The sequence below is a fragment of the Panicum virgatum genome, chromosome 4N (genome assembly GCF_016808335.1).
Source record: "Panicum virgatum strain AP13 chromosome 4N, P.virgatum_v5, whole genome shotgun sequence".
Lineage (NCBI taxonomy): Eukaryota > Viridiplantae > Streptophyta > Magnoliopsida > Poales > Poaceae > Panicum > Panicum virgatum.
Genome location: NC_053148.1, coordinates 26,945,881 through 27,004,923, shown reverse-complemented (window position 1 = coordinate 27,004,923; position 59,043 = coordinate 26,945,881). Strand labels below are relative to the sequence as shown.

At 44.4% G+C, this 59,043-nt stretch overlaps 2 protein-coding genes, 1 non-coding gene and 1 pseudogene across 3 annotated transcripts; 2 read left to right on the top strand and 2 right to left on the bottom strand.

The window, feature by feature from the left end:
• Positions 1 to 15,951: 15,951 nt before the first annotated feature.
• On the top strand, positions 15,952 to 20,527 carry LOC120671354 (annotated as a pseudogene).
• An 886-nt stretch (positions 20,528 to 21,413) lies between these two features.
• On the bottom strand, positions 21,414 to 24,995 carry LOC120670395 (signal recognition particle 19 kDa protein-like). Its single transcript, XM_039950481.1, has 3 exons — positions 24,720 to 24,995; positions 24,511 to 24,610; positions 21,414 to 21,811 (listed from the first exon to the last, which is right to left on the bottom strand). Exons 1-3 carry the CDS (start codon positions 24,906 to 24,908, stop codon positions 21,678 to 21,680), a joined length of 423 nt encoding a protein of 140 aa, XP_039806415.1. The 5' UTR covers positions 24,909 to 24,995; the 3' UTR covers positions 21,414 to 21,677.
• A 1,915-nt stretch (positions 24,996 to 26,910) lies between these two features.
• LOC120669255 lies at positions 26,911 to 35,338 on the top strand. Its single transcript, XM_039949036.1, has 5 exons — positions 26,911 to 26,925; positions 28,553 to 28,777; positions 33,256 to 33,350; positions 33,423 to 33,695; positions 34,564 to 35,338. The coding sequence occupies exons 1-5, from the start codon at positions 26,911 to 26,913 to the stop codon at positions 34,673 to 34,675; spliced, it is 720 nt and encodes a 239-aa protein (XP_039804970.1). The 3' UTR covers positions 34,676 to 35,338.
• A 10,520-nt stretch (positions 35,339 to 45,858) lies between these two features.
• LOC120671752 lies at positions 45,859 to 45,968 on the bottom strand. Its single transcript, XR_005673842.1, has one exon. It is a non-coding gene; the product is annotated as a small nucleolar RNA R71 (small nucleolar RNA).
• Between the last annotated feature and the right edge of the window lie 13,075 nt (positions 45,969 to 59,043).

The window sequence follows — 59,043 nt, the reverse complement described above, 5'->3', positions numbered from 1 at the left end:
TTTATTTATATGTAGTTAGAATTTGAATTATTTTATTATTATATTAGGTATGCATAATATATCTATTTATAGTATATAATTTTGATGACACTCCAATTTATTTCGTAATCAATAATTGATTTATTTAATTTATTATTTGTACTTCTAATGTTTATTTAAAAATAATTTATGTTGACACTCGTTTGATGTTAATAAATGAAATGTGAACCCAAATGAGTCGGCAATGGATGTACATGACGGACCGGCGTTCAATGGAGTTTATTAATGGCGTGCATGAATTCATAAAAGTTGCTGAGAACCACAAGTAAGATGGTTTCGTTCGCTGTCCGTGCAAAAATTGCAAGAATGAGAAGGATTACTCATCATCAAGAATCATCCACAGTCATTTGTTCAGTAGTGGTTTCATGCCGAACTAGTATGTTTGGACCAAGCATGGAGAAAGAGGAATTATGCTGGATAACAATGAAGAAAAAGAGGACATGATTCCTGACTTTGCAGGCAATTACGGAGCCTATTTTGATGACACTGCAATGGGTGAGCCTGAAGAAGATGTTGAAGGACACTTTGTAGAAGATGATCTGGGTCAGATGATGCGCGAAGCAGAGGAAGTTTGCGAAACAGAAAAGGAATCGAGAGATCTGAAGCGTATGTTGGAGGACTATAGAATATTGTTGTACCCAGATTGCAAACAAGACCAAAAGAAGTTGGGTACCACATTGGAATTGTTGCAATGGAAGACATCAAATGGTTTGTCTGACAAGGGATTCGAGGAGTTGCTGAAACTTATAAAAAACTTACTCCTTGAGGGTAACACTTTGCCGGAGACAACATACGAGGCAAAAAAGGTTGTTTGTTCTTTAGGATTAGAGGCACAGAAGATACATGCTTGTCCTAATGACTGCATCCTATATCGAGGTGAGTATGAAAATTTGGATTCATGCCCTGTATGCAACGCATGCCGATATAAGATCCCTCGAGATGATCCAGGCGACATTGAGGGGATGCGTGTCAAGAAGAGGGTGCCTGCCAAGGTGATGTGGTATTTTCCTCTAATGCCACGTCTGAAACGTTTGTTCATGAACAAAACGAATGCTAAATTAATGCGATGGCACAAAGAAGAACGTAAGCAAGACAATATGTTGAGACACCCCGCTGATGAGTCGCAGTGGAGCAAGGTGGACAGAACATTCCCAATATCTACAAATAATGCGAGGAATATAAGGTTCAGCTTAAGTACGGATGACATGAATCCTTTCGGTGAGCAGAACAGTGGCTATAGTACCTGGCCTGTGACACTTTGTATATACAACCTTCCTCCGTGGTTGTGTATGAAGCGAAAATTCATTATGATGCTGGTGCTTATCCCCGACCCGAAGCAACCTGGTAACGATATAGATGTGTATCTAAAACCACTGATTGAGGATCTTCTATTGTTGTGGAAAGAGGAGGGTGTTCGTATGTGGGATGCGCACGCAGAGGAACATTTTAACCTTCGTGTATTGCTTTTCGTAACCACCAACAATTGGCCAGTACTAAGCCACCTCTCCGGACATTCCAATAAGGGTTATAGATCAGGCACTCATTATTTAAAAGAAACCGACAGCACGTATCTCAAGGACTATAGAAAGATCGTGTATATGGGTCATCGTCGATTTCTTCCGATCAAGCACCCATTAAGGAGGAGGCATGCTCACTACGGTGGAAAGGCAGATCATCATACCAAACCTAGACACCGTTGTGGGAAAATGGTGTTTGAAATAGTCAAAGATATAAAAGTAGTATTTGGAAAAGGACCTGGCAGCAGATCAGTGCAGAGTGATGACGGACGTGCATCTATGTGGAAGAAGAAGAGTATTTTTTGAGAGTTACCTTATTGGGAAGTCTTAGAGGTCCGCCACGCAATTGATGTGATGCACCTAACAAATAATCTTTGTGTGAATCTTCTAGGATTCCTTGGTGTATACAGTAAGCCAAAGAATACATTGGAAGCGCGACAAGATCTTCAACGTATGAAACAGCGGGCCGCCTTACATCCATAAAAAAGTGATAAAGGACGTCATTATCTAGGTCCTGCGTGCTACACTCTTAGTAAGAAAGAGAAGCAAAGTATGTTCGGCTGTTTGAATAATATCAAAGTCCCATCAGGCTACTCTTTAAACATAAAGAGGCTACTAAATTTGAAAGAGAAGAAATTCGCACACGTAAAGTCCCATGACTGTCACGTGTTGATGACGCAATTGATTCCAGTTGCACTTAGAGGCATTCTACCAGCTAATGTTTGAGCAACAATCATAAAGCTATGCGCATTTCTCAACACAATTTCTTAGAAGGCAATCGATCCATCGAGTCTAAGCAGGCTATAAGAGGATGTTGTCCAAAGTTTAGTTAGTCTTGAGATGATATTTCCTCCATCATTTTTCAATATTATGATGCATCTTCTAGTTCACCTAGTCAAAGAGATTGGTATTCTCGGTCCTATTTTCCTTCATAATATGTTCCCTTTTGAACGATACTTTGCAGTCCTAAAGAAATACGTTTGTAATCGGGCTCGTCCAGAAAGAAGCATTGCGAAGGGTTACGTCACAGAGGAGGTCATTGAGTTTTGTGTTGACTATGTGGAAGAACTCTGCCCAATTGGGATCCCCGTATCACGTCATGAGGGGCGGCTGATTGGAAAGGGCACACTTGGAAGAAAATTAGTAAATGCCACAGATCATGCCATGTTGAGCAAAGCACATCTCACAGTTCTGCAACAATCAGCTTTGGTGGCTAAATACATGGAGGAGCACATGCAAATTGTGCGAAACATGTACCCTTTGAAGTCTGAGGTATAGATTACAAAACATCATAACGATACATTCGCCACCTGATTGCAGAAGGAAGTCATGTCCAACGATGAAATTCATGAGCAGCTAGTTTGGCTGGCCAGGGGTCCGGCAAATTCAATTCTGATGTACCAAGAATATGAAATTAATGGTTACACATTTTATACAAGAGACCAAGATAACAAGAGCACCAATCAAAATAGTGGTGTTCGTATAGATACCACTGACTCTAGTGGTCAAACGAACACATATTTTGGTTACATTGAAGAGATCTGGGAACTCGGCTATGGGCCGCTAAAGATCCCTCTATTTTGTTGCCAATGGGTTAAACTGACAGGAAAAGGTGTCGATATCGACGAGTACGGAATGGCAACAGTAGACCTCAAAGAACTTGGCTATCGAGACGAACCATTCGTCCTAGCTAAGGATGTCACTCAAGTTTTCTATGTGCAGGATATGTCTAGCAAACCGAAAAAGGAGAAGTCTAGAAATAAATCAAGTTTTCTAGGTGCAGGAGATGAGCCAAAGCGCCACATTGTTCTAGCAGACAAAAGAAAAATTATGGGAGTCGACGATGTCACAGATGAAGAAGAATACAACAAGGTTAAAGACATGACTCCGTTCGTAGTGGAGGTTGACACAAATATTCTTTTAGCCGAAGAGGAGGCTCCCTACACACGTCATGATCATAATGAAGGGACGATTGTAAAGCGAACCATCGTTAATATTCCATTAGTTGAATGATTATGTATTTTAATATTTTCCATGAACATTATCAGATTTGTTATGCAATGAATTGATTTATTGGGCAATTAATTGATTTACTAGGCAAATAAATGATTCATTATTCACAAAATATAATTATTAGGCAATTAACGAATTTACTAGGCAATTAAGTGATTTATTAGACAATTATATTATTTATTGTGTAATTATCAGATTTACTAGACAATTATAATATTTATGGGGTAATTAATTAATTTACTAGGCAAATAAATGATTTACTAGACAATTATAATATTTATTGGGTAAATAATTGATTTACTAGGCAAATAAATGATTTACTAGACAATTCTCAGATATATTGGGCAAGTATTTGATTTACTAGGCAAATAAATGATTTATTATTCAGAGAATATAATTATTAGGCAACTACCGAATTCACAGAATATTAAAAGAATTAATAGACAACCAAATAGGGAAAAGAGAAAAAGAAAACTCCTTTGGTACCGGGTGGAAATATAACCCGGTACCAAAGGATCACCATTTGGTACCGGTTGAAACTAAACCGGTACCAAAAGCTTTTTTCGTCAAAAAAGGGTGTTCTAGGCGGGAGTCGAACCCCGGATTCGGAGCCCAAAACACGTTGAGAAATCATTGCGCTATTTAGAAATTTTAGATTGGAGCGGGCCATCAGTCCAAATAAAGGGAAAAGAAGCCTTAAGCATCGGTTTGTTTCCCTCACCCGGTGCCAAAGGGTATTTTATTTCCCGCCCGTTGGGGACCTAAGGCACCGGTGCCTAAGGCTTTATTAAGGCACCGAGGTAGATTCCAACCGGTGCCCAAGGCTGCCATAGGTACCGGGTGATCTTTTCACCCGGTACCAAAGGCCCGGCCTATATAATCCATCCCCTTCTTCTTCCTCGCCTAAGTCCTCATCTCAATTGCCTCCGCCACCATTGTGTCGACGTCGACCTCCCCGATCCTCGTGCTGCCGTCGCCGTCCTTCGCCGCGCACCGCCGCATCGTCGTGCCGCCATCACTGTTCTTCTCCGCGCTCGCTCCGGCGTCGTTCGCCCGCGCCGGTGGCCTCGCCCCTCCTCCGCCCTCGCCCGCACTGACCTCTTCGTCGATGTCGACTCCGGGCGACTCCGCGCGCCCAGCCCAATTGGGGAAATGCCCGCGCCCGCCTTCCTCGTCCGCTCTGGTGGTCGCGCCATCCTCGATCGCCCTCCCCGGTCCGCCTCGACGCCGCGTGCGGCCCCCTCCCCTGCGGCGGCGAGCACCTCGACGCCGCCCCCTCCACCACGCCGCCGACTCGCCCCCCAACATCGCGCCGGCGACTCGCCCCCCTCCACCGCCGACCAGTGCCCCCGCGCCGACGACGTAAGGAATGGCGGCGCCGCCGCTCGCCGCCCCTTTTTTCTTATTTGTTTTTATTAATATATTAGTTTGTTATATATATGTATATACTATATAATGTATAATTAGGTAGAATTTAAATAATTTCTGCATAATTAGTTTGTATTATATATGTATATATGTATATAGTATATAATTTAGGTATATAGTATATAATTTATGTATATTAGTTTGTATAATTAGATAGAATTTAACTTCTAGTATTAGATAGAATAATGCTTTTAACTTCAACAATTAGATAGAATTTTTTAAATAATTTTTTAATTGAAGAGTGAATATTTCTTTTAACTTCTAGTATTAGATACAATAATTTTTTAGAATTCAAATCTGGATATAGTGTTTTCTTTATTATATATTAAGTAGAATTGATTTATAGAGATATAGCGAGAATTAGAGAGAATATAGAGAGAAATAGAGAAGAATATAGAGAGATATAGTGATCTATTATCATGTATTCATTATTTAATTATGCCATTCAAAGACTTTAATTACATATATTCTTCATTCTTAATTCATAGGTGTCATTTATATTACTTCTCGAGCACGCAAACTCGCGCTAACAGGCAAACACACGCTCACTCACTAACTCTCGCTCGGTCTCTCGCTCACTCACTCACCGACGCTCGATCTCTCGCTCACTCACTCACCGACGCTCTCTCCTTCTCACCGACACTCGGTCTCTCGCTAACTCTCGCTGTCTCCTTCTCACCGACGCTCGGTCTCTCGCTCACACACACACTCACTAACACTTGTACACACTCACACTCACTCACACCCACACACACTCACTCACACCCACATCCACACCCACCCACACACACTCTCTCCCTCTAGCACACACACACACACACTCCCTCTCTCTTTCTCACACACACACACTCTCACACTCTCACACTCTCTAGCGCGCACACACACACACTCCCTCTCTCTCTCTCTCTCACACACACACACACACTCTCACACACTCACTCACACTCACTCTCTCAAAAACACACATGCACTCTCTCTCCCTCTAACCCACACACACACACTCTCCCTCTAACACACACACTCTCTCTCACACACACACTCACTCACACACACACATTGGTTCAAAGAATTGAATTCTCGTGCTTCAGTTAAGAATGGACACATGCTCTAACACATTTTTACGATTTCAGTTAAGGATGGACCCCTTCGGTGATGAGGAGGCCGCCGGGCAATACATGGTGGATGCCATAAACAAAGATACGAGGGCCAACACCGCCCCGCAAATCGGTGAAGAAGATGCTCGGACAGCTGATTCATTTCTAAATATGTCTGGAGATGGCGATGAAGAAGATGATGACTTTGCGCCGCCGTCCAATCATCAGCAGCACGTTCCAGTACGTATCTTAATTATATATGCATGGTGACTTCGGTAGATTAGTTTTGCGATTAACATATCATTTCTGTAATTTAGTCGACTTCCGCATCGCCTTCGTTGAGCTAATCAAAAGGGAGACACCGGCCGACCAAGAAACTGGAGGGAAGACAGGTCGTCACAGAAGTGGACGCAGAGGGCTGTCCAAGTGCTCCAGAGGCTGCTAGCACGAAATCTGTCAACCAATGTGGGGTTATTGTTCGGGCAAGAATTCCGATCACCACAAGACTATGGAAATCGAACAAACCAGAAGAACAGCAATACACCGTGCCTCCACATCAGAAGGAAATGTTATGGACAGAACTCAAGGATATGTTCACTCTTCCTGAAGGAGTTGACCAAGAACTTGTGAAGAAATGTGCCTTGAAAAAGATGGCCCTTGCCTTTGCAACTTTCAAGAAGAAGTTGTACACCAATTACATCAAGAAGGATAAGGAGCCAAACTAGGACAATCTTCCTCAGGTTAAACCATACTGGGAGGAGTTCAAACAATACAAACTATCAGACGAAGCTCAAGGAATATCCGAATAGGCCAAGACAAATGCAGCAAATAAGAAGTATAGCCACCACCTTGGGGCTGGCGGGTACAAGAAGTCAGTTAAAAAATGGCAGAAGATGGAGCAAGACCTTATGGATAGAGGCATCAGGCCGGCGACTTGGGATTGGCTAGATAGATCCAAGTGGTGGTTATTTGCTAACGGCGTGACACTAAATCAGTTGGATGGAACTTTGGCCGTGCCAGAGCATATGCAAGAAGTGTCCCGCGACTTGGTCATAGCAATAGATGGGGCCCAACAAGGAGTATTCCAGCCTCAAAGGGAGAATGATGAACTGACCAGGGCATTAAAGAATCATGAACACCCTGGATGAGCCCACGACATCGGCGTGGTGCCATGGAAAGTTGCTTGGGACGGAGATTCCTCTTACAAGACTCACCGAAAGAGCAAAGCCGAAGAAGAAGAGAAACTCCGTGCCTTACAAGAAGAGATGAACTGGAAGGTTGCGTCCTTGGAATCTCAGATGGACCCCAGGGTCAATGAGGCAGTGCAGCTAGCTCTGAGCCAAAGGGGCACTGCTGGGTCGCACCCGGATGTTGTGATAAGCCCGGCCTCTCAACGACGCAACAGCTGTGCATCCACGGCGGCGCCCGACGTACAAGCTTATCAGCAGCCCCAGATTGAGCCAACGGCGGTAGATGACCAGAGGTATCCAGTGGATGATATCACCATGCCGACAGCATGCGAGCTACATGTGCGAGCAAAGAATATATCCATTCATATAGCATACGGGTCAGCCCTGCCACTGAATCCTTGTACTACAATTCATGGAATGTCGATACCCCCTGGCTACACCTCCGTCACAGTTGAGAAGATAGTTGGAAACAATAAGGATCTTGAGCTCGACTTCGTTGGAGGGGATGGAGAGAAGACATTGGGAGATGCACTGCACGGGGTCGTTCTATGGCATAAGGCCGACATCAAACTTACTGCAAGCACAACGGCTCTCGTGCAGACCGATCGCCCGTTTCCGCGGCCTCCCTCACCGCCATCCCCACAACCACCTCCCTCACCACCGTCTCCGCCGGGGCAAAGGGCCACGAGTACTCCAACTCCTCTAGTACCGGAAAAAGGAAAGAAAAAGACATCATCCCTCCCAGCGGCTGAACCCTCAAAGAAGAAGCAGAAGACGGTCGAAAGAAAATTAACCTACGAGAAGACCACTGAGGAGTTGGAAGAGGAAACTGCTCGATATATAAAAGAACAGTTGAAGCCTAAAGTCCCCCCACCGAGGGAAAAGGTACCTCTAGAATTAGGGAAAAAGCTTCTCGCAAGCCTAGACAACCCATCAAAATCGAAAAGCATACACACCGACTATGATCGTACTCTGACAAAGGCCCACAAGGTGAGAAATCAGAAGAAAAAATGTGGCAAGATCATTCCTCAGTTTGGCACACAACAAAAAGAACTTGAGCCCCTCCAGGTGCCAAGGTTGCCAGTTCTACAAGAGGCGGACCTACAGGCGGCGCTATTTCTTTCTGAAACTGGATTAACGCTAGAGCAGGCAACGGGGCAAGAGGAGCCAGATATCCTTGTCGCTCCCATTATTACTCCATTAGAGCATGGAAAACCTTTTGTCACTAAGGAATAGGAGATGAGTCTGGGCACACAGATGTATAATTTGCATAGATGGTACCTGCGAATGTCGAATGACGAAATGAAAATATTAGGAGTCAAGTATCGTGACCATAATTTCTTCCGCGGGGAGGACGACTTTTGGGTGTACTTTGACAATGTATATCACATATACCATCGACAAGCCCTCGACGCCTCTATCATCACCATTTGGGTTCTGTAAGTATCACTTACCTCTACTTAATTTTTTTTTGTTAACAAGCAACGTAATTATCTGTATGCATTATATAATTTCTATTGTATCATTTAGACAAGAGATTCAAAGAAGCCGAAAAGAAGGATGGCACCATCAGATCGGCTTCATGCCTCCGTTGCTAGTCAACCAAAAAGTGCTCAATGAAAATTACACGGAAACGTGCCAAAACATGTACGATTCGTTGACTAGGCAAAATTACAAATCCTATATATTCATACCATACAACTATGAGTAAGTCTTGGTCGACTCAATTCTCTGTTCTATTTCTAAATAAATACTAAGTCGTCTAATGCATGTATGTATATATCATATCTATATCTGCAGTTATCATTGGGTTTTACTCATACTTGACGTAGAGACCGGCAATCTTGTAGTGTTTGACTCAATGAGAAATCCAAAGTCCGCAATCCAACATATCATAGACCCCTTGAACAAGAAAGTTCAGTTTGCACAATCAAATCTTTTTTCAATTAATAACAATTGTTGAATATCAAACTTAACTTTGAGCGCAGGGTGTGGAAAAAATTTGTGAAAACGAACAAAGGACATGGTCAATGGAGCCCCGAACTGAACGTTAAAATGGATTATCCGGTATGTTGATTCACGGACATTTGTCTAGTTAAGTAATCCCAAATTATTGTAAATTGAGTAATTTATTTGTTTCTCTTTAAGTGTGCGAGACAAAAATAAGGAACTGATTGGTGTGGGTACTACGTATGCGGCCTCTTGCACATCATGACTCCATGCAGGAAGGCTACTACGAAGGAACTAAGAGTACGTACAAACTGTTCACTAGTACATTTTCCTAATTATACTAACACGATGAAATTAATATATCAATAATTTTTTCTAAATGATAGTTGTGTCGCATCGGGGATGAATGTTATTCTACCGATCAGATCAACGCCGTGTGCGAGCAGCTCGCCGGATTCATTTTGAACGAGATCCTAGATCCTAGAGGCGAGTTCTACCACGACGGTCACATCCATAGAGGATTTCCATCGACGTCCTGAGGGGCTCAGTAGTTGGACTATGCACATGACTTGTACATTTGTAAATATTTGTAAATGTGTTGCCTTGTTGTTTGTATATTTGTAAATATATTAGTTTAGCTAATTAGCTTAATTATATGCTTGCATTTGACTTTTAGTTAGTTTCAAATATTATGTGAGATCGAACATGACCAATGAACGTATAGTACCGTAGAACTCGGGTACGCTTAGCAATTATAAAAGAATAAATATTAATAAATAAAACAAACAAAACTGGATTTGGAGAAAATAGGAGGAAAGCTCATTGGTACCGGTTGGAAAAGCCAACCGGTACCAAAGGGGCTGCCAGCTTGCGTCAGCATGGCAGACTCTTTGGTATCGGTTGGTCTTTCCAACCGGTACCAATGAATGGCTAAGGCACCGGATGAAAACCCGGGGTCTTAGGATGAGACCAATGGTCTCGGTTTGGGGGAACCGGTTCCTACGGACTGTTTTCTAGTAGTGTTCCCTTTTCTTTCGTTCTGGGGCAAGTTAGCTGTTGCTTTCGTTCCCTCTGCCCTTCTCTTTCCTTTCGGCCAGTGGTTGGATTTGTTTCTTCTTTTCTTTTCTTTTTAAATTGTCTTCTGCAGTGTCATGCTGGTTTGCTCCTGCGTAATTGTTGCGTTTGCTTTTTGTTGTTTGATCTTCATGTCTAGCCTCGTTTAATTTGCTTCTCTATTTTGCACGCTCTGCTCCGTGCGGTTCCTTACTGTTGTGGCCTCTGCGATGAAGAACAGGGCCATTCCTTACTATTGTCATATGAGGTTCGTAGTTTTTTTATTGCAGCTGCTTGGTAGTGTTGGCTTCTATGTTTTCTCCTACTACCATAGTGTCCGTGTGTTGCTATGGGTAAATATCATCAATTTTATACTCGTTCACTCCGCGTACATACCATTTTGTGATTATGTGGGACATTGATTGTCCAGGATCTTATTGGGATTCCAATTTATAGGTTCCGATTATGATTTCGACTCATTTGTCTGGGTTCCCATTAGAATTTCGATTGATGAAAGGCTAGTCGGACTCGTATACAAAATGGATTAAGGCCCACTTGTCAATGACACAAGACGGATCAAACTAAAATTTGAGATGGATATCTTACTCGTTTTAGTAATAGGTATAAAAGATTTAATACTCCCTGGCTTCGTTATTGCCTTATTGGTGGCATCGGGTTTTTTTTCTGTAGCTTGCTTTTGTTAGCCTTTAGGTAGACATTCTTTTATCTTTCTGTTCTATTTTTGCAAATACTGCCACTTGCAGTGCTGCAATCCTATGCATATATGTAGGCTAATTACCTTTTTCTTTTTGAAAAGACAAACTAATTACTGTTTAGTGGTTGTAATTTGAATCTACGACTTAATATACCTGCTACTGTGTCTATTTTCACTTCTATCATCGCCAGCTCTAAAACATTGTTGTTCATCATCAGCTCTAAAACACTGTTCTTCACCGCACGCATGGGCGCGCCAACCACGAGTCTCCAAATAAAAATGGGCCCTTTCTCATTTTTATGATTTCTAATCAATATTTCCTATAACTGAAACGGTTCTGGAAAAAGAAATAGGCAATACGAAGAAACGATCGATGGCGCACAGACAGGTATGATGCTTTCGCTATTTTGTTTTCGAAAATGGAAGTTTTGTTAATTTTATTTAAACTTACGTCGAAGCGATGTGACAAATTATGAAAGGCTTGCCACCTATGCCCGACATAAGAAAAAAAAACTAACATACTGATGACTATCAATCTACATATTAAATCGCCACCTTTGGTTAAAATATTCATTGGCCATTTTCACCAAGCGCTGAGATGCCACTACAACTAAAATCCTAATAATGTAAACGGTTTTGGCACATGGCCCATTGTCTGGAATAAATATCCCGGATACCCAAAGACAGAGAATTAAAGGGCTAAGTCACTCCGTCAGGTAAGATGATAGCGGCATCAGCGAATCCAACCTACGCGGAGGGGCTCCGTCCTGTCCGACTTAAGGGGAAGGCTCTTTCCGCCCGACCTGGAGGAAGAGTCCTCGCCTCGCCCGACCTATCGGACGGGTCCCACCTCGTCAGATGACCGGATGGACGAGGGGGTCACCCTGTCCTATGGTAAGCAGGGGCGGAGCCCAATAGCAGCCTGTGGGTGCCCAGGCACCCCCCTCATTTGCAAAAATTCCTTAGAAACTCTGGAATTCGGCCCTATTGCCACCCCCCAAGCCCAATACGAGGCACCCCCAGCCCACCCAACAGTCCAAGAAGCAAACACAGGCAAAAGCCCACAGCTAGCTTCCTTCCGGTCGAAGACTCCCCAAAACCGCATCACGCGAGATCGCCTAGGCAGCGCTCGTCCGCCTCCCTCGACTGCGCTCGCTGGCTTCTCCATCTCACAGTCTCTCCATCGTACGCGGCTCCCTGCCGGCCGCGCCGCCGCCATCTGCGACTCCCCGCCGGGCGCCGGGCGCGCAGCGCCGCGGCCCCAGCCGGCCAGCCTGTCACGCCAACTCCAAGCCCGCAACTGCCGTAAGCCCGCAAGCCGTAGCCATCACCGCCGCAACCAGGCAGGAGGCCGCCGGCCACTCGACGCTTCTCCCCTGCCTCTCGAGGTGTCCCTGCCGCAAAAACAGAGGTGAGTCCTGACCATCATGAATCATACAATTTCAATCGCTTTATTCATTTCGATTTTATTAGGTATTTAGATTAGACTATGAGCTGAAATTTAATTTTGCAAATGAACAAAATTTAGGTAACTTTGGAGAGATATTTTAAACGGAAAGCTTGCTGTCCGGCGAAGATGAAATCAATTAGGATGATGAGATTCAATATGACCCCGGTTTAAGGAAAGAAATCGATTTTTATCATCCTAACCTGAGAGAAAAGGGGAGAAGAAAATATTTGGAGAATGGACCTCGTCAACCTCGCGGAATAAATTTCCCTCTTCTAAATTTCCCGCTTTCAATCCAAGACAATCATTTCAGGCTTTCAATGGGGACAATTTGATGAGCTTAGCGAAACTGTATCCTAATGATTTTAGCAATGATGATTTGAGGAATCTTAGCCACCAACTTCGCCTTTACATTGCTGATGTGAGAGAAGATAACAGATTCTCCAACATAAACACTATTGGTGAGCTCTCTCAAAAAATGGTTGGGACAGGGAAATATCGTTTGTACCTTTTGGTCTATCGACTTTTGAAGCTTGTGCTAGTATTGCCTGTCGCCACTGCAACAGTGGAGATATGTTTTTCGGGCATGAAGATTATAAAAACAAGTTTGTCTAATCGCATGGGTGATGAACACCTAAGTCATAGACTTATTTGCTATATAGAGAAAGCAGAAATGAAGAAAGTTAGCAATGAGGTTGTGGTTATTTGTTTCATGAAAATGGAAAGAAAAGGGCGTAAATACGATCTCTAAGAGGTAATATAGTGCATCTATATTAACTTTCAATGGACAGTCTTATTTTTCTTTCCTAAATAATTGACCTATTTGTTCTTCTTTTCTTTAGGTTCGATCATATATTTTGCTATATGGAACATCTTTTGTCAACCTTTTGGGCTTTTGGCTAAAGTGATCAATGTCATGTTTATTTAATTATTTTGCTACAGACTATAGATTGTGACTGGTGAGTGTTGTTTCCTAGCTTCTGCTAGTTTGCGTATCATATGTATTGACTATTGACTAAATTGGCATTGCCATTATTAGAAGACATTGGCCTTTATTTGAATATCATATAAGTCTTGATGAAGTTGGGCACCCCCCACCCATTAGCTCTAGCTTCGCCCCTGATGGTAAGGGCCCACCAAGACCCGCGCCGCGCGGGTCTGACAGTGGCACAGGCTGACAAGAGACCGGGCGTGCTCTGACTGCAGCATGCGCTAACACGGTGCACAGTGGAGCGCCCCTTCCCGTCACGTCCCGTCCTACGGCATTGTAGGACGTATGGTAGGGGCCGGGCGTGCTGCACCAGGACCAAGACACCGCGGCGTATCCCGCTCCTTAGACCACGGGGTCAGACGGACCCGGCCGTGGAGGCAGAGGGTGGCGATGATAGGGTCAGGCGGACCCACCATGACCAAGACGACAGAGAAGGCGCCACGAGGACTCCCTCCCTCCCCCTCTCTCTTTCTCTCTCCCTATTGTACGTTGTCCTCTTCCCTGTCGTACAAAGAGAAGAGGACGGACTCCTGTGCAGGGCCCGAAGACCAAACGGAGAGAGAGAGTTCTGGACAATCAGACACACGGATGATCACCTCATCTAAGCACACGAGCACGCTCTCGCCGCTGGGAAAGAGGCAGGCGGAACTCTGGGCAGTTCTCGCCGGCGACTGCCCTAACCATACGGGAGCCACGAACACACTTCCTTTCCATCGATCTTAGAGACTTGGAACGCTCGTCCCTCTCTCGACCGTTTATAACCCCCTGCTACGAACCGGTGCAAGATACACGAGCAGCACGAAATGGATGTAGGGTATTACACCTCCTGACGGCCAGAACCAGTATAAATCCTTGTGTCTTCTTGCATCACCATCCGCCACTAAACGCGCATCCACGAGAATCACTAGCCGGTGCTAAAAAACACCGACACCCATGTACGAACCCAATGTGAAATTTTGTAGTGCGAAAAAAATATATATATGTTTTTAAATATCAAAGACCTAGAAGTAGCTGCTGCTCCAGTAACACTAGGGATTTTAATTCATTGGTAAGCCCCGAAACCATTAGCCAAACAAATTTGCGAAGCATATTTTGAAAATAAATTTATAACTTTTTACATATGACCTTGGACGAGGAATAGATTTATATGAAACTTTAGAACTCGATGATACAAGTTTATAGTTCAACACCTTTTCATTTGAAGCCAATTTAGTACCAAAATAATTGATACATTGTGGTGAAAATACAAACCTTATTATTTCTTTACCGAGATGGCTTTAAATGATAAAATGGTGAGATATAAAGTTGTAGATCTCATAAAGTTCTATAACTTTCATATAATTATTATCTCCATCGAAGGTCCTATGCAAAAAACTATAGTTTTTTGAAAATACCTTGCAAAAAAAAGGCAATACAGCCTTTTGATTAGGCTGTGAGGTGATTGGATTCCTGCTAGTGGCTTGGTAAATTCCTTGGGTGGACCCGACCAGGTTGCATGTCATGTTACTAAGCGAAAATGTCACGGTTACCCAAAAGGAGCTGATAAAGTGATTTTTTCGTGTGGTTTTCACAACGTTGAAATTTGGATAATGAAGCAGTTTTCACAATTTACTTTTTTTATATCTTCATCATCATCACATCATTTCCCCACACGAATTTTTTAAAATTAGTACGCTTTACATTTCTTTGGACATTGATACTTTCGAATATTTCCAGATAAAAACTAGATTAGTATATGTACGATCGTAGATTTATTCTGTGCAGCTAAGGAGTTACAGCACTATTAACGCCAAAATTGTGCCCAAGATGTAATAGAATTTGAATATCGGCCTTCCCTCATTTTTGTTTTGTTGCCGGAAGGAACGCAGCCGATCGATTTGCTGGTTTTTATCTTTTGCCGACCATTTACATGTTCTTTCTGGGTTGGGGTTTCCACCTGAATTTCATTAAAAGACCTTGAGTAGGCCAAAATATTAGAAGATTTTCAGCAAGGAAAAAATAGGGAGGAACACATACGCAATACAACGTAACAGAGAAGATATAACACACGCACATTTCAAAAGACAAGTCAAGATGCCGGCTGACTATTTACATTTTTTGTTTATACCCTCCGTCCAAAATAAGTGCATTTCGTTGACTTTCAGGAATCGTATTTGACCATTCGTTTTATTAAAAAAAATTTACATAAATATTATTTAATTTTTATGACTTATTATATCACTAAAGATATTTTAATGATAAATTATTTATTTTATAATTTATATAAAAACTTTAAATAAGACGAATGGTCAAACACAATGTAAGATGATCAAAGAAATATATTTATTTTGGGACGGGGGTTTTATGTTTATCAATGATGCTCGCACCCTGCGTTGTCCGAAAATCTACTGATCCTCTTTTCGCACTCCCATCCCCTGCCGCGCGGCCCCCGTGACCGACGTACGTGAAAGCGCCTGTAGCAGTTCCATCATCAGTACCCTCACGGCACTCTGGCGCGCCGCTGCACTTATTGCCGTCACTCGCCTCACCTCCCTTAGCCGTGAAGCTACTCGTCTCCATACTCCATCAAAGGAACTAGCTGCCACAGAAAGCTTGCGTACACAGATACGTGTACACATACATGGGCAAGAAGCCCGGCGGCGCCGGCGCCGGCGCCGGCGCCGGATGGCTTGCCACCGTCCGGAAGGTCTTCAAGCCTTCCAAGGACCAGCGCCACTCCAAGAAGGTACACCCCGCACTTGCACGTACGCGTGTTGGTTGGTTCTCTTCGTGACAAAGTCTCTATGGTCATACAATTATAATGCTGCGTTGATAAGTTGGATCATCGTCAGAGGGGATGCGAGGTAGAGGGCACCGCGGCCGGCACCGGCGGCGGCGGCGACGGTGCAGAGATTGTCTCCTTGGACCACTTTCCGACGGCCGAGACGTCGCCGGAGGTGACGAATGAGGGCAGCAGCGCCGTGGTCTGGAGGGAGATGGGGGAGCACGAGGAGGTGGCGGGTGCCAGGAGGGGCCGCCGGGGCATGGGAGCAGCGACGACGGCAGCGGCGAGGACGGCCGCTGCCCGTGGGAGGGCTGGCAGCAGCGAGGAGCGAGCCGCCGTGCGAATCCAGGCGTTCTACCGAGGATACTTGGTACGCAATTTAATTTTGTACCACATACTTTTGAAACTTAATTTCTTCGCCACTTTTCTGCTTGTTTTGCTTGTCACTTCAGTGCTTTGCTCAGAAAACCATTGGCCCTCCTGTTATTGTTAACACCAGTTGCTTAGAGAGTAACCAATTCAAGGTAGAGGCAATAAGCAGGAACCAAAGATTGCTTGCGGTTTAAGGGAAATACCAACATGTGTGTTTTACAAAAAAAAAACATTGCTATGCGTACGGCCTCCCTCATCAGACCGTACCAATCACAACCGGATGCGCCACATTTGCCGTGTGCCAAAGCCACACGGCAAACCCCACGCGGCATAGATCTGCCGGCAAAGACAAGTTTGCCGTGGGTCAATGTTCGGGCACACGACAAATAATTTTCGGAATAAATAAAAAAAACAACCACCACCACGTCCGCCACCACCGCCGCCCTGCAGCAGCCCCAGCCGCACCCCCGCTGCGCCGCCTGCAGGCCGTCGAGGGAAGGCCGGAGCCGCGCCGTTGCCGTTGCTGTCGGGAAGAGGCGGTGCCGCGCCGCCGCAGGCCAAGGAGGGGCGGGGACACCACCTCAGGTCAGGGCCAGGGGGCCGCACTACAAGGAGGGGGAGACGGTGGCGGCGCACACGGCCATCCACATGCGGGAGTGGCGGCGGCCATCCACATCGCAGATCTGGGGAGGGAGCGACGGCGGCGGCCATCCACGTTGCAGATCTGGGGAGGGGAGGGGCCGCGCCATCGCCGGTGAGGGAGAGGCGGCGCTGGGCAGCTACCGGACGAGGATGGCGCGTCGGTGATGGTGCTCGAGGCTGCGCCTCCGGCGGCGCCGTCTGTCCGCTTCCCGCTGGGGCCGGTCGCCGCTCGAGGCCCCACCTGGTGGCCTCCGCCTTCCGGCGCTCGAAGACGCACCACCGCCAGCGCCGGCCATTCACTGCCGGCGGCGGCGGAGTGCAGGGCGGATGGCGGCGGCGGAGCGCAGGGACGTGGCGGGGCCCCCGAGCCCGACCCCGATGCCCGCGCCGAAGGGCGGGGACGGCGGCTGACCCCCTAGGTGGCGGCAGCCACTACGCTGGTGCGGGCGCGCCCACCAGGCCCCGTGCTCTATGCCTGCGCCACCACCACGGTCGGAGAGAGAGAGAGATAGAGACGAAGGCAGGGAGAGAGGGGGAGTGAGGGGGCTTATCTGATGGTGGGGGGAGAGAGGATCCGGGGTGCGGATCGATGATGTGGCAACTGTTGTTTGCCGAGTGCCAAGAAGAAAGCACTCGGCAAATAGCTTTTTTTGCCGAGTGCCAGACAGATAGCACTCGGCAAACTATTTTTTTTATTTTTTTGTTCTCTTCTTCTTTTTCTGTTCTTCTAAATATATTACGATGCACTTTGAAAATACTATGTCAAATTTACTCAACAATATGTATTTAGTTTGCTACTTTTATTATTTTATTATTTATGCAGTTATAGCTTAAATTAAATTATTCTATAATTGCATTTTAAACATTAAAATTATGAAACAGTTTCAAAAAATTACCAAAATTGCACATGAAATAACCTATATTCTCTATTGTCTATACAAAAGGTTTTATAGTCAAACCACAATTTAACCATCACGGTTGTCTCAAAATCTAATTGAATCATTCTTAACGCTACTAGTCTTTCTTTGAGATGCTTCGATTTGTAAACATCGTATGTGACAAAATGTGCGAAACTTTCTCAATTTTTTACCATAGTTTCCACGTATGATATCATGAGATATTGGCAGATTTTATAATTTTCAGACTTTATTTGTTTTTTCTAGAATTTTAAAATCACTAGCGCACACGCTCGTGGTCATGTTTTCTGAATAAGATGTTCGAAATTTCATTTCATTTCATGAATAAGGCCTAAAAATAGGTTAAATAACATGAATATTATTTTTCTACTCATTTTATTCTATTACTTGAATCACTTGCAGTTCAAATTTGACTTAATTGAAAAAATTGCTTGAAATGAAATTAATTAGTTAATTATAGAAAATAAAAACAAAAATATACTAAATTTTAACATAAAGTACCATATGTCATATGTGAAGAGTAAAAAATTTTTGAGGTGAGAGGACGAATTTTTTTTATTATTTTGCCGTGTGCAAAAAAAACACACGACAATTTTAATACTTTGCCGTGTGCTAAAAAAAAGTACACAGCAAACACAAGGCTTTGCCGTGTGCCAAAGTAAAGCACACTGCCACGAGTTTGCCGGGTGTTTATTTGTAGACACTCGGCAAAGTTGTTTTTTGCCGTGTGCCCGAGAAATTGCACACGGCAAACTCGTTGGCACACGGCAAATGTAGAGTTTCCCGTAGTGAATGGCGCTGCTTAGTTGTTTCCTTTATGGCTTCATTTGTCTAGGAAGAAGTTATTAACAACTAGATCGTCATCAAGTGGCGACACCTTGCTTGTGGTGGTGTACATACAGTAGGAGAGGTGGATGCACTGGCTCTCCTTGCGGACTTGCGGTGCTTTGGTAATGGACCACACCTTCGCCTTTGCGTGGATCCCATTATTGTTGACGAGAATGTGATCAGCGAGATGGCATGGCGCACGCCATTTCCCTCTCTTTTTAGTTTCTCTCGATTGACAAAGAACATTAGCTATACCAGGAGGACAGGAGATGGTAACTGCATGCATTTGCACGCAGGCGAGGCGAGCCCGGCGCGCGCTGCGGGGGTTGGTGCGGCTGCAGGCGCTGGTGCGCGGCCACCAGGTGCGGCGCCAGGTCCACCTCACCATGCGCTGCATGCAGGCGCTCGTCCACGCGCAGGCCCGCGTCCGTGCCCGCCGCCTCACCTCCCACCCCCAGCGCCGCCACCCCGGCATTCCTGCGGATCTCGTCCCCAGCCAGCAGCGCGGGGGCAGGCTCTCCATCGGCCACGACCGCGTGACGCCGGCCGCCGTACAGGTGCATCGGGCTCCTCAACGGCACAGCAGCGCCAGCCATTCCCTGGAGGGAAGAAGAAGGTGGGACGCCGCCGTTCCGGCTGATGATGGCATGCCGGCGCCGCGCCGGCACGACGCGGTGGCCGCGGCCTGGGGCGAGATGGCCCCTGCCTATCAAGCATACGGATTGCAGCATCAGCGGCAGGTATGCTTTGACGACTACATTATTATTGTCAACCTCGAATTTTTCTTCTAATTAAGTTGTCGAGCTTTTTCACGGATCCATTTTCTACTTTTGCTGCTGCCTCGATCGGTAACTGAGACAACAAGTTGATTCGTGCAGCTCGATGAATCGGAAGACAGGGATGAGCGACGCGGCGGCTGGCGCTGGCTGGAGGACTGCCACTGCCACACCGGCGTGCAGCCAAAGCAGGACATCCAGCACGGACCGGCCGAGACGTCCTACGTAACTGCGGCTGCCACCGAAGGCGTCTCGGAGAACACTGTCGAGATGGAGGACGCCAGGAAGAGCCCGACGAGGGACCTCTACCCGGTCCGTCAACCGTCGTCTATCCCGGGTTACATGGTGGCGACGCAGTCGGCGCGTGCCAAGGCTCGCATCATCGCGCCGCCGGCTGCTTCGAGGGCAGGCGCCCGGAGCCGGTCCGGATCGGGGGCGCTCGGCGGTGCTTCGACAACGTCGACAGCGAACTTAGGCTGGAGCATGAGCCACAATGGTGGCAGCGGCGGCTGCGCCAGCGCTCCACAGCAGAGAGCTGGGCAATAGCCCGGAGTCCAGCTGCAGCGGTGACCGGACGCCGACAGTGTTAGGGGGCCGAAGCAGGCTGGCCTTTGCTTGACCTTGCCATGAAAATGATCGTGTACAAGGGCTTGGGGCGTATGACTGACCACTAGTAGAAAACACGTCTAGACATTGCAATTGTAATTAGTTTTTAATGTTTCTAAAATTATTTTATTTTGTGTCCATAAAATACTTGGATGATATTTTCTATAAAACATTTTTATTTGTTCTAAAACATTTATTTCAAAACAATTCCTCTTGTCTCAGAACTATTTTCTATCTTTTTAGGAAATATTTTATATAGAATAGTTTATTTGTTTCAGAACTATTTCTATTTTTAGTGTGGAACATTTGTTCCCCTTAAAAATTTAAATTGCTCTCGATTCATAATAGTTTGGAAGTAGTGTTAGCCTAAACGGTAAACGCTAAACAATCGGTCACCTATCGTTTAGCTCTTTATTCAACCTAAACAGGTTAAACAGTCATTAAGCGAGTTAAACAGCTAATTAAACGGACACAGCTAGTCACTGTGTAGTAAACGGACTAAACAGCTAACAGCCGTGTAGGCAAACAGTTGTTTGAACGGTAAAATGAACCAAACACTAATTTAGTGAGTTATCTGAACTTCGGATATAGTTAAGAGTTCAATTTAAACTTTTTCCTAGTTTAAACCAAGGAAAATAGAGAACAAGGTGCTGACTCGTAGAAAGGTTCAGAACCTGTTTACCAATGCCTTCTATGCTTTTACAATCTGTAGAGCACATGGCGAACGACCTAACTTCAATGGCAACATCCAAAAACAGACTAGAAGACACATAATCCACAAGATCAGACAGACTTTCTGAATAGAAACCAACCGAAACGAGAAAAGCTATCAACTAAGGTAGCGCAGCAAAAGTGGGTAAACAATCTTACAATTGTAGTATATTGCATTAATTACAGTGATTGGTCTCATCCACGGAAATAAATAACAGCCTCTAAAGACGGCTCTTTGCGGCGATGTTAGAAACATGGAAGGGTAAAATGCAAATAACCTTGTCATCATAAAGACGAAGACGTCCAGGAGTCACCTCTAGAAGTACTATATGAAGAATAATATCATCTATGGGTCACGCATGCAAAAACAGTTCTATTCTATTGATTAAATTTAATAAAGCATCTCAGCTGGGTTAGTAAACAAAGTTCTAGCAAACAACAGCATCTGTAAATTGGAGGTGTAGCACATCAAAATCTGGATACTACAAGAACAATATGTATGGAAATTTTCAAATGGATCAAAATCCCACAAGTCACAATGATTTTCAGGCCTCAAAAGAACACGACTTCCACATAAACTTGGTACGGGGATGAACAGAAAAACGCAACAGGATGATACTGCCATCACTTTTTCTTTTTCCCACCTTTTGTGTTCTTCAAACTGCCACCAGTTGAAGAGCTGGGCGCTGATTCCTGCTTCTTTGTCCTTCCGTGATGCTTGGGAACTAGCTCTGCTATTTGGATCATCAGCTGCTTCTCTGTAACATGTGAAGGCATGTCAGTAAAATACAAGTCTAAAAATATCTCTTACAAAGACCAAACCTTGGGCAGCGCATCCTAGCAAAATATAGCATCAAATTTCAAGATATTAATTGGAATACAGTTCGTATTGTTGCAATCATCCATTAAAGTTTTTCTAGACAGTCATTAAACGCATATATTCAGTTCAGTGAAAACACTCCTCCAGGTGATAGGAGATAGATGTGGCTAAGAAACTACAAAAACAGGTATAACAACCATTCCAACACTTAAAAAACAAGCATAACAACTATTCCACCATCCATTCACACAATCATTCTTGACAAGGGCTGATCTACTGATTGTTTGGCAGTAGCACTGGCTACTGCAACTAATAATATGCTGGAAATTCATATCGAGATCTTTATCAGAATATGCAGCATCCAGGAGTTCAGAGATAACTAATTCAGTTGTGCATATTTCATAGATGCATTTAGCCAACGTAAAAGCTACACGCAGTAAAAATTTCATCAAGACACTAGCTAATCAATGACAAAAGAAGCTGAGTATGGAAGTGTAGTTGCCCATGTCGTGCCTCATTCCAGAATTGTAGCAAAAAAAAAATCAGATACAAGACATTCAACAAAGTTCCATAGAAATGATCCTACATAGTTACATACATGATATATATCAACCAACAGTGCTCACAGCAACATTATAGCACGATATATCATATCAAACAAGATAAAGTAAATAAAAGAGAGGAATAAATAAGATGGTTAAGACACAATTCCATAAACCCAACATATGAACAACAGAGGCATTATGTTTACAGAACAATTTGATGACAGTACTACCTTGGACCCGTTTGAGGAAAATGTTTTTCCTAGAAAGTCAGGTTAAGAATCATGGTTCCTTGAACTAACAATAACAGAACTTCCTGAAGTATATATTTCCACATGATAGATGACACACGATCAATGTCAAGAAGGAAACTTGCCTCTGAATAGAGTTTCTTCAGATCCATACAAGTATCTTTTTTCTAGAATTTAATGTCAATATCAAATAGAAAATGAAGGGCAAAACTGGCTATTAACCCAAACTAGAATATTAGGCATCACAGTAAGGTAATTAGTTTATATAAGACAAAGAAGCTGCATAAGTAGGTATTCAAGTAGGACACATATTACTTGTTTCATTCAATTAGAAAAAATTCACTAACACAAACTATGCTTTTTTAAATAAATAGGCTTCGGCTCATAATACTGCAACTGCTTATCCAGACAGCCCAAAAATGTTTAGCAATTTAATCACAGTAGAAATAAGCATTACGCTGATCAACCATTTCTTTTCCTAAATGGGGTGCCAGTGGGTCTAATGTATCGAAGACTCTGTCGTGACCATGACTAACAGTAACAGGAATGCCCTGAATTTCATTGGATATTCACTAACAATGATCATAAAATATCAACAGATATACAAAAGAAATGGCATATGCAGGGCACACAGAAAGAAGATTCAGGAAATGTAGGTAACAAAAAAAAAGACTGAGTTAATCTGAATGAACATAAGAAGTGAGTCAAGTGACCAACAAAGACGTGAACATTTAGTAATTGAAGTCTACCCAGGTAAGGGAGGCTCAAAGTTGAAGAGTTCAAGTGACCCAGATTCAAGGAGTTTACCCAACAAGGTGGAAAGTGATGAACTAAATGCCCCAATCTCTGAAGTTATTATTGTTTAACCCTAGATTTTAGTAAAGAAAAGAAAATCTTGTGAAAAAAGAATAGTCAAAAAGAATTGTTGAAATAGTCAGATGGACATGCTTCTGAAAGATTGGAACATAGACGCACTACCCCAAAAGACATGGCCGGTTAGAGAAATCATTCAGCGTTTCAAAGCACAAACAAGACCCAGCTAATTGAGGAGGTACCACGCATCTGTAAAACCAAGAAAAAATAGGACCATACTACCAAACATTTGAATGTGTATGACTAGCTTTGAATATGGAATAAAACCTACAAGCACTCAATGCAAGTTTTGCAACATTGAGCTTAACAGAAAGGAAGGAAATAGACATTAAACCGTCAAGGAGAAGCATAGGTTTCGTTGATTCTGTGAAGTGATTCAACATGAATCTAGCAAATGCTAACTAACAAAGTGCAGAAGAAGTTAGGTTTGAAAAAAACAGTGTATGAATATCTCTAACTAAGTAACTATAACATCAATACATGCATGTTGGTGTTGACAGACAATAAATAAACATTGAGGCATCAAGACAGAGCAGCAACACAAGTTTTCCTGATACTGTGAAAGTATTTACACATGAGTTTGGCATACATCAAACCAAACAAAAAGCAGAAAAAATCTACACTTATGTATACATCCATAAATAACAGCATCAAGGCATGGACATAATGACAAAACGACCAAATCAACAAAATTGAGATTTCTAAACAGTAAGCAATTCATGAAAATCATATTTATCTAAGATATTATCATGCACCACTTTATCCAATTAATATAGCACTTGAATGCAACCCACCATCAGTGTGCCATTTGCTTGATTGGATCAACAACCAAAAACTAGCAAATGAATACTGCTTAGTTGTTCTTCTTAGCTTTAATTGATAGGAAATGCTTGCAGTCCCATCCAAAATTCAGTATAGGTGAAAGCAAGTGGCTGCCAGAATTAGAATTACGGCAGTACTTCGGCACTTACTCGTCTTAATAGCAGGATTGACAGGGGAGCCGTCATCCTTCTTGAGCTGCACCCTGACCCTCCCCACCTGGAAGAAATCCCGAGGGTACGCCTTATCCAGCTACACACAACAACCAATCCGCACAACAATACCCATCAGATGCGCAAATCAAGCAAGAACAATTAGACTGCCAAAAAGAAATAATCTAACAACTAATCAGGGTGGGTACCTCGATGGCGTGGGGGATCTTGAGGTGGGAGCAGCAGTCGGCGATCTCGATGCAGGTGGGGTCGGGGCAGGCCTTACTGGTGGCGATGCGGCGGCCTTCAGCAACCGTCTTCTTGGAGTTGAGGTAGACCGGGTAGATGACATTCCACTTCTTGATAGTGCTCCGCAGGTCGCCCCCGCCACTGTCCATCTGCCGATGAGATTGGGGGAAGCTGGGGGTCTGGGGGAGGAGGGAGCGGCGACGGCGCACGGGGATTGGGGGCGATGTGTGGTGGGGGGGGGGGGGGGGGGGGGGGGGCGGCGGCAGGAGTCCGAGCGGGGGGTTGGGGGCTTGGGGGGCGGGGGAGCCGGGGAGGGGGACCTGGGCGCTGGGACCAGATGCGGAAGGAGAAACCGGGAGGGTCTACTATACTAAAATCTAGAGTAAATTCCCTCTATGCCATTGTAAAATTGTGGTGATCCCTTATGTGCCATTGAAAATTAGCTCATTCCTTCTATGCCATCATTTATAATTTCCCATCCCCTTCATGCCATTGCTGTTAACTCTTCCTAACAGATCCGTTAAAGCTTACGACGAAAAGACCAAAATATCCCTTCGTTACCTTATCCCCCGAGAGCCCACCCCCTCCCATCCCCGACGCCAATCCCGCTTGGACCCCCTGCCTCCGAACCCTAGATCTTGCTGGGCGAGCGGGCGCAAGCGCTGGACGGCAGCTGCAGCAGCCGGCTGCGGGAGCAGGGCGGGCGCGCCGTTCCTCGCGCGGGCCCCGCGTGCCCCATCGCGCGTCCTCCTCGCGCGGGCGCGAGCGCGAGCGCTGGGCGGCGCTCGCGGGAGCTGGGCAGGCGCGCCATTTCTCCCTCGCGCGGGCCCCGCGCGCGGGCCTCCTCGTGCGAGCACGAGCGCTGGGCGGCGCCTGCGGGTGCTGGGCGGGCGCGCAGCGCTGGGGCGCGTGCCTCGCGGGCACTGGGTGCCTGGGTGACGGGAGTGAGCGGCACGTGCGCCCCCCTCGCGCAGGCGTATGCACTGACCAGCTACGATGGGAACACAAGGAAGCTACTCTGAAGTGGCTCAAACTAGATAGAGCAACTTTGCATTGAGTATCTAATGCTACCTACACCATAGTCACAGGATTCGGGGTCGATGCCTCGTCCCACGACCCGGGAACGCCGTTCCGATTCGAGGGTCGGGGTCAAAGTGGGTCAGTGTCCCATTCAAGATTGGATCGCGTCCCGGTTTGAGAGGGGTCGCAGCCCCATTACTAACAGATTTAATTAGGATAAGAAGGTTAAGGGTGTGGTTTTTGTTAGATAATGAGCCGAGTACGTGTACTATGGTCTAAATGTACTCTTTTTATACATTTCTTATATGCTTGTGCAGATTAGTTTCTTCATTAGTAGCACATATATAGTTTTTGCCTTTTTAAAGACGCATCGACCCGAAAATATCGACCCGGATGAATCAGGGTCACGTTCCACATAATAATTTATCGTTCCACAGAGGTATATCCCCTTCGTACCACAATTTTATAAAGTGACGACCCTTGACCTTCGACCCCGTTCCTCGACCCGGTCGACCCAGAAACTTTGTGACTATGACCTACACATGAAAGCACTCCACTAGCAGCTATCTTGAAGCCTACAAAAGATAAGAAAGCAAAAGGGAAGGCAAAGACTGAAGGGAAGGCAGCAACAAAGAAAAAAAAGAAGAAGAATCAAGTTCCAGTGCTACATGATAGTCCAGCGATAGGTACTAGAAGCAAGACAACCCCCACAAGGATAGCCCTGCCTCACATACTAGAAGCAAAAGAAAGCTTTCCCTACCAGATCTGAATGTCTAGTTGATGCAATTCATTGTGTATGGGCTGCAAGTTGATGTGATATATTTTGCTTCTTTTTCTGTGGAACCTAGTCTATGCACTGTTATTTTGCTGGAACCTTGTGAAGCTGAACTTTGTGAGGTTGCTGCTACTAGTTTTGAGGCCTGTACTACTTTTGGCATGTATGGACAACACTGGTTGCTTGTAATGATGCATGTTGGGCATCAAAAACTAGTTGTATGAACACCACTGGCAGTTTGCAATGAATTTTATATATTTAATATCTCTTTATATGGGTTGTTCGGTCATTATGTTTGCCCTCCATCTCCTGATAAAATAACTAGGTCAATATATACTATTCTTTTTTCTAATGGCATGGAAGGAATGAAGGTAAGAAATATGCTTCATCCTATGTAGGGGTATTTTGGTCTTTTCGTCATAAGCTTTAACGGATTTGTTAGGGAGAGTTAACAGCAATGGCATGGAGGGGATGAGAAATTATAAATGATGGCATAGAAGGGATGAGCTAATTTTCAATGGCACATAAGAGATCACCTCAATTTTACAATGGCATAGAGAGAATTTACTCTAAAATCTATCTATATCTATATATTTATATGCTACTAAAAAAGAAATAAAGATCACTTTTTTTCATTCGTCCTCCCCTCGTTTCGTTTTGCTCCGTCCCCGCCCATCAGATTCGCGAGGATTGGTCCACTGCGTGCAATCCTGACGCCATCTAGGGTCTGATTGGTTTCAGGATGTGCCCAGTCTGCATCACATGGCAGAACCAGGTTCCCCACAGCCAGGCTCTGCACATGCAAGGGCAGCATATTTGGGGTGTGTTTAGATCCCACAAAATTTCCAAACTTTCCATCACATCCATCACATCTCCTATCATATCGAAACATTAAATATAGCAAATAACTTATGCATGGAATACTAAATGTAGTTAAATAAAAAAACTAATTGCATAGTTTTAATGTACATTGCGAGACGAATCTGTTGAGCCTAGTTAGATCATAGTAGGACAATATTTACCACAAACAAACAAAAAGTGCTACAATATGCTACAGTGACTGATGTGACTTTTTCTCCCCAATTCCCCTCATCTAAACACAGCCTTGATTGTTAGGATGGCTTGAGCCAGGCTGCATTGAGCTAGTGATTGGTTGCATGGATACTAGGAAATTTCAGTGTAAAATGCATGTCCCGCGTTCACCGCTGCACAGCAGGAGTCTGGTTCCGGAGAAACGACCATCTTATTCGTATGTATCCTAGGAGCCAGGCCCGAGGGCTCTCCATGTACGCGACTGGTTAAGCTCCCTGTCCATCTCGGGCAACCAATCAAGCCATGCTCGCAGGCAATTTCTATTTGTCGCATATGCGAGCGGGCGCCGATCCATCGGAGAAAGCACTTTGCCGCAGAGCTGAAGTGCCTTGACTCCGTACAATACCAATACTTAAATAAAAAATGTGCTACATCACAAACCAATTATTCAAATTAAATTCTGATTACACCGTTATGTTTTTTTCGGTAAGATCTTCAAAACTAGACCACACTTAACTATGTTTAGATGATATTTTTTATAAAACATTTTTATTTGTTCTAGAACAACTTGTTTTGTTTTGGAACATTTTGTTTTCTTCTCAAAACATTTTCTACTTTTTATGAACATTTTTATTTGTTCTAGAATAATTTATATTTTTTAGGGTGGAACACCAAATTTTTTTCTAGTTTTACCATCAAATTACTCCAATTAAACAAATCATCCAAATATAATGTATTCATAATTTTTCAATACTGGTATGTAAAAAGAAAGTGCTGTGCATGCAGCAGTGCCAAGGTGGCTCCGTGGCTGGTGGGGGAGCCTGCTGCAATCCTTCTGCGATAGCAGAGCTGGCCCTCGCGCGCGCTAGGAATAGACATCCCCATGCTCGCATGCGGAGAGCCTGGTTGGCTGCCGTCCGGGCGACCAATCAGACCCCTAATCAACACTAGCCTACGCTTGCCTAGCATCGCGTCCTACCCTCCGCACGCCTACGCACATCACGCGCCGCATCCGCTCCGCACGCATGCCAACCTCCGCCCGCGCCGATCTCGCCCACTCTGATCGGCGACCTCGCGCAGCGCCCACCTCCCTACCTCGCCCAGGCTTCCGCGACACCCCATGGAGGTGCCCCAAGTCCAACGTCCGCTTTCCCCGACCGCCGCCGGCCTCGTCCTCCTCTCCCAACCGTTGTTGGCCCCGAGGTTTTTTTATCCGACCGATTCCACCGAACCGCCGGCCACCGGTTCCGGTTAACCGGACCGGTTGGACCGGTTACCGGTTCCTACCGGCCAAATTCAAAACCAAATTCAAACGTTCCCGTTGTAACGGTTAGTACCGGTTAGCCGGCCGGTTTGTTGGTAAAACCGGACCGGTTTCACCGGTTACCGGCCTTTGAACAAAATAAACCGACAGTTTTAAATTGGTTTCGTGGTGTGAAATAAAAAGAAATTTTGGTATGAACTATGCACATATTAATGTAAAATACCACACCAAAGTAACAATTTATAATTATGCAGAGATATACAATATTAATGCGCGTGCATACAAATACCATAGTCATAATCGTGCCTACAAATACAGTAGTCACTGATACACATTAATAATAGTTCAACGTAAGAATGGGAAGACCCCCATTCGGGACGCCATTTGGTATTCGGCGATGGACATCACATTCAAACCTCGCACTCTAAGCTGTTCAGCCTTGTAGTCTTGCCAAGATTGCCCTGTCCACGCCGATGTTGTCTTCCATTCCTGAACTAACATAGTGTAAAAATGGGGGTCTTCCCATTCGTACACCCATCTCGTCTGTGGCTGCATGCTGATGTCAGGTATGGGATAGTGAAAAGAGTGCCTGGAATCGCTATAGGAGGAAGAAGAGTACTGTGGAGTATCGTTGTCCGTCGGTCCAACCGTTCTCCTCGGAGATTCCGGTGCTCCATGATCGGGGTCCTGAGTAGCATGTGTGAACTGAGTCTCCCCTGCAATTAACCATATATAATAATTAGTACTCATAATCAGAAACAGGTGTGCATATATAGGTGCAATGTATACCTGTGAAACGAATGGGAATACCACCATCACTACCACCACCACCACCAGCAACATCTGCAACGTCACTACCGTCACTAGCGGAGCTGCTATCCCCAGTCTCTTGATACGGTGGACTACGCTCACCATCGCCATCATCTGTGGACGTGTCGCTGTTCACTGATTTTGCTGTTGCTTTTCCTTTTCCTTTTTGACGCTTCGAGTCATCCTTCGTATGCCCCCTCTGGAATTTCCTCTTCCCTAGGTGAGTGTCACCCACATGTCTACGTGCCCAATCGCTGATGCAAGCATCCCCCGTAGTGTCACGTAGATCTGAGAGGTTTATTTGATCCCTGACAATATGAGACAGGAGAGGGACGTCTCCGTCATCATCATCCTCGTCCAGAACTGGAGCGCAGTTAGATCGACCATATTCCATCCATTCCCGCACCGGATTATTCTCATCATAAAATGAAAGATGGGCCAGCTGGTCGATAAAATCACCTTCTTCACGTATCGGTGGGCCGGAGACCTCCTCTAGTCGCAGACGAAGGTTGTAGTTGACATAGACCAGCTTGTTAAGTTTCTTGTGCGACAATCAATTGCGAACTTTTGTATGCAGCAAGGCAAAAGTACTCCAGTTGCGCTCGCATCCACTGGACGAACAACATTGTGAAACAAGCCGCATGGCAAGATACTGCAGCTTTGGAGTGCTTGATCCGAACATCATCCACCAGGACGCTGTATGTGCAACCAAGTATGTAAGCAATATATTCAAATATAGAGAAAACAACAATATCTTACGGAGTAACTGTTACATGGGGATGTCTTTGGATCCATCGCCATTCTCATTGCCATTTCACTACCAAACTCGCCAACCTTCTGCCGAAACACCTCAAGCTCCTGCAATGCCTGCACGGCGCTCTAGACATCCGTCATGCGCTCAAATGTATCCTTGAGTCCCGGAACATTTCTTGAGTTGGTTCCATCGTGTATGAATACCTCGGATTTAGGACAGCAGCTGCAAAATATAAATCACTTCAAATAAGCATAAGTTTCATAGAGTTCCGAAATAGATGACTCGTATAGTCTTACCTGGACCCACATACGTGCCTATGAAAAGGTCACGCATCCTATCGTCCAAAACCTTAAGATACTCGTCCCGAGTGGAAACATTATTTCCAAAGAAAGACTGCAGCTCTCGTCTCGTATTCTCGTATTCTGGTACGACATCACGACTTCGCACATGTTGGGCCGCTTGTCCTGATCAGCGAAGCGAAGGAACTTGTATATTGCTTGAACTGTGTCGATGACATATTTCAATCCGTCCCACCACTCCAAATTTGAAAACCTGGAATGAGTAAATCGACCATCTTCGGTATCTGCCCATTTGCTTTGTAAAAACTCAGTAGATGCCATCCACTGCATGAAACGATCACATTTCCGATAGATGCTCTCTAAGAACATGTAATTGGTTCCAAATCGAGTGGCATTCCACTTGACCAACTCACCACCGATTGCGTTCCTCATCATTGTATTCAACTGACCATGATTGTGTAACCAATTAGAAATTCGCTTGCATTGCTTGATCGTACCAGAATGTTCGGGCCTTCGAGCTATATCCTTCAACATCAAATTGACGGTGTGTGTTAGACAAGGTGTCCAAAGAATGTGTTCATACACCTCTCCTAGTGCCTTGCAAGCTTTCTTGTAATTCGAGCCATTATCGGTGACTATATGCACGACATTCTCCGGTTCAATCTCGTCCACCACCTTTCGAATCTCCTGTCAAAATAGGTAGGATTTTTTAGTAAGTTTCAAAATATACTCAAAGTGAATGGGACATGTTTAGGGCCTACCCTAAGCAAATATGTGCTATCTTGAGTTCTTCCACTCACATCAATAGACTTGTGGAACCACATGACTCCATTACAGTATATCAAAAAGTTGATGACACTCATCCTCGTCGGCCCAGTCCATGAATCACACATCAACGTGACGCCAAATAAGGGCCGGTCTTTCCGAAACTTTACGTACCTCGTCTTCAAGTCTTGCTCGTTCTGATCAAGGTACTTGCCATCAATATCCCGTCCAGTTGGTGATGCGATACCTTCACCTGCAAATATATGAAAATCATGAGATACAGAAATGTAAGCTCATAGGTGTCATACGAATGAAAGAAAACATACCCCACTTCTGTGTCTCCCTGACCGCGCTGATAAAGTAAGGATTGTCAGCCTGTCTTCCAGGTACTCCCGCAAAATAGAAAAACTTTGACCAAGCTTTACCAATAGCTTCCTTTGCATTCCTACCCGTCTGCGTCCAGGAGCCTGTATCAATTCTTTGTTGGGTCATTCCTCTTCTCCCACCGGATGCCACGTTATAGTCCTCCACCACAGGACTCTCCCTCTGCGAAGTTGCCCTACGCAACATCCTCTGCAAAGGATTCCCCCTCGTCGAACCACTATCCCCTCCATGCTCATATACACCTCCTCTCTGTTCCACCCCCCGTCGGTACACTGCTTCCGCTCTCGATTGGTCCAAGGCACGCTGCAGCTGAGTCTCCTCATCTTCTTCTTCACCGGGATAGTTTCCCTCCGCTGCAGCCTTCTCCCGTCTCAACCTCTCTCGAGCCCGTTCAGCAGTTGCCTTCCTAGCCTTCTCAATGTCACGCTGAAAATACTCCCGCACATCTGGTGGCACATTCCTGCAATGGACCACCTCCGCCCCGCGGTGAGCCAAATGTTGTTTCAATCTAGTTGCACCACCTCCTGCTTTCTGCGTATTACAATACTTGCACCGCCATCCGGGATAAAAATTTTCACCATGTTCTCATACAACATCTTTATCTCTACCTGACATTGTCTATCTGCATAAATGGACAACAAAGACATATCAATCACATAAATCCTAAATCAACCTAAATCCTAAAAACATATATGCACCTTAATATTCAATTCTACCTAAATCCTAAATAAACCTAAATCAAATCAACCTAAATCCTTACGTCATACACTTAAATCTTACCTAAATCCTAACTACACCTAGATCATACATCTAAATCCTAAAACAAATCATCTAATACTTGTAAATCAACTCAAAGGGAAAAAAATCAAACGGCTTACCGACCTCCCAGGCCGGCTTACCGCTGTGCCCGGCCGGTTAGATCCGGGCCGGGGCCGGCTAAACGGTTCTATCGGCCGGCTAGCCGCGCTAACCGAGCGGTTGGCCGGCGGTCACCGCCGGTCGGGCTTCCTGGCGCCGCCTGGAGGGAGAGGGAGGCGGAAATGGGGTGGGGGGGGCGCAGGTCTGAAGCTTCGGGGGGGGGGGGGGGGTGTGGCGCCTTATGTGTCGGTGACGGGCCGTTGGGCCTTAATGGGCCGCCCGTTTTTTTTATTTAAATTCAAATGCCCCCAAAATATATCAAATGAATGAATATTTCAAAAAATTTGACACCATTACATTCCTCGCAACTTGAAGTATTTTTATGAATTTTTTGGGATTTTTTCATTTTCTGGAATTCAAATTTAAAATTCAAATTTGCCCCGGTTTAAAACCGCCCGGATCCGGAACCGGGCCGGACCGGTTAGACCGGTAACCGCGGTAACCGGTCCGGTTCCGAGCGGTTTTTTTAACCCTGGTTGGCCCCTACCCCTTCTCAGATCCCCGCTTCCCCTTCCCCTTCTCCTTCTTGACCGCTGCCAGCCCCCTTCCACGACGCTTCACCGACCCGAGGTACTACATCTATTGTCGCGTCTTCTCCATCCAAACCCTAATCTCAGACCCTCCTCCTCCTTCTCGATGCAGCGACGACAGCCAAGTGCGTGGGCCTTTGCATTCCTGGAGGCCGGCGCCTCCACGACAAACACGAGGAACCCTCATCGGATCCTGCGACACTCTGCTCGCCGAGCGACTCCCATGGCCGAGGTTAAGGCAAGCAGTGCCAAGTGCCAAGTGCCAAGTGCCAACACGATTAGTGGCGGAGGGTGAAGCTATTTGTAGGGGCGACGATTTCAGAAAGCAAGTGAAGAAATCGGCAAGCATAGACAGAGCGGAGACGTGGAGCCGCCGCAACACAAGGTCCGTCTCCGCCGCTGCGACGCGCTGGTCTTGCCTGCTACGATGCTGTTGTGTATGTATGCATTGGGCAACTGCTATGCTTGGGCCTTGGGCTAGGGAATTTCTACCGAGGCCGGGGGGGGGGGGGGGGGGGGTGGTTCCGGAGCCCAGTTTCGCCTCTGCTAGGCTCCACCCCCTGAACACGAAGCCTGGTGTCACGGCTGCCGTCCATGCCATGCATCCCTTGATTGCAGACTGGTCTGTCAATTCAGTACTGTGATGAGCAGCTGTGTGGCGGCATTTGCAACTCGTGAACTAACTCTTGAGGTACACCATTTCTGACGCATGCTAGGTGCTTGATTAAATTACCATCACACATATGTTATCTGAAATGCTTTTGTTTGTATGTTTTCTCCGATTTTTTGCATTCACAATCTGCTGAATCGGCAAGAATCATTTCTCACTTTGGTGTTGATATTATTTTATTTATAAATTGATTTAATGAATTAGCTGGACACCGTGCAGTTCAAGGATGCTGCAATGCAAGGGGGTAAATGGTTAAGGACAAAGTATCTAGAATACATAATACATTCACCCACCAGCACCCAGGCAAGTAGATGCAACACAACTAGATTTATTCTACTGCATGTATTTAGCGTGATGACTGATGACACACCTCTCCATACCGGTGATGGCAAGCTTTTACTACTTCCTTATCGGTGTATCTGATTTTAGATTGATGACACACCGCTATACTGGATAGATTATCGATTGTGTGGAATTCTTTCTTCTTGGTTAATTTTAGATTTTGATTGTGCCATATTCTTGGTATATGGCCGATTATTAATGTTTGATGTCCTTAATTCGTTGGTTCCTGCATGTGCATTAGTGCCAAGGAGGGACATGTTCTGGTAAACAATCTCAAAGCACTCGCCATCTTTGGTGAGGAGGCATGGAAGATGTCAGGGCTGTTGGAAAATTTTAGGTATGGAGGAATCTAATTGGCCGCTATGGAAAATTTTTGGTGTGAAGGTATACTGTATAGCGGTGATGAAGAGGCAAGATGAGCATATGGAATAATGTGGTCATCGAGAATCACACAGTTTGAGGCTACCACACTTCAGTCTTCGAAGAATCAAAGGTATTTTGTATATTAAAATTTTGTCATGCTTTTTAATTCTCAACACATTCTGGTGAACAGTCTCAAGGCACTCGTGCACTTTGGTGAGGGCTGGAAGATGTTAGGGCCTTTGGAAAGTTCCAGGTATGGCAAAATCTGATTGGCCTGTCTAGGAGCTAAATTTCTACCATATTGTGGAGGTGATTTGGGTGTAATAGTACTATATCGATTATGAACATCAAGATGAGTGCCCGGCATAATACGTTCCTGGTGATCAAGAAGCTCATCGAGGTTAACTTCCTTCCAGCACAAGTTTGATTTCTCATAGTTTGAGGCTTTTGGACTGCGGACTCTGATGAATCGATGGCATCTTGTTTATTAGAATTCTATCATGCTTTTTAATTCCCCACACCTTCTTGTTTTAGAATTGGGGGTCTTATCTCTATAGGAAAACTGTTCTAGCTTTAAAACTGTGATGTATGGAGAGGGAACAATCAAATTTGATTGAAGTCTTTGCAAAATATAAAAGCTTTGGAACTTGGAAGAGTCAGGTTCAGTTTTTTTTCCAGAGTCCAAGATATGGTAGAGTTATCTTAAATTTCTCTGTTTCGTGGAATACCAGTAAATTTTATCTTAGATGTATATGTTTTGTGAAATTTTAATGTATGTGTGATGTGTACAATATCCTACAGTTGGAGATTCGAATAGATTGAGGCTACAAAACTATGGTTGAGCCCATGCATTCATGCTTTTGCCTTCTCACCTATCAAATTGGGTAGCTATAAGAATGATAAAAGTGTGCATTTATATGTCACTTAGATTGATTAAATCGAACATGTTAGGCTCTTTTGCATAATATGATTGGTTGGAGTTGCTATTAGTTTTGCCTGTTGCAACGCACGGGCACAAACCTAGTATATATAGAGAGAGAGAGCCGGTCTATTTAACTCGCTGGAAGTTAAATAACTAATTAACACCACGGCGGAGCACCACCAGCACTTCGGCGAGGGGCAATTTTTTGGTGTGAGGGTAGTAAAATCCTTAGGTTGTGTGCTTTTAATGCATAATTGGTCCTGCAAACTGTATTAATGCACGCCTGACTTTCTCACACATCATTAAAGCACTAAATGACCAATAAAAAGGGCGCCATGCTCGGTCATTCAGCTTTTGTCAAGTCAGTAAAAATCGTAATTCATCCCGCAACTGTAGAAACGAGTTGCACACCCAATAAGCAGCTGACTTTTGTTGTTGGTTGGGTCTAATCTGTATCTAGAAGGACCCAAAATGTATCCATCTACTACAAGGACCCAAATCTATTTGGGTACCTAAATTCGAAGCATAATTTGTTTTGTAGGAATACTCCTTCGGTGGCACCGCTTGGTTGCTTGATAGTGGATGCTCAAATCATATGACCGGAGAGAAGAATTTGTTCACCTCATTGAATATGACAACATTCCAAAGGAAACAATTGTCTTTGGAGATAATAGCAAGGGTGAGGTAATTGGATTGGGTAAGATTGCTTTAACTCATGACAATTCAATTACAAATGTTTATCTTGTTGAAACCGTGGGGTACAACTTGTTGTCTGTCTCACAACTTTGTGGAATGTGCTATAATTGTCTCTTTACTAATGATGATGTGACCGTCTTTAGAAGGGACAATTCCTCCATTGCCTTTACGGGTCAATTAAAGGGCAAAGTCTATATTGTGGACTTTTCAACGGAAAAGGTTGAGCCCAAGACTTGTATGGTGGCAAAATCCGATATGGGTTGGCTATGGCATCGCCAACTAGCCCATGTTGGAATGAGGAACTTGGCCAATCTTCAAAAGGAAGGGAACATCCTAGGACTAACAAATATTGTTTTTGAGAAAGATAGGTTGTGTAGTGCATGCCAAGCCGGGAAGCAAGTTGGTGCTCCATATCCCGCCAAGAACATCCTCACTTCAACAAGGCCGCTAAAGCTTCTACACATGGATTTGTTTGGACCCATCGCTTATATAAGCATTGGCGGTAACAAATATGGTCTTGTAATTGTTGATGATTTTTCCCGCTTCACTTGGGTTTTCTTTTTGCAAGATAAGAGTGAAGCTCAAGGAATAGTCAAGAAATTCATAAAAAGAGCCCAAAATGAATATGAGTTGAAGATAAGTATGTTAGAAGTGACAATGGCTCGGAATTTCGGAACACAAATGTTGACGAATTTCTTGATGAAGAAGGAATCAAGCATGAATTCTCCACTCCATACACTCCTCAACAAAATGGCATTGTGGAGAGGAAGAATAGAACCTTGATTGAAGCCGCAAGAACCATGCTTGATGAGTACAGGACCCCGGATAGCTTTTGAGCCGAAGCAATCAACACCGCTTGCCATGCAATCAACCGTCTCTACATCCACAAGTACTTGGGCAAGACTCCATACGAGATAATCACGGGTAACAAACCTAAGGTGCATTACTTTCGAGTTTTTGGTTGTGTTTCATACTTAACAAGAAAACCAAAATCTCAAAGTTTGCACCAAAGGTAGATGAAGGTTTTCTACTTGGTTATGGTACTAATGAACATGCCTATCGTGTCTTCAACAAAACCACCGGTTGTGTTGAGGTCACGGTAGACGTGAAATTTGATGAATCCAATGACTCTCAAGTAGAGCAAGTTGATAAGAACCTTGTAGATATGGAGAAACCACCAAGTGTATCAATCATGAGGATGGGTTTGGGTGAAGTGCGACCACGTGAATCAAGTACTCAAGCCCCGACTGAGCAAAACAACAAGAATCAACCATCATCATCAACAAGAGTTGAACCATCAAGCTCTCAAGTTCCTCAAGATCATAGTCAAGCTCTTGGTGACGATCAAGATCAAGGCAATGATCAAGAGGGAGCTCAAGTAGAAGCAACTCAAGGAGATGTACCTAGAGTTGATAATGATGATGATGGTGGACCAATTCAATCTCAATCACATGTGCTGCACCCAAGAGTTCATCAAAGCATCCAACGGGATCATCCCATTGACAACATACTTGGGAGTATTCGAAGAGGACTAACTACTCATTCACGTTTAGCTACATTTTGTGAGCATTACTCATTTGTCTCCTCTTTGGAACCTCTTAAGGTAGATGAAGCACTCAATGATCCGGATCGGGTGATGACAATGCAAGAAGAATTGAACAACTTCACAAGAAATGAAGTTTGGGAATTGGTGGAACGCCCCAAGCAAAACATGATCAGCACCAAGTGGGTCTTTAGAAACAAACAAGATGAACATGGTGTCGTCACAAGAAACAAGGCAAGGTTAGTGGCACAAGGTTTCACCCAAATTGAAGGTTTGGATTTTGGTGAAACCTATGCACCCGTAGCTAGGCTTGAGTCAATTCGAATATTATTAGCCTATGCTACTCACCATGATTTCAAGCTTTACCAAATGGATGTGAAGAGTGCATTTTTGAATGGCCCCCTATCCGAGTTGGTGTATGTTGAACAATTGCCGGGTTTTGAAGATCCAAAGCGTCCAAATCATGTGTACAAGCTCCATAAGGCGCTCTATGGGCTTAAGCAAGCTCCTAGAGCATGGTATGAATGCCTTAAGGATTTTCTTCTCAAGAACAGTTTTGAAATGGGCAAAGCCGATTCTACTCTCTTTACTCACAAAGTTGATAATGATATATTTGTGTGCCAAATATATGTCGATGACATTATATTTGGCTCAACTGACCAAAAGTTTTGTGAAGAGTTTAGTAGGATCATGACCAAGAGATTTTAAATGTCTATGATGGGTGAATTGAAGTTCTTCCTTGGGTTTCAAATCAAGCAAATGAAGGAAGGTACATTCATTTGTCAAACCAAGTACATCAATGATATGCTCAAGAAGTTTGACATGAGTGATGCAAAGCCAATTAAGACACCCATGGCAATAAACGGTCATCTTGATCTCAATGAAGAAGGTAAGTCGGTCGATCAAAATGAATATCACTCCATGATTGGCTCTCTTCTTTATCTTTGTGCATCTAGGCCCGATATTATGCTTAGTGTGTGCATGTGTGCAAGATTTCAAGCCAGTCCTAAGGAATGTCACCTAGTGGCTGTTAAAAGAATTTTGAGATATTTGGTACACACTCCTAACCTTGGCTTGTGTTATCCCAAAGGCTCCACTTTCGATCTACTTGGCTATTCCGATTCGGATTATGCCGGTTGCAAAGTAGATAGATAGAGTACAACGGGGACATGTCAATTCCTTGGCCGTTCCCTAGTATCTTGGAGTTCCAAAAAACAAAATTCGGTAGCTTTATCCACCACCGAAGCCGAATATGTGGCATTGGGTGCTTGTTGTGCCCAACTTTTGTGGATGAAGCGTACCTTGAGTGACTTCAGTTGTGAGTTTAGTAAGATTCCACTCTTGTTTGACAATGAGAGTGCCATCAAGCTAGCTAACAATCCGGTGCAACACTCTAGAACAAAGCACATAGATATAAGACATCATTTCTTACGGGATCATGAGGCTAAGGGAGATATTGCTTTACGTCATGTGAGCACCGAATGGCAACTTGCCGATATCTTCACCAAGCCTCTAGATGAGCAAAGGTTTTGTGCTTTGAGGAGTAAACTAAATATCTTGGATTCTCGTAACTTGGCTTGACTTAGTGCACATATTTGATTGTTGCCTAGACTAGGAAAAACAATTTCATTTGGGTGAGTTTTATGAAAATCTTGAATGTTGATCTTTGGATCAAATCTTGATTCATGTGACTATTGTTATGTATTGTTGCTTGTGCCTAGTCACACTTGAATCAAGATGTCTTACATGTCTACAAGCAATTCTCATCAATTTCTCCGCTCAAAACTCATCTCCAAGACATCTATTTTTGGGCTGTTTTTCAACTCATCGGAACTTCCGATCATTGATCGGAGCTTCCGATAGGGGTTGGAAGTCTCTGGTTACTTCCGACCAGACCCCCTCGGCCGCCCAAAAATGTTCCATCGGATCTTCCGATGGTGGGTCGGAAGTTCCGACCTCACTCATCGGAAGTCCTGTGATTCCTCCATGAAAATGCTCTCGGGAGATTTCTTTTAACCTCATCGAAAGTTCTGACCCTCCATCGGAACTTCCGACAATGCCCGATTCTTTATATACCCTGCAACGGTCTGCTCAAACCCTAACTTTATTTCCTCACCGCCGCCCACTCCTTTTTCCTTCCCCATTGCGGCGATGTCAAGTTCCAACCGTGGGATTTTGAAGCTTGGAGGCTGTTTGGATTCCCCATCCATCGGAGACTCCGATCATGTCCTTCTCTCCTCCGATCCGCGCGAGAAATCGAACCGGTATGCATTCAAATCTTCTCGTTGCCCGATCTCTCAATGCTTAAGGAGTTAGAGGGATTCCTTTTAGGTTTAGGTTCCTAGAGTCTAGTAGAACATGCCTCTGAAATATCATTTTGATTAGAAAACATTCATTCAATCTCATGTTCTAGGGTTCTTGACAGACCCTGTCGAAAGTTCCGACCCTGGGTCGGAAGTTCCGACAGGTGTCTGTCAGAACTGGTCTGCTTCTTTAATTTCAATCCTTTCCGTTCAAACTCTCGATCCATCTTAGATGTTCACATATGCACTATCTTTACTCAGATGGCTCGTGACAAGAAGGGTAAGGGCCGGGCTTTCCACTCCAGAGATTGAGTCACCAGTTTCCTCCGACTCCGAGGAAACTCATGAAGCCACTCCACTCCGTGCTCATGCCAAGAGGAAGACCGTGGCTACCAAGGTGCCGAAGAGGGCACAGGGCCGTGGTAGGCCTGACCCAGATGCTCATGCTAGGCCTGGTACTCAAGGGGACGAAACTGATCTAAGCTATCTGGAGCACCGCATCATAAGGATGTCAAAGCCAGTGAACAGAACCGGAGCCCAGTACAATGGCCATATGACGGTCAATTACATGAAGGGCAAGCACAAGTTTGAAGAGCTGAGGTTCTAGAACTACGATGGATATGAGAAGGAACAACAGGGAGACTTCAGGTTTTGGATGTGGTTTCACGCTGATTGGTATGAGACTGTTATCATGACCAAGACCCATCCTACCACTGAGATGAAATCTATGGATTGGGGTCAACTGAATGAGTTGGATTTCCAGGTGGTTACTCAGGCAGTGGACACATGTCAAAACATGCACATGCATGACATCATGTCCTTCAACTGTCACTGGATTGAGGAGGTAGTGGCTCAGTTCTATGCCATTCTTTATGTTGATCGCCCAGGGAAGAAATTCCATTAGATGCTTCAGGGTGAGAAGTACTCAGTTACTTATCGCCAATTTGCTGATATACATGGATTTTCTGATGCTGATCTTGGAAGGCCAAAGATTCATGATGAGAATGTTATAGATGATGCAGAAATGTAGTATATGTATGACAGTGCCTATGGTGAGGTGAAGTTTGGAGAGACCTCTGGACTTACACCATATTACAAGTTCATGAATCAGATTCTCCATTACACCCTTTCTCCCAAGGCCGGGAACTCAGACAGGATCTCTAATAGGTCAAGAAATTTGTTGGCCAAGATGACTCCTGGTTCTTCTGAGTTCAGTGTGTTTGACTTTCTGTGGGAGGAGATCATTAGGACCTCCATCTCACCCAAGAAGGGCTGTCACTATGCACCCTACATCTTTCACATGATCAGGGAAGTGACAGGCATCAACATCCTGGCAGATCAGAACCACCTTGTCTACAGGCCGAACAAGGGGACCGTGGACAGACTCCTGAAGATTGGCACTCATGCTCGCCCTCAGTGCACTAGGGGTCAGTCCAGCTCTCAGGCACCAGGCTCTTCTTTTGATCCATCAGAGGCCGGTCCTTCTAGTTCACGTGGCCCTTTCCGTGGTCCAGGCAAGAAGAAGGGTATGCTTAATTTCATATCTCGTGGACTCTTGGCTTGCGTCAACATTGGGAAGCACAACGTCGAGGAGATTCGTGCTCACAGGCAGCATGTGGATGAGCAGCTCCTGAAGATTGAGACAAGGCAGAAGGCCCTCATGGCCAAAAATGATATGGAGCACTCTCCAGTTCGGGCTCCCATGGAGTTCCCTCCTCCGCCGGTCTTCTACAACCCATGGGGTGAGATGGGAGACTTTTCTTCTAGGTATGGAGGCCCTCCGCCGTTTGATGATGAGGACTTGGGAGGCCGTGTGGGCTCCGACGGCGAGGATGAGGAGGATGTGCCGGCTGCCGACACCCCCATCGACGTGGATGCTGGAGATGGCGACGACGACGACGAGTAGTGGCCTTGGCGGGGCCTCCCCTTTTTGGCGCTTGATGTCAAAGGTGGAGTGAGCTCACTAGGGTCATGGGGTCCTGGGCTTCATGCTTATCTTTTATCTTGCTTTTTGATCATCTTGTATCGTTTGTGAACTTCAATTTATCTAGGCTTGTGGACATGTAAGACTTTATTTGTGTTATGTATAAGACTATGTGGTGCGCCAAGTGACAATTTCGGTTTGTAAGACTTTATTTATGCTATTCTATGCTAGTGTGCTTAGACTTGTGGTATTTATGCTTGTGATGTTCATGTGATGGTGTAATGTTCATTTTCACTTTGTTGATTTGAGATATCATGTCATATGCATCACGGGCTTAATTGTGACACTTTGCACCCCCACTAAGTTCAAGGAAATAGATGTGAGCTCTTTAAATTTGTACAAATAGCATATGAGGCTATTCTTGAAAATATTTGAACTCATGCACAAATTTAGGGGGAGCTCATCTATAGTCTTGGATCAATGATTTTATATGAATATCTTGTGAGCCTTAATTGTGTTGTCATCAATCACCAAAAAGGGGGAGATTGTAAGTGCATTTGGCCCCCTAAGTGGGTTTTGATGATAATGACACACACAATTAAGGGGCTAATGCATTTATTGAGTTATGAGCAGGATTTAAAATCATTGAAATTGAAAAGAGCAAGTATCGACAGTAATTTCGCCTGAGGAACGGTGTATGAGCTACTTTGACGAGTTTTATTTTTTTCTATCTTGAAATTGAGTATAGAAAGCACCGTACTATCAAGAGGGACACGAAACTACGGTCTGGAGATGCTATAGTGTCTAGATTAGAAGCTAAAAAACAAAATCACGACACAATGCACAGCTTGGCACTAAACCTGAAAAATACAGTAGGGGTCGGAAGTTCCGACCCCCAATCGAAAGTGTCTTGCTCCGTCCGACAAAGGGTCCTCGGCCAGATAAAAATCTAGGGTCGGAAGTTCCGACTTAGGGTCGAAAGTTTTGACACTCCTTCTCGAAGGTCCTGTGTAGTTTCCGACAAACCCCTCTCGGCCGTTTGTTTTTGAACTGGTCGGAAGTTTCGACCCTGGGTCAGAAGTTCCGATAAGCACATAAATCTTCAGTAACAGTTAGTTTTTGAGGTGGTCCTATAAATACCCCCTCACCCCTTTCAGTTTGAGACGCTGACTTTACTCGAACTCCACTCTCTCTCAAGCTTCCCAAACACTCTCCCAAACCCTAGAAGTGCTAAATCTTTGAGTGGATTCAAGCAAGGGCTTGGGTGTGAGCTAGATTTGTGATTGAGCTTGAGTCCTTGACCTAGAGTTAGCAGCCACGTTCTTCTCAAGGTGCTAGAAGCATCTCCATTCGGCGATTCGCATTTGTTACTCTTGGAGCTTGCTCCTAGACTGTTCGGCGTCGCCCGCGGAGCGCCCTCTCATGTGTGAGCGCCCCGGGAAGTTTGTATCACCCCGTCCTTTGTGGACAAGAGTTACTGAGTACTCAATCCTCCTAAGTGGTGGATTGGGTGAGGAAAATGGTTATAGGGCAACCCGGCTCTTTGTGAGCTCCTCAACGAAGACGTAGCATCCTTTGTGGGTGTGAACTTCGGGAACAAATCTTTTTGCCATCTACTTTACTTGTTCTTGTGTGTTCATACTTGTTCTTGTTGTCCTAGAACTCAATTTGACCCGATCTACTCTCTTGAGTTGTTCTAGTGCAAAAGATCACTTGCAGGGTGCTCTACGACGTACTGGTGAACTTTTGATTCATATAGTTTTTGCAATTTCATATTTAGTTTTGAAATTCGTTCAAATCATAGTATAGGGGTCGGAACTTCCTATAGTGGGTCGGAAGTTCCGACAGGACTAATTTCTGCGAAGAATTTTTCAAGTTTTGTAGGTTCGCCTATTCACCCCCCCTCTAGGCATTTTAGCGGGAAGGTTGATCTTATCCACTAGAGGTCGATTGATGATGTTTCCATATATAAAGATGGCGGGAACCAACCTGAAGAGCTATAAAAGGTGCCTCCCAGCACTCTCACCACACACACCACTTGGAGAAGCCCCTCTCTCACTCTCATTTCTACTTGTACTCCTTAGGATAGTCGAGCTAGGCTAGAACTTCAATTCCTTAGCGAATCCAGCCATCTCGGGGTCGGCGAGCTATCCTTGGCCTTTAGTATGGCTTTATATTCCGACTATCGTGATGCTTTTCATAAAGAGTTCATTCATGGTCACCTTGCTATGTTCTTAGCTTGCTTTGCCATGATCTATGCTTCGTCAAGTTGTATAAGTTTCTTGCTTAGACCAGATGATCTGGGTAAGGATATCGGTTCATTGTGCTTTCGGGCTTGCCTTAGCATCTTACCTGTCCATCCAAAGGGTAGGGGACCCGGGGGTGCTAAGGTAGTGACCTCATATGCAAGCACGGTGCCCGAGTATGTGTGATCCCTTGGATATGATGGTGCTCCACGGTTTAACTTGGGTAGACCGCAGGTGGTGACAGCCCTGTCGGTCCGCCGGGAAGCTACTTCTCGTTAAGCATACTCCCCAACATTCGGGTATCATGTAGAGTTCATGCAAAGATGAAACAGGACTGGATGTTCTCCAGTGTGGGTCGTTCTCCCCGATGTCCCTAATTTTCCGGCACTTGCAGTTCTAAGCATGAGGCTAACATAACTTCTCTGCTAACATGAATAGTATACTAGGATCTATTGCCTATGCTCCCGCTAACCTTAGGTGTATTCGTTTATTCTTTATTCATGAGAGTTGGCTATGCTGTGTGTGTCGCATTACCCCTGATTATCCTTTATTATCACTTACCCCTGTATAATCAGCAGTCTGCACCTTATCTCATAATGTTATGGTTATGTAACTAGTAAACATCTTTACACAACCTCGCCATCCCTTGGGAAAATATAAATAACGATACCCTGAATACTTCCGGGTGAAATGCTATAACGGTATATCCGTGCACTTGCGGATCCTTCTGTAATTGTTAAGACATACCACACGGTGTTTCATGGCATTGTTGCTATGAACCTAACCCATTCATAGTGATTATGCTATGGAGTGCCCACCGGCATTTCTGGCGTCGTTGTTGTGAATTAACCCCTCCTAGTAGCAATGTTGAGAAATGCCAACAAGCATTTCTGGCGCTATTGCCGGAGATGGCACTAGGAGTAAAGATTTTACTAATGCATAAACATGGCAATATGAATAAGAGGTAGCTACTGCTTATACAGGCTAATGTGCCTTTTGTTTTCTCCTGATTGGATGAAAACAGGATAGTGTATGTCTGGTTTCTCCTTGCCGACAAACTTTGTTGAAAATCCCGAGAAGCTTGTGAGAAGGGTCCGACCTCGCGTCGTCCCTCCTCAGCTCCCGCTGTCGACAAGTGAACTAGCTCTTCAAGCACCAATAACAACAACCAAACCCATGGCTAAGATGACTCTCCGCGACTTCTCCGCCCCCTCAGCCGCCAATGTGGTGACTGGACCCAATGTCGATGTTAGGCACGTGAACTTTGAGCTGAAGTCCATCCTCATTAACATGATGCAGGATAGCCCATTCTGTGGCAAGCCAAACGAGGACGCCAACGCCCATCTCTAGAACTTTCTGGAGCTTTGCAAGACCGTAACCATACTGGGTGTTACGGCTGACGCCATCAAGCTCTGTCTATTTCCTTTCTCCCTCCTTGGGAAAGAAAAATAGTGGTTTTATCAGAATAAGGAAGCCGTCAACACGTGGGACAAATGTTCCATGACGTTCGTCACCAAGTTCTTCTCGCTGGGCAAAACAAGTGTCATGCATGAGAGAATTTCAAGTTTCCACCAGACGAGGATGGAATCCATCCCAGAAGCTTGGGAGAGACTCCAAGAGTACATACTCGCCTGTCCTCATCATGGGATGGACGAGAGGCTCGTGCTCCAAAGCTTCTATAATGGGCTAATGACCACATCAAGAGCCCACCTTGATGCTGCTGCTGGAGGAGCCTATCTGGACTTGACTATTGCCATGGTTACGGCCTTAATTGAAAAGATGGTCTCCAACCAGGGCTGGAAGAGGAGCGTTCCCAGCCCAGAACCAAAGGTGGAATGCATACAATCAAGGAGACGGATATGCTTGTCGCCAAGATGGACCTCCTACTCAAACAACTTCACGAAAGGGCGGAATTCAAGAAACACAGAAATAACTACACCCAAGCCATGAACTCGCACACAGAATGCGAAGTTTGTTGTGATGGTGGACACTCGGGGAATGACTGCCCCGAGACCCGTGAAGATGCAGCGTACATCAACAACAACAACGGATTTCGTCCACAAGGAGGCCAAGGGTGGGGTCAAGCACGCCCACCATTCCAATGAGGAGGTAATAATTTTAACTCAAATTTCAATTTGAATTTCAATTCAAACCAACCCTCCTTAAGAGATCTTGTCTTTGGCCAAGCCAAAATCAATGAATCTCTAAATAAAAAACTTTCTGCCAATGACAAAGTTTTGGAAAATGTAAATGCAAAAGTTGAAACTCTTTCTTCTGCTCTTAAAAATCAATTAAGTTTCAACAAAATGATAGAAACACAACTGGCTCAAATCGCTACTACAATTCCTGTTTCTGAGACCGGGAAGATTCCGGGGCAACCAGAATCTCCCATTGAAAATGCAAATATGGTGTCTACCAGGTGGGGCAACCTTCCCCGGCAGGCTCCCCTCACTAACCATGCAGGCAGATACAATCCCCCGAAGAATGATACTTGGGATGGCCTGGTAGCCGCAGTTCAAGAAGACCCAGGAGTCCCCATGATCAGCTACTCCATCTTTGATCAATACTATGAGCACGCACTTTGTGATATGAGGGCCAGCGTGAATATCATGCCCATGGCAATAAATGAAAAACTCTTATATCCTACTCTCTCTCCCCAACATATATGTGTGCAGTTCGCAGACTCTACAATCTGATATCCCAAAGGGATAGTCAAGAACGTCTTAGTCCGCGTGCGAGACTCCTTTGTCCTTGCCAACTTTGTGGTAATGAATATAGAGGGCAACCTCGGAATCGAGCTCATTCTTGGGCGACCATTCCTGAGGGCCACCAGTGCAAGGATCGACGTAGGAAGAGGAGAAATCCGCTTCTGCGTCGGAAAGGAGAACATGATCTTCAAATTCAAGCAAAGGGAAGAGCAGCGTGTCCTGAATCAACATGATGACGATGGGCAAGCGCTTTAGGATGCACCAGAATCCCAGCCTAAAGAGCCTACGACCACACTATCCAAAAGAAGACGGTCAAAGAAGGTGTGGCGTAAGGTTGAAAGTTCACGTCCCCAGGTCGAGCCGAACAATGGTAAGTCAAGAAGGAGAGAGGTCTCGCTTGTCAGATTCAAAATGACGAGCCCTTGCCGAAGGTAAATCGGTACGTATCTCATTTTTATTTTACACCATTTTGCTTTTCTCGACCTTTTGAATTTTCCCCACTACATTTTTGAATTTTAAAAACACTCTTGCATGCTAGATTCTTTTCTAGCACCTTTTCTGTTTTTACAAAAATCCAAAAATATTTTCTGAGCATCAAAATCCTTTGAAAAATAATTTTGAACTTCTTTCGAAGAAAAGTTTTGCCGGCACCAAAGTTCAAATTGCATATGACCATTAGAGAGGCAGTGGGCCCTGGCTGTCAGCAGGGTGGCCACCTAGGGTTCTGTCCAGGTGCATTTTAGCGGGAAGGTTGATCTGATCCACCAGAGGTCGGTTGATGATGTTTCCATATATAAAGATGGCGGGAACCGACCTCAAGAGCTATAAAAGGGCCTCCCACCACTCTCACCACACACACCACTTGGAGAAGCCTCTCTCTCACTCTCATTACTACTTGTACTCCTTAGGATAGTGGAGCTAGGCTATAACTTCAATTCCTTAGCGAATCCAGTCGTCTCAGGGTCGGCGAGCAATCCTCGGCCTCTGATATGGCTTTGTGTTCCGACTATCATTATGCTTTTCATAAAGAGTTCGTTCATGGTTATCTTGCTATGTTCTTAGCTTGCTTTGCCATGATCTATGCTTCATCAAGTTTTATTAGTTGCTTGCTTAGACCAGATTATCTGGGTAAGGATATCGGTTCGTTGTGCTTTTGGACTTTCCTTAGCATCTTACCTGTCCATCCGAAAGGGGGCGAACCTGGGGGTGCTAAGGTAGTGACCTCATATGCGGGCATGGTGCCCTGGTTTGCGGGATCCCTCGGATATGACGGTGCTCTACGGTTTGACTGTGGTAGACCACTGGTGGTGACAACCCTATCGGTCCACTGGGAAGCTGCTTCTCGATTAGCGTGCTCCCCAACGTTCGGGTATCTTGGAGGAGTTCATGCAAAGATGAAACGGGACTAGATGTTCTCCAGTGTGGGTCATTCTCCCCGATGTCCCTAATTTCCCGGCACCTGCAGTTCTAAGTATGAGGCTAACATAACTTCTCTGCTAACATAAATAGTATACTAGGATGTGTTGCCTATGCTCACACTAACCTTAGGTGTATTCATTTATTCTTTATTCATGAGAGTTGGCTGTTCTGTGTGTGTTGCATTACCCCTGATTATCCTTTATTATCACTTACCTCTATATAATCAGCAGTCTGCACCTTATCTCATAATGTTATGGTTATGTAACTAGTAAACATCTTTACACCCCTCGCCATCCCTTGGGAAAAAATATAAATAACAATACCCTGAATACTTCCGGGTGAAATGCTATAATGGTATATCCGTGCGCTTGCAGATCCTTCTGTAATCGTTAAGACATACTGCTCGGCGTTTCATGGTGTCGTTGCTATGAACATAACCCATTCATAGTGATTATGCTATGGAATGCCCACTAGCATTTCTGGCGCCGTTGCTGGGAATTAACCCCTCCTTGTCGCGACGTTAAGAAATGCCAACAATTACCTCTGCATTCATATAGAGTCTATAAATCTTTTCGACGGTGTATACGAACTGGTTCCCGCAAGCGATCCTACTCCGGAGAGTGCTGTGTTGAATCTAACTGACCTGAATCAAGACCCGGGCAAGAGTCCGAAAGAGCCCAAGGCTAGCAGTGCCCAAGAAGGCAAGCCCCGGTGCATTTGATCATATTATTTCCGTATATTTATTCAATCTATGTTGTAATAATTTTATTTGTGCATTTAAGTTTCCAGGCGTTGTTTCTAACCTTAGATGCATGATTCTAGGATCCTATTTAATGTTTACCCGGTTTATCTCGACTAGATGCTCAGCTAATTAGGACCGGTAAAAGACGAGTGGTTTTCTGCCGCTCGTGAGATCATAGGAGTTGCATGACTTTACATTCTGCAGTAATATAATGATGATGGACGCGGTGGTGGTACTTGTGATACCCCGTCTGTGTAGTGAAAAGATGTTAAGGTTGCGGTGTGTGGAACATTTCGTTAAGCTTTTGAAAGTACTAGCCACATGCCGAGAAAAATGGTAATTGGTAAGCTTAAGTACCTGATTAGACCGGTTAGTGGAACGACCATTCGCCCTCTTTTGGACTAGGTCCAGGATGAGCACAACATGCAGCTGTAGAGTGGTCGGACTCTTTAGTCGAGGGGGGTGACCGGATCCACGGACTGGAAAGAAAGGGGAAAAGTCGTGTGGGTGGTGTAGTTCCCATATGTGTGTGTTAGGTTCGCCTTGCAAGGTCAAGAAACTCGATTCAAATCGTCCGCCTCTCATGGCTTGAGACTACTTAACAATTTCTGTCACAAAGAGTAACAAGTGGAACATGATGATGGTAATATTTTTGTATGATTATTGTTTTCACCATGCCTATCTAGAAATAGGATGCTTACCTGGAATGGTTAATCAACCTAGAATATGAAAGCTAAAACTTGAATATAAGGACCTACTCTTTGTTACTTTTCAGCAAAATAAACCCAGAGTTTTACCAAGCCTTGCATGTCTAGATAACAGACTATGTATATCCAGTGATGGGTAAGCCTTGCTGAGTATTAGTTGCTCAGCCTTGCTTGTGGCACTATTTTTTAGGTACTGACTTTGAGGAAATGATTGCTAGTTTGACTTGGTTGTGTACTCTACCTCCGGGTCGGTCTGTTGAGTGGGACAGTCCCTTAGCGAGTGCTGACACCCCTCCTGAGTGATGTCACGTACGGGCTTCATCGTGGCATCTTACTTATCGCTAGTCATCGTATTTTTAATCTTCCGCTGAATAATGATACTCTGATGAACTGTATTAGTGTAAGAACTCTGTAGTACTTTACTATTCTGAACTGGTTTGTAATAACTTAAATTCCGCTACAACTTTGTGATGTAAGAAATGTTCTATGTTGTACATTCTGGGCTCGCCTTCGTGTGAGTTGCTGTTTGTTTCGATCCCGGATAGCGTGGCTTTAATCGAGACTTTACTCAAGGAACTGCCGTGTAGTGCAGTCTTTTGGTCAGAGTTGCCTAGCAATGATGATTACCGCACTCAGCCCAGTTTATTTTGGGTGGTTCCGCCACACCTAGTGCATTGAGCACCTTCTTTGTTTGCATTACGAGGAGATATTAGAAGAAATGTAGGAGAGAAAATTGCTAGTAAATGTAAAAAGTACGATAGCATGCGTCAATTACAGTGATAGACAAAACAAGATTGCCCTTCTAACTTTGCATCTTGTGTATAAGTCTAGAGTGTTTCTCCACATTGGAAAAGTAATAATAGGTCTATTTCTCTTGTTAGATGAGCATTTTTTTCCATACAAGAGGGGTAATATTATGTTTTTACATGAGTAATTTTGTAGCAATGGATATGAGTGATCTTGCATATAAGATGAGTGTATTCGTTTCAAATTTAGGAGTAAATTATAAATATTGGCCATCTCGATGATCAACCTAGCCCCACGCAGGTTGAGCAACCGTAATAAGATAGTATCAAGATGATTGAAGCATAACAGGTACTAATTATTTGATGCATACAACCGCAACCATCAAGTTAAATGTCCTAAAAGCTAAACTTTTGTTTATACATGCAAACATGATCTGTAAATATGTGCTAATAATAAAAATTTTTGTACAACAGGAATGTAAGCATTTGACGAGTATAGCAAACAATGTATTTAACTAAACTTATGTTTCTCAGCCTTTCTCAATTTCTTCACTACAGTGACAATCCACCACTTTAGCTTTGGCATCTTGAAGACTAGAGTATACATTCTGTAAGAACACAACAAATTGGTTAGTTTAATAGTTCATCATATCAACTTCTGTAGTGTATAGCTTACAAGTAAATAAAATAAATGTAACTAATGACCCATAGAATTATTTCAATCAGAGTATGAAATCCTATGAACTGCTGGAGTGGACATGCATTGTGTGGCAGCATATCTGCATGGTCACATGATTCACATATCATGAAATACCGTAAAGTATGAAAAAACTACTTTAAATATTAAAATAATACTTTAAATTATGAAAAGTACTACTCGATATAAAATATACTATTCTAAAAAAGTTACTACTCAAAGTTGTGAAAAATACTACTTGAATAAGGAAAAGATATTGCTATAATTTATAAAAAAATACTACTCAAAGTTGTGAAAGACACTTGGATATAAACAGAATACTACTCAGAATATTATAAAAGAATACTACTCTAGCATGCATCTGCCTTGCAGCGTGGAAGCACAAGGTTGAAAAACCATAAATATTGAAAGTTACTATGGATGTTGCTTCACCATCAGAAGTTGTGCACCAGAGACAACCAAGTTTCTCTTTCCTGTAGCTGGGGTTCCCATGACGATTTACCCAGGCCGCATGTGCGATTCACCAGATCCAGCCCACCAAAAGTATGCAAAAATAGATCTTGGTGAAAATATAAATTTCTCATGCATATTGGAAATCAGAGGAGGTACGGGTGGGGGCTAACCTGCCAATCGCTAGCAGAGGGACGCCCATGGTGGCTCACAAAAAGAACATGAAGAGGGATTCTAGCGGTGATTGTGGAACAAAACAAAGGTTGATTGCCACCTGCTTATATACCTTGCACCATTATCATTTTACGGTTTCGCTGAAGTTTTTACAGATGTTGCTCTAATCCATGCATTGTTATTACTCAGCATTTGACGGGGGAGGAGAGTATTAAGGCAAATGAAGTTAATAGCAGCTAACAAATTGCGACCAATTATAGAGCTACTTGACCATAATAAATGGGGGTAATTTGTCTCAAAGCTCTTCTGAATTCCTTTGCCCAATCAACAGGCCTTCATGTGAATTACAGTAAATCAGTAATGGTGCCCATTAATGTGGATGAGAGCATGTCTAAACATCTGGCTGCAACCTTTGGATGCTCATTAGGGACTATGCCTTTCACCTATTGGGGCTCCCTATGGGAACCACTAAGCCAAAAATAGATGATATGTCTCCTCTTATGGTCAAGATAGAACGAAGGCTAAATGCTTCCTCTTCACTTTTGTCTCTCTCAGGAAGATTACAGCTGATCAACTCTGTCATTACCCCAATAACTACCTATGCTATGTGTACTCTGAAGCTTCGCAAAGGAGTACTGGAGCAAATTGATAGGGCAAGAGGGCAGTGTTTGTGGAGAGGAAATGATACTGAGAAAAAGAGTGGGAATTTGGTAGCATGGTCTATGGTGCAGATGCCAAAGGAAAAAGGGGGGCTAGGGGTTTTGAACCTAAAATTTCAGAATGGTTCTCTGCTGCTCAAACAACTGCACAAATTCTACACAAAACAGGACATCCCATGGGTACAACTAATGTGGCACACCTATTACCAACAGAAGGTGCCCCATGCTGCAAGAGAAATTGGTTCTTTCTGGTAGAAAGTCATTCTTAGACTAAATACCCTCTACAGGGGAATAGCAAGATACATTTTGGGAAATGGTCCCACAGTTCTTTTCTGGGAGGATTTGTGGTGTCCAATAATCTTAGCTTAGGCATACCCCAGCCTCTTTTAGTTTGCTGCCAATGCAAATGCATCAGTTTATGACATTATTAATGCACCTGATCTGGTAACAATATTCAGCTTGCCCGTGTCTGAGCAAGCTTATGAGGAATTCCTGGCAATGCAAAACATCATATCACAAATACCTTATGATCAAACTCTCAAATATAGATGGACCTTTCACTGGGGCAATGAAAGGTATTCGTCACAAAAAGTCTACAAGTTAAATTTTGCTGGCCTTGAAGTTCCAAGAACGTTTCAGTGGATTTGGAAAAATAAGTGTGTCCCACGCATTATGTTCTTTGCATTGTTGCTGGCGGTGGATAGGCTCAACACTAAGACCATGTTAAGAAGGCATCACTACAATACCCAGGCTGGATTATTCTGTGTGCTATGTAGGAACAATTCAGAGGAAGATATTGATCACCTATTTTTTGCTTGCCCGTTTGCAACAAACTGCTGGAACCAACTGAACATACATTGGAACCTCAATCTAGACTTTCATCAGCGTGTCAATCAGGCTTGTGAGAACTTTTAGCATAGCTTCTTCATGGAGGTCTTTCTGATTGCAGCTTGGGAACTGTGGAAGGTCAGAAATGCAGTAATTTTTGATAATGCACAGCCAACTGTTCACCTCTGGTATGTGAAGTTCAGAGAGCAACTGCTTCTTCACCTTTTTCGTTTTAATCATGTAATTAAAGACTCAGTAGTTTCTTGGCTTGCCTCGTTATAATTATCTCCCCCCCCCCCTCTTTAGTGATTCTTTCATCATGAACCAAATTATTTATCTCTCCGAGTATTTGGTTGCACTTGTTGGCCAAATCTCCAGCCATGCAATACTCATAAACTCTAATTCTGCTCTAAACAGTGTGTTTTTCTTGGGTATAGCAATTTACATAAGCGGTTTAAGTGATTAGACCTGTCCTTTGGCTGATTTTACGTTTCTCGCGATGTGATCTTTGATGAGACTGTCTTCCCATTTGCATAGCTAAACCCAAATGCAAGGGCATGACTCCAGGCAGAAATCTCCATACTTCCTCTTGACTCAAGCCTAGCCGCGAAAGATGGTTCGATTCTAGGCTTAAAGTTGTTATGGTTTAAAACATGGAAGTAGATTGGATACAAGTTTGTCATATGTAGAATTCCCTTATAACAACAGTTATCAAGCTAGTCTCAAGATGGCCCCGTTTAAAGCTTTGTATGGGATAAAGTGTAGAACACTGGAGTCAGGCTGGAGAAAGTCAAGTTTTTGGTCCAGAAATTCTTCAGTAAGCCAAAAGACAAGTCCAGTAATTCGGGATAATCTCAGGACTGCACAATCATGACAGAAGAGTTATGCCGACACCCTGTGAATGGAATTGACATTCAAAGTTGGAGATTATGTGTATCTCAAAGTATCACATATCAGAGATCTTCGTAGATTCAAAGTAAAAGAAAAGTTGTCACCTCGATATATAGGTCCTTTTCAGATTCTAGAAAAGAAGGGTGAAGTGGCGTATCAATTGGAATTACCTGCACGATTGTCAGATGTTCATGATGTGTTTCATGTATCACAGTTGAAGAAATATTTGAGAATGCCTGAGGAACAGTTACCACTAGAAGAGCTTAATGTTCAAGATGACTTGACATATTCAGAGCATCCATTCAAGATATTGGAAACGTCGCAGAGAGTCACACGGAGCAAAATAATCAAAATGTGCAAAGTACAGTGGAGTCACCATTCTGAGGATGAGGCCACCTGAGAAAGAGAAGATGAGCTTATGGTAGAATTCCCTCAGTTGTTCCCCAATCTATCCGAATCTCGAAGACGAAATCCTTCTTAAAGGGGTACGATTTGTAACACCCAAATTAAAAATTTGTTTGAACTAAAAAATAATTTTTATTCAAATGATGTTTGTGTTTGTAAAAAAACAAACTTTTCTCTCCCTCCCTTCGTTTCCCACGAGGCCCAGTCGGCCCATTCTTTTTCCTTGGCCCGATCCACCACCCTTCCCTCTCTCTTGTTCTCACCCCCTCTCACCGATAGGTGGGGCCCACCTGTCGGGGACGTCCTCTACCTCGAGCGCCTCGCCTCCCCACGTCGTGCGCACCGCCATTCGCTTCCCCTCCCCGTGCACCCCTTCTCTCCCCCCCTTCATTGTGCCTTCAAGGCTCGTGATGAGCCGCCTTTACTCCCCCACCTCGCTCCCTTCCTCCTTCCGCCAGTAACGGCAGCCAGCATCATGGCCTTCACGGCCGGCCGTCGAGCTTCGCCGCGCCCAATCCTCTGCCACCTCTTCTTCTCCCTCCCTCGACCAATAAAGGGCACCCCAAGCCCACCTGCTCTCCCCTTCTCCGCTCCCTTGCTCCGTCCCGCCGCTGCGCAGCACTGCTGCCTACCCCAAGCTCGGCCACGCCGTCGATCCGCCGTTTCCCCGCCTCCGACTCCGACCATCGTAGAAGCTTCGCACTGCAGTGACGATCCCTCCTGGTCCTTTTCCCCTCGGGTTTCCGCTTCCCCATGCCAAAGCCAGAGCAGAGCACCACCTGTTCGCCAAGGTGCACCACCTTCCCGGCCCTGAGTCCACACCAATGACGCAGTCGCCTTCTTCATCGAGCGGAAGCTCCCGGGCCAAACCATGTTCGAACCAAGCACTGGAGCGTTGATTTCGGCTACTCCAGTAATCCCACCGCCACCTCTGCTCATCGCCAGCGCACAACGCCGTCGAGCCGAACCGAGCAACCGAGCCGCTGAGCTGTTCGCCCGCAGCCGAGCCGCCTACCGAGCCGTGAGCCGACGCCTTGAGCCACCCCGACCCATTCTATGTCGATGGATCAAGATTCAACGGACCAGGTGCGCCTGACCCTGGTCAATACCAGTCAACCCTTGGCTATTTTTGAAAAGAGATCCTGAAGTTTTCACAAATCAACCCGCAGTCCAGCGCAGTTCAAAAGTTATTAGTTTTAGGTCCTGTTTCTTCTGATTAGACCGCTGATCTTTCTAAAACTTGAACCCGCCGTACATGACCTTTCCTTTTACAAGCTAGCCCCTGTATCTAATGTTTAATTGGATTTTAGCCCTTGGTTCCGTCAAGACTAACCCCTGGAAGTTTAAATCTCTCGCAAATAAGCCCTTGGAACATTATTTTAGCCATATCTTCTTCGTGTTAACTCCAATTTCAGAGATTCTCGCGTTCACGCCATCTTTGAATCATGATCTACAGCTTTTTCAACTTTTTTGTTTCTATTTATTCTATTTTATGTACTGTTTCTTATTTGTGCATGTTTGTGTTTGTGTGATCATGAAACGATGTGTCGTTCGAGGGAAGAGCAAGTGTGCAAGGAAGAGCAACAACAATTTAGCGAGGAAAGCAAGTGACCTTCCCCCTCTACATATTCTATTTTATCCCAATAATAGCATATTAATTTACTTTACTTTATTGTTATATTGCATAAACTTGATGGGAAACCTATTAGGGACATTACCTAGTCTTTTTACACAGACCTTAGAACACTGGGTTCAAAATGAATTTCTTGGGTAGAATTGCTTAGATGATTTATCTTGGGATGGTTAAGATTATAATATTTGATATTAAACATGACTTTATTTACTGTTAATTTATGGTTAATGTACAAGATCACTTTTTTTAAATGCAATGGAACATGGAGAACCGCCCAAGGAAACCGTACATCCACAATAGCACATGACTCTGATCTTGGCTGATTAATTGAAATACTAGCTTGTGATGATCTTACTGAAAGGGCAAGAGGAGAAGCATCGACAGGGTATAGCTCTGTCTTCTTGAAACTTTGTTTTATGGTCCTTTTTAAGGCACATCCTCATTAGGGAGGGTTATAACCCCTTTGACTTGAAACCTTAGTGGGTTATCATGAGCTGGTGAATCTTTGTAAAGACCTCGTAGTGTACCCCTCGCCATTCACCAAAAGAAGTGTTTAAGGGCCTTGCAAACTCGAGCGACACAGAAGAATACGAATTGTATGGAAAGTGTACAACCTCTATAGAGTGTAAAACTGATATATCAGTCGTGTTCACGGTCAAGAACGGTTTGGACCCTCACATGATAATTGAACTTGAAGAATAATTAACTTGTGACTCTTGGTTTTATAATGTTGGTTCCTTTATGATTTTATGCTTAAGTGGGTTAGTATAAAACTTATACCTAGTGTTTAGGTGATTGCTAATAAAATTTGACCAACTAAAATGTTAACTGCTATAAACTTTAGCTTTGCCTTAATGGCCTTGCATCTTCCCCGACTTGCTCATAAGTGTACTCACCCTTGCATAATTGTTCTTCAAGAGAACAATGAAGTGGAGTACTTCGGTTGCTTTGAGGAGTTCTAGGCGTGTTCACCAGTTAATTGCCTGTGGGACTTAATGAAGCTTTATTGAAGATCTCGTATAGGCTATCGGTGGAACATTAAGACCTTCGTGTCTATTATTCGGAGCGTGTGATAAAGTACATATTTCTCTTTTGCTTACGTTGTTGAACATTGTCTTTGATATATTCACTTATGACGTCTTCCATATGTGTGAAACTTGCTTTTGGCGCAGATATGAGATACATCTAGTCTTTTTTTTTCAAAACCGGGTGTGACAGAAATGGTATCACAGCTATATTGATTGTAGGACGCTAGCCTAGATAGAAATTGATGAAATTCAGGACTCATTTTCTAGCAAGCCTTTTAGCCAAAGTATCTTATTTTGCTTCATAAAAATCTAATTTATTTTCCTTGTTCTTTGTTAGTATTTTTTATATGATTCAAACTTATTCTGAGTTTTGTTCTTGCTCTATAAGATGGCCAGGACTTATCAGACTGCTTGCATGCGCATTGGGGGTCGTGCACCTACCCAGCCAGCTCCTCTTGCTCCAGCTCCAGTTCAGCCCGTGTTGGACATTGAGGAAGATCCAGAGATGGTCTACTACTTTGTTGAAATAGAGGATGGACACATTATGCCGGTTGACTCGAAGGAAAACCACGGGACACCACAAGCATCACCAGCAGATGCACCCCCTCTACCACCAGCTACTCCTGTTCCAAAAGCTCCAGCACCTGCCGCTACTGGAGGAGATCCGGATGACTCCGGGGATGGCAGTGATAATGATGATGATGATGATGATGATGATGATGATGATGATGATGATGATGACGATGACGACGACGACGACGATGATGATGATGATGATAATGATGATGATGATGATGATGACGATGATGATGATGACTCTGAGGGAGATGATCAAAGAAGCAATGGCCAGAGGGACAACATCAACCACAACAACAACTATTCTGGCAACCAGGGCAATGGTCCTCGCGTGACTTGTGATGTTCACACCTCGTTGAAAGAGCCTAGCTACTTCTGCATATTGCTGCAGTCCGTGCCGATGGATTTGGGCAATGATGTGAAGCCTCTCTACCTCACGCACCACTACAACGACCCTGCTCTCGGTGACTACTACCTCACCCAAGTGCACATCAAGGGATGCCTTGAGGGTTACCAAGGCATGGAGACTCTTTCAGCGCACGACTCCTCTGTGCCCCTCTCCACCTACGCCGCCTTCGTCAGTAGCGCCGCCAGGAGAGCTTTTTGGTTCGTCTGCCACACACACCGCCAGGAGCTGCACAATACCAAGTACTACCACACATTCCACGCTGTACCAGTGGCACTGAGGATATGATGGTTGTACCGGGAGAAGATGGATAAGATCGCCTCAACACACTCGCTAGAGTTACTGCAGCGCTCAACACTGACCTCGAGAGAGTCACTCCGGATTACGCGAAGACTCATGAGTGATGCTGGGAAAACGGGCAGCCGAAACAGCCCGTCTCCACGTCAGCAGAGACAAGTTTAATTTTAGTCAATTTAAATAGAATAACATGTCAGACCCGGGGCAGCGGGACTAATTATAGGTATAGAATGTTCTAGAGTAAGGAATAGCTCACGGATGTACCTTGCCTCTCTTTTAACTACCCGAATAGGCGTAGAACTAGCTGCAGTACAAAGGAAACTACCCCATTGTGTTGTAGTAGGATTCCCACTGTACT

Bases quoted from the DNA above. Each gene is read 5' to 3' on its own strand.
- LOC120670395 (XM_039950481.1), bottom strand. From the start codon at position 24,908: ATGGACAGTGGCGGGGGCGACCTGCGGAGCACTATCAAGAAGTGGAAT. The intron at 24,611-24,719 runs GTACCCACCCTG...TGTTGTGTGTAG, and splicing joins AGATCCCCCACGCCATCGAG to CTGGATAAGGCGTACCCTCG. The intron at 21,812-24,510 runs GTAAGTGCCGAA...CACATGTTACAG, and splicing joins CAATCCTGCTATTAAGACGA to AGAAGCAGCTGATGATCCAA.
- LOC120669255 (XM_039949036.1), top strand. The intron at 28,778-33,255 runs GTTGGCCCCGAG...TTTTTAACCCTG, and splicing joins GTCCTCCTCTCCCAACCGTT to GTTGGCCCCTACCCCTTCTC. The intron at 33,696-34,563 runs GTCCGTCTCCGC...CATGTGCATTAG, and splicing joins TGGAGCCGCCGCAACACAAG to TGCCAAGGAGGGACATGTTC.